We start from the raw sequence: 60,474 nt of genomic DNA, 5'->3' as shown, positions 1-60,474 counted from the left end.
GATCTGTTATAAAATAAATAAATTTAACAAAATATGGTATAGAGAAATGGGTTGTCATACTAACTGGGAAAAGCTAGTGGTAAAAATACTTTGATAAAAGATATTAAAAAAAAAAAGTGATGTTATCATAAAAGTGTACATTTTCGCTTAAAAATGTTTTCTTCAGAATATTTGCTATCGAACTATCCTGAATCCAACCTTGGTGTTAAAGCAGTTCCATTACAATTTATCAGCGGATGCTGGTACTCCAATAAAAGACCAGATGCTCAGCTCAATCAAAAATCTATTTGTACAATTAATAACCATATATTTCAACCAGCCATTGAATTGGTCAGAACCAAACCCTTCATCGCCTACGGATGAGATCACTCCAAGTCAACGGAATTAATAGAAGAGCGGGAAAACAAAATTTCATAAAAAGAAAATTTATTCCACAAGATGCTAATCGAAATTTGATGATCTCTAGAATCTATGAACAACATGGCTTTATATCACTGTTTGTTTGAATAGAGGCACGTCTGTCAAATAAATCATTTTTTACATTATTTATAATTCATAGTATTCCAAAGATAGTACTGTAGTCTGCGGTTATTTTCTTTACTGACGTCGCCCTGCAGACTTTTCTAAAGACAATAAAGTTGTTAAAAATTAACTTCAGTCTACGGTGAACTCTATGGAATACCTCAATACGAAATAAATAAAACAAAGATGATCTGTTAGATGTGCCTATTATTACTTTTCAAAGTAGGCATACAAATAAACCATAGTACACTGTCACGGTATCACATAGATTTTTTATTAATTTATTTATAAATTCTTATAGCGCCACCCGGAAGATTGGGCCCCTGTGGAGTTTGCCCCCTCTGACCCTATGACGGAGGGCCAGCACATGTTTCCAATGATGCTTCCTAAAAATAGCCCAAGGAATATCAAATTGTCTACGTCAATGTTCATCTTATCACTATTTATTTTTAAAACACACCTGTCATCATGACGTGACGTAAAACAATTGTCAGTATTAAAGAAAATGAGGGGAAACCCTACACGAAGCGCGGCAATTGCTTTAGGCATTGAGGATAACTTGTTTCTCCGCCAGTTCTATAAACGGAAAAATAATGTTTTTCATAGAAAATTTATTAAATTAATGAAGAAGGAAAGCACTTTACCACATTTCTCGAGAGCGACATGCAATAAAAACATTTTGTATAAATGGACACGAAGTTCTCTAATGTCCATAAATTTGTTTTGTTTTTGTACCTATTTCTTTGGAATCCTGGATATGAAGCAGTAAGATACCTTAGATAAGTTAAGTTCATTTGGACCGCCGTCTTCTTATCTGAAATCACCTTCTTAATTAAAATAACCCAAAACTACACGAGGTCGGCAAATCTATGATCCCTTGTCAATAGAAAATCTAAACTAAAACCAGATATAACCATCTTCATCTGTAAAAGATTATTAAGGTCATTACTGAAGTACGGTTGTGAGGTCTGGGGATCAGCATCCTTTACGAAAAAAAATACAGTAATTTCAAAAGAAGATCGCAAAAGATGCCCCTTTATAAGAAATAGTCAATTACATGGAGAACTAAAATTGACATTCATAGATGAATTCATCAAAAAGTTTTACAAGATTCCAATTTAAAATTCAGTTAAAGATGCAGTGGCTTGCAACCAAGCCAAGGTCATCTTGAAGTCTGTTGCTCAGACTAATGTAAAACATCCAGACTCCCTTTATTTATTTCTAAATGAAATTCTTTAATTGTTCAAATTTATCTGTTTTTTATTATCCCATCAATTGAAGATAATTAATTATTTCAATTTAAAAAAAATTAAAGGTACATTTTAAGGAAATATTTTAAAAAAATTTAAAGGTTTGAATACCGAATTTTTATATATTTCTGTTGAAAACACAATCCTTCCACTTAGTATTATATATATAAGTGTAAGTACAAAATCCATAATTTGAAACAAACAATAATTAATTCTGTTTTGTTTTTTTACATTTACAACTCGTGGCTTAGAGAATTTGTTTTAACATAAAATATTCATAAGAAATCAGCGCATTATGATTTATTTATTGGCAATAAAATAAACATTTTTTCAAACAATCTAATTTGTGATGATATAGACACTATCCAATTTCTAATGAGATACATCCAAAATAGATTGTTTGCATCAATAGAAAGAGCCAGAGGTAGGCCACTGTACAAGGATAGGAGTGGCTGAGTCTTCAGACTGCGTGGAGATGGTGAGATGACTGCCGATCACATATTTACATGTATGGCAACGGCGAACATACCATAACCATGGCACTAAACATACCATAACGGGTCAAATGACCCATTTTGAACTTTTCCATTGAAAATGCACGTATAATTTTATTGCGTTTGCACATTTGACTTCATGACTTTTTCTAAGTAATTAATGTACAGTTATAAAAATATTTTTGTTTTGTTTTGTTTATTCTGAGTAATCCTTGTTGTATACCGATATCTACCACAACAGGTCATTTGACCCGGAGAGAATTTTTTTGTTTTATGAGATTATCTAGTCATATTTGTAGTCAGTAAGTTGCACATTCTTCCAAAGACTGTTGCGTAAAGTAGTTCAACGAAAATAGCTCAGAATAATTTCAAGAAAATATCAAATTTTAGATTGAAAATAGCTTTTTAGTGTAAGAAAAAGTGGCAAAAATTGAAAGTCTTGGTAAGTACCTAGCTTGTATTTTATTTTGATAGCTATAGTAATACAGATCATTTTTTACCCAGAAAAATGTCGAAGCAAACAAGACAGTACAAGTTCTTAAAAGATATAAATAATATTGGCGAAGAGTTTTCAGAAATTAGTGAAGATGAATTTTCTGAAAATGAAGATATATTGGTTGCAAATAAAAATGAGTTTGATTCTACAGATACTGACGATGAAGAGGAAAATATTGTGAATGTATGTAGTGGCCGAAAAAGAATAAGATTACTCTCAAGTTCGGAAGAAAGTGAAGTAGAAATATGGTAAATTAACATAATGTTGCGAATGATGGATCTGTTTGGCAACAAATGCAAGTAGGTGGCACACCTGGAAGAGCACAAGTTTTTATTTTTTGCTTTTGTAATAGAAATGCTCAACATACTATTTTGTTTAATTATAATAAATTTAATTTATATTTTTATTTCCTTCCTAACATCAATACTTCATACATTCAAGCATGAAACATAAAGTCGGGTCATTTGACCCGCTATGGTAGAAATAGGTATATATTAAGTCTTGGTATGATTAGTGTTAATTTCAGACAGGAGTGACATGAATAAAACTAAAGTACACTGGACTGTACGAAATAAAATAGCAGAAATGCCTCCTTTGGCAACAGAAAGAGCGTAAATGAGATAAATTGTAATATGTGAAAAGTCTGACTATGTATTTGTAAAAAATAATATAAAATTTAAATGCGGATTTATCTAGATGCATAATTACTCTGAAACAGGAACAGATAAAAAAAAAAAGTTTTATAATCAATTTTTTATAAACCGTTAATTCTTATCCACGGGTGGGTGTAGGCAATGCGTTTTTTAACGAATCCTTTTCATAGGAACTATAAGAGACAATGAATTACTATTGGTTCCATTTTATTTCTTATCCAATTATTTCCAGCTCCACTAAAACCGATTCCTCCCATATCCTGTTTCTTACAAACATAAACCATTTCTAAAATCTTCGATGCTCCTTATGTTGTCACAATTAAATTATCTATATAGACCCGAATGTTCCATATATAGTCTATTTAGACAGAACCAAATATCAATTCTTTCAAATATAAATTCAATAATCACCCAAACCTAAAAAGAAGATGGCCTAGAGACCTACTAATGTAGAAATAGAATCATAATAATACCAATGAGTAGTTTCTTCACAAATATTTCATGTTATTAAAGCTTTCCAGGATTACTTGTTCTCCTCTAATATAGTTGTAAATTTCAATAAATAATGAAAAAATAAGATAAGGACAAAATTACAGATTATAAAATTACAAAGTAAAAAAAGAAGGTAAATTAATCATAATATAGAGAAATAAAAATTAATCTGGTGAAATATTAATAAAGACAATGTGCATCGAGTTTTTAAGGGTTGAAAATGTTCTTATAAAATTTGAAATTATAACCGATATAATGTAAAACAACCAGCGTGTATAAACATATAGGTAATTAGAATCTACATAGCATATAAAAAATATGTAAAACAGTATATTCAAGTACTGATAACTACTTTTGATACTTGAAAATATAATTACTTACACGGTGAAGTGTACAGAAGGTTTACAATTTGAGCTCAAGACATCCTATAATGCTTTTAAAAATTCAGCATTTTCGAAGACACTAATTTTTCCTCAACGACACACAACGACTTAAGCCAAAACCTGACTGAAGGCTCTGAGGAAAAGGCCCAGGAAATATCAGAAAGACTAAGAAATTGACACATCATTCAAGAACTTGAGTATAACCATCTTTTGAGAAAACTACTGAAATATTCAAATCCGGGAATTTCGCGCAATATTGAATATTTTTCTCCGCGTGGCCACGATTTGATTTATGTATCTGAGAGTTTAGAGATTGTGTGATCATCTCTTATAGGTATTAATAAACATTAAAACTATTTTAAATTTAAAATTAAGTCGTATTGTTACAGTATCTTTTATTATTCAATATTTTTATAGTAAATAATTTGAGAAGGAAGTAATTGCAGTACTATATTTTCTACCTCAAGTAACGTGTTACTATTTTTTATCAATTATTTTGGTAGACTGTTACAAAAACAAAGATACAAATTTAATGCAATATAACCCTTGCACTAAACCTCTGTGGAAATTAAATGAATTAGATGCACATGTACTAATATCTTATTTAAAATATTATTTTCGATTTATTTCTAGATACATATGAATTATGAGAAAATTGAAAAAAAAATTAACAAATAACGGGAATTTGCCAAGGGCAAACGAGAAGCATATGCACCTGACTAATTTCTTTTCTTTATTCATTTCTAATACCTCCTCAATTTATGGATCTATTAACATTTCTTCAAGTAAAGTTAAGTTTAATTCTATTTTTAATTTTTATTTACTTTAGAATTATATTTTATATGTCAACAGCAACTGTCTGACCTATAAGCCTCAACCATTTCAATTTATAAATCAGTAATTTTTATTTTTTTAAAATTTTAATAATTTTATTTGTTTTAAAAATACTTATGTGAGATTTTAGTATCTCATAATTATTGAGTAAGTTCAAGTACTAAAAATATATTAGTAAAAAAAAAAAATCAAAATAACATAAGAAATAATAATAGCAGTCATTTATGAAATATTTATTCAGTTAATTCTCTTTCCTTTATTTTTTCTTCAAAACTTTTTTTTAATTTAAAAGTTAAAGCCAACCCATTCTAAAATCGTTAATTATGCAATAAATTTAAATAATCATTCAATTATGATAAAGTATATCAATACGGTCCCAACATTTTTTATTAATTATTTTAAATTTCGTATTTTAAAAACGTTATCATTATCAAGATAAAACTATTAAATAACATTATTACAAACTTATTATTAACAATTTTAAAACCATTATTGATTATAAATTAGCATAGCATAACTATCATTTCACAGCCTCTATAATTAGTTTTAAGAATTGTCAGGCAATTATTTCTGCCTAGGTCTGATTTAAATTAACCTTTGAACTTATTATAGGTTACAATATATAATCAAGTTTTATTGGATTTTTAATAATAAAATAAATTTAAAAAATAGTTCAAAATATTGTTTAAAATAAATTGATAATATACAAGCAATATTATTTACAAGCAAAATATTGTTTAAAATAAATTGATAATATACAAGCAATATTATTTAACCTACCTCACATTCAGGTCAGCCATATTATCTTACTGAATTTGTATTTATTTCAAACTATATTTAGAACTTTTTTAAAATTTATTACATTATTAATAATCCTTTGAAACCTAATTATAAGCAGTAACCTGAAATAAGTTCATAGGTTAATTTATACTAGACCTGACCAAAATAATCTAACATAAGTCTATAATAAAAGCTCTTATTTAATAGGTTTATCTTATGATGGCTGAAACGGTGGGCATTTAAAATAATTAATAAAAAATGATGAGACTAAATTGTGAATTAAAAGTGATGAATTTAATTTATTATAGTTGAATAATAAAACCAGTCTCAAAGATGATAGCAGGAAATATATATAAAGATTTTTTTAAATATCTTTATTGAAAATTACAATTGTATATTATATAATACAATCAGTAAATTTGATCTTAGTTAAAATAGAGTGTTAAAAGCGTTTAGAGAAACTACCCATTGGTAGCACTCTAATGACATTTTACATTAACAGGTCTCGTGGCCATCTTCTTTTCAGGCGCCTCGGAGGATTGTCAGGAACGGAGGAGGATGCAAGGTTAGAAACTAGGGGGTTTGAGTGGTTAGGAAGTTTATAATGGAAGGAATGATATCGGGTTCGGGCTAGATCGGTTACGAAGGGAACATTGAGGTCTTTATGTACGATTTTATTTGTGACAAAGTAAGGAGCATTGAGGTTTTACGAAGGATTTTGGATTGTAAGGATTGGACGAGAGGAATTCGAAGGTTTAGTGGAGCCCCAAAGCTCAACTCCATATGTCCAGATTGGCCTTATTACAGTCATGTAGATCAGTCTTTTGTACTGTGTTGGAAGCTTAGACCGTTTGTCTAGTAAGTGCTGTAATAGTCGAAATCGACGTGCAGTTTCCTGTCTTTTCAGTCTTGTGTGAGTATTCCAGTTTAATCGTTTGTCCAGATGTAGTCTAAGGTAGCGGATCTGTTCGACAGGGGTGAGAGTAACATTATTAAATGAAACTGTAGGACAGTCAGTAGGTTATATATAAAGTTAAATAATTATTTTGGCTTTTATTTTGTCTAAATATATTTCTTCACATATAATTTATTCTATTATTAAAAATAGAATCAAATATAATTATAAATAGAAACCTAAAATAAGTTCTGAGCGAAATAATCTGTAAATGTTTATTAACCTATGTAAAGCTGTGAAATTACAGGTAATAGATTGTCTTTGATGATGACCGAAAATTGGACATTTCAAATAATTAATAAAGGATGTTGCTATTTTATGAATATAATTTATTATGATTGATAGATAAAAAACAGACTCGATTTTATTTTTTATTTCTTATAAATATTGTTCATCATATCCAAATGAATACCTGTCTAAAGGTTTTTCAATAAAATTATTTAATAATAAACATAAATACATACAATCTTTATTTATTGCTTGCAATAAAATCATTTAAAATAGATTCTCAATTCTGAAAATACATTTAACACATTTATGTATATATATTTTTATTTTTCAATTCTCTCTGTCACTACTTTAGAGCTGTTATAAGATTATGATCGTAATATAACTCGTAAATTTATTCAAATGTGCTGATTCAGAGTATGGGAATGATCGTCATCGCATATTTGTAAACCACAGAAACATAATAATCATGTTTTTAAAAATATGCATATGTTTATTTTTTTTTCCCTTGACCGTGGAGATATTTTAATCGCATTTACTTCCTAACAATCTATATTTAGTTTGACCTATAAATAAACGGCACCGTCCGGGCGAGGAAATATTTCCTCTGTCACTGTATTAATTGTCCATACGGTTCGTCTAATCTTTTTAGTTCTTAGTGACGTCATTCGAAGAAATCTATCCACTATTCATTTTTGTCTACAGTCATCCTCACCAATTGGAGACGTAAGATGGAATCCCTTTGAATGATAAAAAAAATTTATAGCTCGGAAACATTTGAGGAAATAAATAAAATTACGTCATAAACGGCCTTCAAATGATTTAAATACAGTGACCATTTCATGATACGGTCAAAATGAAATGAACTGGAAGTTATCAATTGAAGAGGAAACATCCTGAGGGCTTTCCAAAAATGCCTATTTGATAAAAGGTACGTAGCCATCTTCAAGCCTAGACGCATATTGGGACGCGTTTGACGCAATAATACAAAAATTCACTATGGCGCTACAAGTGTTGCGTTGGGATGCGCATATAGAAAGGAAGTTTTTCCTTAAATCTCCTGGAAATTTCGTGAATTCAAATTTATTTTCAGGTATATAGGTAAAAACTAGTTACAACGATTGATTATAAAATTGTAAATAATTTTTTTTCTGATTGAATAAACAAGAAAAAAAATTGCAAGCGTGCCCTGAAATTAGTAATATTGTTTCGCAAAGTATTACTAAAGTAAATTAGTAGCTAGTGACCAATAAACAGTGATGGGTAGAATACTAAAGGGATTAGAGAATTAGGATACTTCCGATACTCTATACTCTCCTTTCGGTACTTGCGATATCAATTTTTTATATTAGATATATTGATGGTATCGATAATGCCATCTTATATGTTTTATTATTTGTTCCGTCTCTATGATTTTTTTGTCGGCAATTGGTACTAGTACATCATCGTTTTTCCCGTTGAAGTATTTTATTGAAAGGAGGGTATTACATAATACTCATACGATAATTGTTCTATTTGATAATATTGGATACTGATAATTTAGTGAAAGTATCGTATGAAAATTATTGATACATTGCCGATATGCATGTCCCTAAATGCAATATCGATGAAATATCAATATTTTGTTTTTAATTGTATATTTTACGAAATATTAATAAATAATTGTCGATTATGCATTTTAAAAAGGATTAATTAACTACTGTTTAAGTAAGGCGCCCCCCTCACTTCTGAAAGGAAATTCATGATGCCATCTAGTGGCACAGATATGCAGTAAGAAGCCTGGGCAGCCATCTTGGTCCCGAAAACATAGTGAGTGAGTACCAGAAAAGAAGCCATCGTGGCCTGTACCAGAAAGGAAGCCACCCTGACCTGTACCAGAGAAGAAGAGTTCAGAACTCTTCAATAAGGTCTCTTCTCATAATGATGAGAGAGTAATTCCTTCGACTCAGGCGAGAGAAGCGGCGGCGGCAGGAGGATGAGAAGAGAGAACCCTACTTCCATAATCACATTCACATCACAACCAACCATAAAGCTCCATATAATCAACCAAGTAAACTGTAATCTTATTCAATTAATGTAATAAAACCAGATTTGCGACTAACCAACTAACATATATTGTAATCACTTTGCTCAAATCTTAAAACAAATTGTGTCAGAAAACTTTAATGAGAATAGAGGTTATTTCATTTTAAAACCATTATATCAAGTTATTTAAATACAGTCCACTCCATCATTACCAGAAAATAATCAGTAATAATACCTTAATTTGAACCAGCTAACCAGTACAATAATTAATTTGGGTAATATCCCCCAATTTTTACTCCGGGGAATACCTAAATTAAACAACTACTTCAGTCTAAATTTAATAGAAACAACATGAATATTTTACATAGATGAACAAAGCAGGGAATCTTACCAGTTTACATCTTTATTATATTTATACACCTCAGGACTTAAAAATAGTATTTTTAAAAACTAATTAATAAAGTCCAATGATCATAGTTTAGTTTACGTTAGTTCTATTACCAACTAGTTCTATTACTCTATTTTCATTATAAAAAGAAACAAAATAAGGATAAGCGAAATGAAGGAAAACGTAAATATCGGCAAAGTAGGGAGTAGATGTTCACAATTTATAGAAATAGTACTACACAACCTATAAATTCAACTATAATTATATTATAGTTTACTAAAATTATTGTCAGATCCTTGTTAATTTAATTTTCCAGAGATATGATGTCTTGATAAATGTATATCTGTGTTGGATTAAAAAAAAATTAATAGCTAAAGTTGAGTGAAAAGATTTGAAACAATATATTTACACCTAATTGATAGAATTTTTAAAATTATAATACTAAATTAGAATTCTTTATCGATTTCAAAGGTTGGAGAAATTCTTTAATTAATTAAATTACGAACAGCACAAATATTTAACTGCCAGGGATTCTTAAACAATACTAAAGGAAACGCGTGGATGCAGTCCAAGTGCTTGCCTAAACGCTCTTTGATTTGTGCCCAAAAACCGATACTGGACGGGTTGGACACAGATTAGACCACCTAATTAATTTAATCAATCCAAACAACCCATCCACACACTTGTGCATGCGGTAATTTGCCTCAGTGTGACAAAAGAGCACATTTATTTAAATAAATATTAAAATTTTTATTGTTTGTAGATAATACCTTAAGATTTATGATTAGTAAGAGGATTTATTTTTCTATTTAATATTTGTTTGCCTTCTTATTTATTTATTATTATTTTTCTGTTTTAGATGTTTTGAATTTTTTTTATATTCGCAGTATTGTACGTAAACAATAATTATTCATTTTTGTAAATTATTTTTAGTTCATCTGTGTTTGATTCTTTTCTTTTCTTTTCCTATTTTACATATTCAGTTAAATATTGTTGTTTATTATTTTTTCTTCTCCAATTTATTATTTTAGTTATATTTTGTGATACTCTATAAGTTCATTTTTACTTTTGTATATTTTGTATCATACACTAAGGCACTAATGCCTCTTGCCGTTGCTTGTAACATTCAAAAGAGACCAGTCCCAAAATAAATATAGAATATTATTATTATTATCTAAACAGAGTAAAAAAAAAGAAAAAAAGTATGCTATGTTTCATAATGAAGCTAATAGTAACAATCCATAGTTAGTATTAGTTCTAAAAAAAATATTCAGACCCATACCAGAGAATGGACAAAGTAATAGGCCGTACTCAGATCTGAAAGAGTTATTTTTCGACCCTGATATTGTACAGGTCATTAAGAAAAGAAGATTGGGGTTGGATGACAAGAAAGGATGCCAAGTCGTGATTACCAAGAAAATGAACTCCGGAATATCTAGAGGGAGAGGTGAATCTCGCAAGAGTTGGCTGGATGACGTGGAAGAAGACCTACATTTCAAGACCCGATGATGACGCACCAAAGCACCTACTGAAGTTGAAAGCAGCATAATGCTGAAGTTTGTTCTGGTTCTAAATCCAACGTAACGCCCGTCATTCACTTAGTGAGTGGATAAAAACATTAAAAAAGAATATTATATAAAATATATATAATTTATAAAACATTATTGCTTATTATGTCTATTCTGAGAGGACGAAGTCAAATAGGATCTTCTAGAAAGAAGGAAAACAATTAGAGGAAATAATCTATTGGGGTTAAGGTGCTGAGAAGAGACAGTACCTTTAGCTAGGGAAGACCTAGAAACTGGTCCACTCAAAACCAGGGAAGTAGCCCAGAGGCCAGAGAAACTATAAGTCGAGATCTCGCGGACTGCCACTGCTAAGATCGTCCGTGCGCGGTGAAGAATCGCATCCTGCCCGAAGTTCCCCTGCTTCCGACTGGCATACGCACAACTGGCTTATTTGATATAAAATGGTTTATCTGCTCTATTTTCTTTATTATTATATGATAATTAATTGGTTTGTTCCATTTTCTTCCCTTCAGCGCCTCTGTTTGGTTTACTTACTCTATTTAATCATCCTTTATTCCAGATAAAAGAACTTAAAAATGAGAAGACATTATACAGATAGGGTAGCGGTACTGCCTATTCTCTGGACCAAAAATAATCACCCTAAGCCTATGATAATATCCGTTTTATCCGACAAATATCCTCCATTTAACCCGTCTTGTATAATCAGAAATAAACAACGTCCTTATAACTGCAACGATATCATTATTACAGTCATGATTGTACTGTCGCTCTATCTTAGGCGTGATAGCTGATAGTACAAGTATTATCAGCAAGGCAGTCATGCTAAATGTTCCATATATATATGCCTTGACAGAGAACTATAGTACAGGTTCGGTTATTGTAACAAGCATTGCAGTTTTGGAGGTTTACCGTTTTTTTTAATTAAAAAAAAATAAAAATAAATGTATTATCTATAATTAGTTGCATAATTTGTTATCAGGAACCCGCTCTCTCATTCACAGATTGGGGGAGGAAGTTTGCAAGATTGCAGCTTTCTCCTTATCTCACCATATTATGAAATTAAAAGGACTAATAAATATAGGGAAAATTAAATGCTCTAAATCTCTTTTGTTATTGATATAATACATCGCAATTTCGATGGAGAATACCGAAATAAAATTCATCATTTTAAAAAAGATTGATTTTATGCTTATATAAATCTATCCCGGACTCCAAAAATAAAAATGCAATGGGTCCCAAATAGTCTGGATACTATGGTCTAAAATAATTTTAGTTTCCTACGATTTATCGTTTTCACAGACCATTTTGAGAGACCTTTGTTATTTGGCTAAAAAAAAAAAATGTAGTTTCATCTAAAACTCGAATTAGAAATTTGACAAGACAGGAATATTTCCCCTTTCTATATATTTCATACATAGGTAAGTGAGGGCAAAGTCAACAAATTTGGGGAGGCGTGAAGGCCTCTCTTCTACCCTCCAGATTAGATAATTTATTTACGGAACAATTTTTAGGATTTCAACAGAAATAAACAAAATAATATAAATTATTATAATTCTAATAATTTTTTTATTAACATTTGAAAAGTAATAAAAACTTTTTAAAAATAAGTTAAACATTTACAAGGGGTAGATCAAATGATTAAGGATCTTCTCCACATCGTGATATGAGTAAATACAGGACAATTGGAAGAACAATAACCACTAAGGACAGGACTGAATATCTAAGGGGTCGTCCATAACACAGGTTTTTAAGGTGCTGAACAAAAACTTGACCTCCGCCTTGGTTAGAATAAGTTGGTGAACTCTAGATAATCTCCCCCCCCCCTGTATGTCAGTAATGATCAGGAAGGAGTCATAAAAAAAAGAAAAGGAAAACCTGAATATCGATTTTTTTTTCATTCGAGGATCACCCAAGGTGAATATTATTGAACAATGTTTTTTTTAAAATACTAAATTCTAAAAAAATATTAAAAAAAAGCTTGACAAAGAGCCTTTGAAACGCTTAAACGATATCACTTTACTTCCAAAAGCTTTGGGATCAGAGTTGGGCAAAAATTATTCGATTGACAAGAGACGAATACTTTTTTATTCGAAGTTTTTATTCGATTGACGAGAGACAATACTTTTTTATTCGAAGTTTTTATTCGATTGACGAGAGACGAATACTTTTTTATTCGAAGTTTTTATTCGATTGACAAGAGACGAATATTTTTTTATTCGATTGACGAGAGACGAATACTTTTTAATTCGAAGCTTTTATTCGATTGACGAGAGACAAATACTTTTTTATTCGAAGTTTTTATTCGATTGACGAGAGACGAATACTTTTTTATTCGAATAAAAATACGACTAAACAATCCGAATACTTTTTTATTTGAATATTTAAAATACTATTTCAATCGAATAAAAAATTAATCGAATGAAAAATTATTCGAATACAAAATTAGTCGAATACATATTATTCTAATAAAAATTTGATTTTTTTTTTTAAATTCACTTATTTTTTTACCTCCTTCAATTTCAAATGTATGAGGGTTCTATTTCACATATTTAGACCAGTACAAAATGAAAATGCTATCGATTTATTTTAATTTTTTTTATTTCTAATACATTGGGGCCAATTTTTAGGTTTCCGGATATGCATATTATGAAAATGCTATCTATTTTAACATGGCGTATCGATTTATTTTAACTTTCTTGATTTCTTTACATGTTACGGTCCCTTTATACGTTCTGAGGAATGCAGAATATGAAAAAGATATCGATTTTAAGATCGCGTATCGATTTATTTTAACTAAGATAAGAAATATGCATATCTCAAAACATAAAGAGGCCCTAACATGTTAGAAATCAGAAAAGTTAAAATAAATCGATAGTATTTTCATATTCTACATATCTCAAAACATAAAGGTACCTTAACATGTTGGAAATCAAGAAAGTTCAAATAAATTGATAGGCAATCTTAAAATCGATAGAATTTTCTTATTCTACATATATAAAGAGACACTAATATGTTAGAAATCAAGAAAGTTAAAATTAATCGATACGCGGTCTTAAAATTGATAGCATTTTCATATTCTACATATCTCAAAACATTAAGGTACCCTAACATGTTGGAAATCAAGAAAGTTCAAATAAATTGATAGGCAATCTTAAAATCGATAGCATTTTCTTATTCTACATATATAAAGAGACCCTAATATGTTAGAAATCAAGAAAGTTAACATTAATCGATACGCGATCATAAAATCTATCTATGTCTACCTGTAAGACAAAAAATGTCGTCTTTATACAAATATAAACGTATTCGGATGGTTAATCATTCAATTTTTTCGAATAAGAGATCATTTTTTTATAAAATGGACGAATATAAAAGCATTCAAATGGTTATTCGATTTGTCCAAATAATTGATTATTCGTGTGAAATAATGACGAATTAAAAAGTAATCGTATTGCTAATCATATGTTTTGTGGGAATAATTGATTATTCGAGTAGAAAATTCACGAATAAAAAATCATTCGTCTATCGTAATTCGAATAATATTTGCCCAACTCTGTTTGGGATCCATGACAACTTCATAATACGTTTTGGCCTAAAGTGACCCGGAGTTAAATAATAATCTGTCGAGCATAACACTATTTTAATAAAAGAAAATTAATAAATATAATATTAAAAAAGTAATAGAACGCATGACGAAATTTATTATTATTAGCGGTTGTTACACTGAGGATGACACCACCTGGACATCTTTATCTCCATTCCTATTATTCTATATACGTTCTTTATTGTGAAAGACCAGGGAAAGCATCATTTACGTCCACACTGGACCAGCACATCTCTTCCCTACTGATAAGGGCGGTAGATAAAAGTAAAGCCATTTGACGTAGACTACTTTGATTCACAGAAAAAACACTCCAGGATGTCAATAAAAATAATCTTAGGTGATATGGAGAGTGATCAAGATTTTGCTTGCGCCCGTTGGTATCAAATGGCGAACCCACGGAAGAAAAAATAAGGAATTTCCTCTTAATAGCCACAGGGAAAACAAATATGGTTCAGTTTGAAATATTCTCAAAAGTACCACTCTTCGTGATCAACTATGGTTAATGTTCATTAATCTTTTGTCATGCAAAAATTTTACTAATACTTTTTAACATAAATTGACAAATCAAATTAAATAATTGTCAATTGTAATTACATTTTTTATTGGTTTAAATTTAACAAGTGGTTAAGCTTATTTTGTTACATAAGAAAAAATAAAAAGCTATTTAAACACTATAGTCGTTAAGTCGCTCGCCCAGAGCCTTCTAAATCCTCAGATCAATGAATTAACTGAATTAGGAATGAACTGAGCAGTTCGATAGCTTCAAGTTAGATTAATCAGTTCATCACAAAAAAAGAGATATAATTAAGGAAATAAACATCGCAGAAGTAATGCATATGAAATTTATTTAAGGTGAAGGTAAATTTGTTAAATTTAAAGACAAGAAAATTTCACCAATTTAATTTATAAAAAATATGTTTTACGTTTCTATGTTCGATATTCAGGAACAAATTTTTCATTTTCATACTCCAGTACAGACTCACAGACTCGAACTCTAAAGCAGAGAAGATTAGAAAAGGGTTATCAAGATGGCTGAGATTATAATTTGCACTTGAGAATTTATATTATTGATCATAATTTTTTACTGTAGAATTTTGTATTTCTAATTTAAATTATATAGGTCAAAATTTTAATATTATTATATTTTAAATAACAATTGTTTCGGAATGTGGCCTAAATCGGAGATATCTGATTTTTTTTTTTGTTACTCTTAGTTTTCTCTGCTAAAGGCAGATGAAGAACGGTGAATAGTTTTTTTTAATTAAATATTTTTTCTTGTCTATTTATTTGTTAGTTTTCGTACCGTTTTGCTGTAACTTTCTAATAATAATAAAATTGTAAGTGTTTTACAATTTTTATCCAACAAATCCCTTGAGCGCCATTCAAAACATGAATAAATAAAATGCAGACAACTCCGACCGAGGTCACATTCCAATGTAACTGTTATCTAAGATATAGTTTGTAAATTGTAATCTCCCTCACTGATAACCAAGCCCGGATTTCTTTGCAATTGCTTATTTTGTTTGCATGCATGTTTTGAAGTGCTCATCAAAAATCTCTATGAGTCAATATATCCAGAAGTAATTAGCAAATATTGAATATTTGACGATAAATTCATTTATTTGTATATTTGGACTACAGATATTATATATTATAAAAATGATAAATTTAAATTTAAAAATTAATACTCCGACTATTACACCATTTACTAGACAAACGGTCCAAACTTCCAATCCATTACAAAAGATTGATCTACATAACTATTATAAGGTCTATCTGGACATACGGAGTTAAGCTATGGGGCTCCACTAAACCATCTAAATCCTCTCGAATCCAATCCTTACAGTCCAAAATCCTTAATTCTCCTTACTTTGTCACAAATCAAATCATCCATCAGTACTTCAATGTTCCATATGTTGCCGATTTGGCCAGAACCAGATACCGATCCTTCCATAATAAACTTCCCAACCACCCAAACCAACTCGTTTCTAACCTGGCTTCTCCTTCACTACCTAATAATCCTCCTGGGCGTCTGAAAAGAAGATGGCCTCGAGATCTTCTTTAGAAATGTTTTTGGATTTCTATCAATGGGTAGATTCTCCACATGTTTTTATCATGTCATAATATCACTTACAGCAAATTTACTTGATGTGTATATATGTATACAGTTGTAAATATCAATAAATAAATTATTAAAAAAAAAAATTAATACGAAATTACAGATAATAATCTGGATATGAAAAGGTTCATATTCGTTATAGAACATTTAACTAGCTTTAATTTGAGTGCTGGCAGACATCAGTACGTCTAATGGTTTCTGAGATATAGTTATTCATAAATTAATATTTTTGTCAGAACACCTAGAAATCAACATTTTGTGAATTTATTTTGTAGAGTATCATGAAAACTACGAAAAAAAACCTCATAAAATACTGTATAGTCCATTAAACTAGCTTTAATTTAAGTGCTAATAGACACGTACATCGAATGGTTTTTGATATATAGTTTTCTCAAAATAAAATTACTACTGATTTTTCATTGCATTTTTTATGAAATGTTGAGATTTAAAAAGCTATATCTCTTAAGCTATTGAACGTAAATAGGTCTATTAGAGCTCATGTTTTAGAAAATTTATTCTACTTTAAATGATGCTCTCTTAGATTTTTTAGTGTTGTTGTTGGTTTTAAAGAAATAGAGTTCCGAATGAAAATTTTTTTTTTTTTAATGTTTGAAACGCCATTTTTTATTCCTCTCACCTATACTTGGCAGGCCCATCAATTTTGAATAGTAATTAGGCATAGTTGCCATTAAAGTAATAAAAAATTGGTGTGAAATAACTGTTTTTTTTTTTCAACCTGGCTCTTGTACCGCCATTCCTGACAATCCTCCGAGACACCTGAAAGGAAGATGGCCTCGAAATCTAATATAAAAATGTTATTAGAGTGCTCCCAATGGGTGGTTTCTCTACATGCCTGTATCATACCATTATCACATTACAACAAATTTACTAGATGTATTTTTATGTTAATACAGTTGAAAGTGTCAATAAATAAAAAAAAAACTTTTATATAAGATGATGTTGCACGCTATGTAAATATGTAGAAATAACTTCAAACCTGAATAAAAGAGTTTCATATTCTTACCAGCCCAAATTTATTATTAAGTAGATTCAGAAAGTAAAAAAATTGTAAATCGCCGTAGTCATACTGAATTCCTCAATTAATTTAAGATAGTTCAAATGTAGCTAGTAAAAAAACTGATATCTATGTAAATATAATCAACAAGCCTTTAGCACTCTCGTTCAAATAAAGTAATCGATTTCTTACCTGAATGAGGCAATAGATATGTCCGTGAAGCTTAGGAATAAAAAAAAGTGTATCATTACGAGTAGAGAAGTATTCAAAAGAAAGGCATTCTAGGGTTCAGAACCTTCCACGAAAATAAAAAATAAATTCACTGATTCTTACCTGTAAAAAAAAGTATTCCATTAAACCTATGTTTATATAATTATTTAATATAAGTTCATATTATGTCCTCAATAAAAAATTGTTACATAACGAAAGAAGGTATTGTATACCTTAGGTAATGGTAATAGTACTACTACGACAGAAACCTGTCGCCGTATAAACAAGACACAATAATATAGCTTGAAAGATTTCTCTCTCTTATCTCGAAAAACATACCCATTATAGACATTTAATTTAATCTGGAATCAAAAATAGTATATCGTTGCTTTTCTAAAATATTGGCACATCTGACATAAAGGTTTCATTTTATGGTATTTTGAATTGAACGTATTCTAAAGATCGCCCCCCACCCCTAAACAAGAAGTTAAGTCCACGGCTAGGACAACCTCTCAACAAGGTTAATCCTACAGACTGTCCTAAAGCTAGTAGTATTGTCACTAAGTAACCTCAATCTTCGATAGTATTTTTATAATACGTCCAAGTAAAAATTAAAAGATAAACATTTTTTTAAATCAACGTGCTAATATTAAAACTATATTGCTGTTTGATAGTGACACATCTGGAAAAAAGTTTTGAATACATTTTAAATTGAATACTACAGAAATTACTAAAATTTACTTTATCTATCGCGGTGGCATTGTAGTAACGCACGATGCTGCTAACACAAAGAACTCGGGTTCGAATCCGGCTGGGCAGAAAATTATTTTCTATTACATTGTAGCTCTGAGTCAACCCTGTGGGTTCTGGAGCCCTCATGGGGTCCACCCAGCCTCATTAATCGGGTAAAAATCTTGTGGTCGAGCGTTATTTTGACCAATTTATCTCCTTGTACAACCGTTAGTCTAGTAACAGTACTGCGCCCTTAACCCGTCATGGGTTGTAACGGTACAGATTTTAATTTTAATTTTTTTACTTTATACCCGGTAGTTCTTGTACAAACTTAAAGTTAGTAGGATTGCTACAATGTAACCCCTGCCTACAGTACAGTCTATGTAACATGCCGAAAATTTATTTTTGTCAGATATGTCACTATCAAGCCAAAGAAACGATATGAATAAAATATAATATGATAAACCATAATCAAAACAACAGCGTATATACGTGGGTAATATTTTGTTAAACATATATACATATATACCCAAATGAAAAATCATTCATGTTTCTTTCAGAATCCACTGGCTGATACATCTAAGAATTGTCATTATCATTGTTATTATCGAGTATAACTCAACCGAGAGCCCTGTAAAACCCATACAAAGACACATGATGGGATCTATTACAACTGGAGCATCAGCAAGTAGTTTCGGTTGAGAGTGGGTTAGTCATTCCATGGGAACAACATGGCTCGGGCAAAGAGAAAAAGAAGCAGCTTAGTGATTCAGTAGGTAGTCTTCTGCAACGGAAGTGCTCCACACTCTTCAAGGGCGGAATGTCAGTAGGTTATGTGTGTCGTCCGGTCTTCGACCTCTTCGCAGCCAACGCAAATACGAGGTGGTTCGGGTTCTAAGATAAGTGGAGGTATCACAAGATTTTTATTTTGAAATTGGGATAGAAATATTGTTGTTTTACAATACCCAAGGGGGGGGGGGGTGCTGTAACAACTTACTGGGAGGAGGGAGAAAGATAAATCTAAAATTACTAAACAAACAATTTTGACCAAAGGTCTAGGGAGTATTCTCAAAATATTTACCCTTTTCCTAAACATTTTTGTAAAACTAATTAATTTCAATAGTGTTCATTAGCAAATAGAATAGTAAAATTTTTTGAATAATGTTTTATCATAATTTTTGCAGGTTGAAATATGTTCCTGAATTTTCCAAATTTTAGGGTTTCTAAATTACTGGAGGAGACACTTTGCAAGTCCTTAAGTTTTTAATATGTCGTATTTTAACTCAATTTTAATCGTCTCCAAATCAAACAAAAGAACGCTCTATGTGAAATTTTAAAAGAAATTTAAAAGGGAATTTTGCTTGGACGAGTTTTTTTAAATACTCCTATATACGCAGTGGCCAAGCATATTTTTTCTAAACCTTAAAACTGAGATAAAAAAGGAAGATGGTCAAAGAAAAAACTGAAATAGTGATAAAACTATTTAACGTTAGCCAACGTTGCAGAGCTTCATCAGGAATAAAAAAGATACAAACAACAAGAATAATTAACAAAGTAAGAGAATACATAACAAAAATAAAATTTAACTAATGTATGGTTAATTATAATTAAAAATATATGAAAATTTCTATAAAGATGAACAATATAAATCTAATCGATTCCTTTACGCTTGATTGGATTCTTATTCCATCTTTCAGTTGGAGACGTTCAGTTTACTGTATTTTTATTTTTATTTTTTATCTACTTTTTTATTTGTTAATATTTCAGATTTAATTAATCGTCTAAAACCTTTTTGTAATCCTTATTTATTTTTACGTTTTACTGTACATATTTTTTATATGATTTAGTTCACATTGTTTAATTTTTTTTTAGAATTGTTTAAATATTTTAAATCATAATTAGCCACACCCAAGTTAAATTTTATTTTTATTATTTATTTTCTAACTTTGTTAACTTCATTATTGGTATCTTTTTTAGTTCCAACGTGGGAGCGTTAAATACTAAATGGCTCACATTAAATACTTTCATTGCTATTTCAGTTTTTTCTTTGCCTGCACCCGAACAATTTTATTTTATTTTTATTAGACACGGGCGTCAATCAACGTCTTTGAAAGAAAATTTCAAAATTGAATTCCACTCTTTGAAATATGGATATAAAATAATTTATCAGCTTCCTCATAGCTCTTAGATTATGGACATGAGTTTAGGTTTTTAATTAGAGGAGTTTTTATGGATTTTTGCCTAAATTTAGAGAGTAATTAGCGAGTTTGATTTGATTCAAACAAAATCAGGTAAGCATTCTGTTGTATCTTTATCTGGTTTTCCCGACAATATTGTTATGAGTAGGGGAAAGGAAGGTTCCAAGTAGGGTTATGTGCTCATCTTATAATGTTCTGTTCTAATTTAAAGTGTAATAAAATATGTATAATAACGCGTGTGTTATTTACAAATTCCGGGCATTACAATATAATATATTCCATGTATAATTAATATTAAATTAAAAAATAAAGTAGATTATTGCAGAATTTGGGTGTTTTACACACATTTTGGGTTTTTATTGTATGGTTTTGCAAATTTTGGATTCTAGAGCAAAATTTTCAGTTTTTTGCTGTATAAAAATACAGTCTCTACTAATAAACCTATGGGATAAAGGCGAAAAAATTTATATGAATTGCTATGCGTAATAACATTACTATAGTTTTTTTTATGTGGTTTCTGTACCTATACTGTCATAGATAATGAGTCAAGACTAATACCGTACATCTAATATTCTTAGGCAATAATTTATTTTCAATATAAAAATGCTTAAGTCATTGATTTAATTTTCACTTAGAACCTTGAACCAGCAACCATTAATCACCGTACGTCGTGTAAATTACATAGGGTGGTCATCATGCACAGATGACGCTAAGAATTGGTTTTCAACTTGCCAATGGGCTTTAGTCATCTTGAGGTTAACCAATAACCGTCATTTCGATTCCGTAAAACAAGATAAATGAAAAAGAACGACTATAACAGATCATAACATATAGTGTCAGGTCAAGAAGCTATTCTAATGAGTCAAGGTTTTATTTTTAAATATACACGAATACAGGGTCTGAAATCATTATTTTTTCAATAAATTTCACAATAACTGATACTGCATAATTTTTATTTTAGGTAGTTTTACGACATAATTTTTATTAAAAATTTGTAGTGAGTACCGTCTTGAGAACGGTTTTAATCGCCCTCATCCTGTTCATTTTAGAATTATTTGATTATTTTTTAAACCAGTATTTAAAACTCCTTTATGTAGATTCAAAGCGTAAGGGGAACCGTTATTATGATTTCAGTTTCATAGGCAGTCCTGTAACTAATGTATTGTATTCTACTCGAAATATACATTGCTAAAAAGTCATTCTTTATTTTTTTTTTTTTTTATTAATATTTATTTTGAAGACTTTTTTTATTTTTATATTTATAATTTATTTATTGATATTTATAAGAGTATTCAAATTTATACAACCAGTAAATTTGATGTTAGTTATACAATGACATGAGGAGAATCTACCCATTGATTAGAAGATCTCGAGGCCATCTTCTTTTCAGACGCCTAGGAGGATTATCAGGTAATGAAGAAGAAGCCAGGTTAGAAACAAGTGGGTTTGGGTGGTTGAGAAGTTTATCATGGTGGGATTGATATCTGTTTCTGGCCAAATCGGCAACATATGGAACATTGAGGTCTTGATGAATAATTTGATTTGTGCCAAAGTAAGGAGCATTAAGGATTTTGGACTATAAGTATTGGATACGAGAGAAATTCGAAAGTTTAGTGGAGCCCCAAAGCTCTGTAAGTCCACATAGGCCTTATTATACACATATAAATGAGTCTTTTGTAATTAGTTCTAGGGAATTTAAAAATAAATATTTCAATGATTTTGTTATTTACATTTTAGGTGTTCAGTCGTAAAACATGCTGACTAAAGTTTATTATGAATCGAAGATTTAAGCATCATCGGTTTTTTAAGGTTGATTTCATAAATTTTTAAATGAATCAGTAAGAATTTTTTTCCTTTAGGAAAATTGTTTTCTTGATACAATAATGTTGACAGTGAGTTATGGTAAGTGACTACTGGTTGAAAGTAAAATATTGTAACTAACTGACAATATAACATTGTAAAAGTCTTCATTCTTGCAGTTACCATGTTTTATGACCGAACGCCTCATTTTATGAAAGTAAAAATTAAGTAATTAAAACTCTATAGAGATGATAATTAATGGTTGTTTTCAGTGTCTGCATAAATGATTGGTTATATTATTGAAAGTTTTTAAAAGTACTATCGGAACTAAATTAGGTTTTAATTTAAGATTTCTTAGATGAAGATTATTTTTATTATTTACAATATTTTGGTTTGGTAATAATGATTTCTATGTTGGCTGACCGACCTATTTAGTTCCATTCTTGTTTGCGTGTTTTTTAATTAAAATTAATGCAGAAACGTTCAGAGCAATAGACGACTAGAACTTGAAACGAACGGTTCCTCAAGGCTACGTTTGTAGAAATCAAAGAGTAAATTAAATGTAATTTGTTTTCTGTGAACGACCTGCCAAAGAGGTAATTGAAACACCGTCAAACAAACAACCGCAACATAGCAGTAATTTATCTGAAGCAAGTTTCCCAACTTACGACTCGCGCTGATATGACCTCTAACCCTGATTCTTCAAGTACAGTTAGTCGCATAAATACAAACAAAAATACAAAACTTTTGTAATGTGTGTTACGTTTTTTACAAACTTATATAGGCATTTGTTATTTGTCCGAACAATACGTACTGGATTGCATTAGTTTTTGCCGGAAGCAAAGTACAATGTGAATTTCGGTAGGAGTGAATATAAGTTGATATTAACAAATTTTGGCCATTGGCGAAAATAGTAATTTTTTTTCACATTGAACGTTATATGGAATATAAAAAATTACATAGCTCCATGAAAATTTTCTAACAAACATGAAAATAGCCAAGTAGGTTACAAGGTTATTGCAGCTTCCTTTGACGTCAATGGATCTTATCATGAGACCAGGTAGAACAGATAGGGGAACAGGCATTGCTAATTTGATCAGAAACAACCAAGTATGGGTATATAATATGTCCGCAATGGTTACCTAACGTTTGAATGGCCTCTGGAATCCCAATTAATATATCCACTTTTAAAGGAAATATTCTTTTGCAGCAGTCAGGAGGTGTTCAGGGTGTCGATGTGAAGGTCAATTGAACAAAAAAATATTACAAAGTTTATTTGGATTGATTCGATCAGAACAATCGATAGTCAATTCACCACGTAGTATCCGCAGTTAGCACGATCCTGTTCTCTGAAACTTAAGATTTTTGGGTTCAGGTAGAACGCTAGTCTAACTCATTGCACTACAGCCAATTCAACTATTCACTTCATTGAACTACAGGTTGCAATCCTTTCTAACCAAAGCAAATGCACAAGGATTTTTCAATAGAAATAAATAGTAACATACCGAAGTGGAATTAGAACTAACACTACTCCAAACCGGACACCCTTGGCCATAACGCTCTCGATGCAAAGTAGCCAGTTTCTCTCACCTCAGCATATGCCTTCTATGACTTAATCGTAATAGTTATCATTATGTAATTGTTAAATTGTCTATCCACAATTATATAAATTAAGAGATATCGTCTTTCAATCTATATAAAGTTGAGGATTTTGCTTGAACTCGCTAATTTCAGTCATATTTGAAAAAATATTTTTGTGTTACACAGGCCTTTTTTCGGAAAAGGCATTAGGATACATAGTACGACGCCAAGGCCTTCAGAAACGAAGGATTAATCCTATAACAAAATCATACCTAAGTACGTTGCTTTAATGTTGTCTAAACAATGTTTATGAAGCTCAAAGTTTTAGTGGTGTTTCTTCTTAGGCTACATACGAGCAAAATAAAGCTGAGTTTGAAAAAAAATACTAATACTGAATGGTTAAAATAATTTTTTCCTAAAGGAAAAATTTTTCTAGTAATTCGAAAACTAAATTAATAAATTAAAGATCACCAGAATGTTGGAATAATGAATGTGACACCAGTACTTCCCTTAAATAAAATAACTTATAAGTATTTTTGTTAGTCAATGACCAGCTCCATCAATGATAAGAGATATAATTGATTGATTTTTTATATAAAAAAAAATAATAATTTATATAAAAATACTAATATGAGTTAAAAGTAGCAGATAATAATGACATCGAATTTCAGAAACAAAATAATGGCATAGTAGATTTAATTGATTTAGAAGACATATTTGAAAATATAAAAACTTAGGGAGGGCCTGCAGAGAAACTCTAATAGAGAAAGTAACCAGAAACTATGCTAATATCTTTGGAATAGGTCCAATTCAAGATAAAATCAAAATTTTTTTTATTCAATGGGCAACTATTCAAGGAAAGCAGTAATATTTTGCTTTCGATATCCCATTTCAATTGAAGGTACCTCAGGCGTGTGACGTGTGGCATTGCTCCTTGAAGGAAGGAGAATAATTTTTATGTCTGTTGCCAATAAGCGTTGTAACATGCATTTACCTACGTTGTATGTTACGAAAAGCATATATCATTGTATATTACAAAACGTCACGCGGGCACACACCGCGGGAAACGCACCCCAATGTTTACGTACCAATTAAACTTAGCGGGATCGCCGTCAGCTGATCCTAGACCAGGAGTGAAATAATACATAGGGCACTATTCTATTCAATATTTCATGCGTTTTGTTTTTGGCAATCCTATTAGTAAATGGACTAATGTTTATTATGAAAATAAATTTTACACAGAGCATAATAAAACCACACATTATTTATTTAAATTTATATAGATTTTTTAGAGATCTCTCATTGGGCCCTCAAGCGCCTAAGCCCAAGAAATATTTCTGGGGATATTTCGAAACTTCGTAAGAAAAAAATTATGTGACATTAAATATAATTTTACAACACCGAAAGCTGTTTTACTTGAATATGACAAAATAATGAAGTGCTTAGGATAAAAAAAATGTACTTATTCATATCTTTGCTTTGGTTCAATAGTGACACATCAGACAACAAAACAGGTTTGATTTTATTTTAGAGTTTCTACAAATCAACCTCAGTCTATTGTATAATGTATGGAATACCTTAAACATAAAATAAAAAAAAAATTGTCAGATGTTCCAAAATTCAAGCTAAGCAGAAATTTAAATACAAAATTCACACCTCCATTCATTTTTCGAAACAATAACGTAATGTAAGCTTACCTTTATAAAACAATGCGAACATTGAGCTAAGCAATTAGAGCTTTAAAATACACTATCAATTACACGATTTTGATCACTTTATTTTGGAATGTTAAACTAAACTATCAATCCTGACTACTAAGAACCTTTTCGCGCCTCGAAGCTTTAACTCGGTAGTACATCAGTGTTACCCGATCGCCTTAAGGATTAACAAAACATGTAAATAAGTTGGTCTGGGGGTGCGGTCAGCAGAAAAAAAACAAATAAACAAACGAATTATTTATGTTTATTTATAATTAATATTTGTTTATTTGTGTTTTTCTGCTGACCACACCCCCCGACCATCTTCTCCTCTTATATCATTCAAAACATGTAAATGATAAATAAAATATTTTTATTTATAGGTAAATAATTTAAACAATACATACATATAGAAATAAATTAAATATTATAGGTTTTCCCTTGAAAATAAATAAATAATTAAATTTTATACTCTTAGCCAGAGATTTAACAATGAACTTATTAATTTTTTTTTGGCCTCCCTTCAAACGGGTCGATAGGCCTGTTACCACATTTTTTCCCTCTCAAAATATATAAGGTTGAATCAGAAATTAAATTCAAAATCGAATCAAATCCTTTTTAGAAAATAATTTAATCGTTTAAAATAATTAGTTTTCAAAATTTACCTTGTACGAATATATGTGTATATATACATCTAGGCTGGATCCCGATTAACTATAATTGATAACTCTTATCAACCTCAAATATATTGTAAACAAGGTGTATAGCTAGGCCGAGAGAACTGTCTGGTTCTATTTATAATACGAACACACTCATTCTTATGCTAAAACTCGCGAAATCTGTTTTTGTAATGTTCACATAGGTAGGATATATCCAGTCTCGGCTTATAATCATCAAACCTTATATTTATCAATTTTGTGAAATAAGTTAAAGCTATTCGCTGCTTAAGTTCCCTAAAGTTTTGTTATATTTAGCTGTTTTACTGAGTTTCTATTCTTCCGATGTTCTAGAAATTTTTTTCCATTCTGAGACCGGTGATTTCGCAACACAATTAAAGAGGTGTTATGGAAATTATAGGTCATTGGCCAGGCAGATTATACAATTGATTACGTTAACTTATTCATTTAGCATACCTCAACATTTATATTTTGTTCGTTTTAAAACTTTATGATACAAAGGAATCTAGAAGAAAACGTTTATCTTTAGATATTAGGCTTATCATCGGCCTTATCAAAATAGGAACGAGTAGGAGTAGAGATGCTGGAGGTTACAAGTTTAGCTTCCAACGACCGATATGCCTGCTAGGGTCTTCTTAAGTTTTATCTAAAATCTCTAAATTCATATCAATGATTATTTCAAAATAAGGTAGCCATTTATTCATTAGGCTATTAGTTCAGTTATCGTTCCTATAATGCTGTAACGTTTCGAATTTTTATTATAATGTAAGTTTTACTCACAGATTGTTTTTAGTATTTTACACCATCTCTTGCTATTTTGTTAAATTGATTCCGTTTATTATTATATTTCATCTACAATGTTTCTGCTATGGTTTTCAGGTTTTTATTTAAATTAATTTTACTATTTTATTTACCATTCATACACTGTAAAGTTGATTACTATGAACTCCTGGGTGTAAAAAAAGCAGCAACTACTCAGGAAATCAGAAGGGCTTTCAAACAATTAGCAGTTAGCTTACATCCAGATAAAAATCAGGTAAGATATAAAATGCATTTAATATTTACTGATGTATTCACTTATAATATTATATTTTAATTCTCTTTTTAGGAAGATCCTGAGGCGCATGATAAGTTTATAAAAATCACTCGTGCATATGAAGTCCTTAAAGATGCAGAGAAACGAAAACATTATGACATTCATGGAGAAGATGATAGCCAACAAACCAAACCACAATATCACAGTTACACCTACTATAGAGATCATTTTGGCATTTATGATGATGACCCTCATATAGTTACCTTAAGCAATGTTGACTTTGGTAAGTATTTATAGGCTAAAATATTTTTATATGCTGCTTATAAGCAGTCATTTGTAAGGTATTCTTTTTTATATTTATATTTATACTCTTTCTGGTTAATTCATTAATGTTAGTGATTACAGAAGTCCCATCAGTGATTCTAATAATTTCTTTTTGTCCAATAATGAGTCCATAATGCCTAAGGTTTCCAGTTTCGCCACACCAAGGGTTCCAGAATCTCTGGTCAAAAATGATGAAGATTCCTTCATGGGTCACTTAACACTGTTGCTTGATGGTCCTGAGAAATGAATCTTGATACTCCACTGAAGATACTCTTAAAGGTGACCTATGTAGAGTAAGCATACACAGTTTGACCAAAAGGTCCACTACACCAATACTAGTACCAGTATTGTAGAAAAGCATTCTTAAGTTACATTAGAATTAATTCAAATTTATCTGTAACTCTCATTTTTTTTTTTTTTTTTTTTTTGTGTGTGTTTTATGTTTGAACGTTTGACATTGAAAGCAATCCCTCTGCTATCGATGTTCCGAGGCAATACAGTTTTTTTTTTTTCAGTAAGGCTTGATGAACTTCACAGTTAATACAATATTATTGAAGCAACATAATGGACAATGTAACAGTGAAGACAAAAATATTAACATTTGTAGATAATGTACTTGAATGTTGCTTTCAATCTCAAACATTGTAAAATTAAACCTCCCAAAAAATATACAAATAAAAATAGGACGTACAGATGTATTTGGATTAATTCTAATCTAACTTACGAATGATTTTCTTCACCACTGGTACTAGTAGTGGACCTGTTTGCTAAACTCTGAATGCTACCTGTAGGTCACCTGTGAGGGTGTCTAGAGTGGAGTATCAAGATTCATTAATCAGGACCATCGAGGAATAAGTATTGAGTTACTAATGAAGGAATCCCCATCATATTACAGTGATAGACCATCAGTTAAAAGAAAAATATTGTTTACAATTTTACAAATATTAATAAATAAAAGTATCATTCTGGAGGCATTTTGGAATAATACTTTAAGTCAAAAACAATTATATAGGCATCCTAAAAAACTATAGTAAAAACAAGATGTCTCTATAAGGATTTGTTGATTTTTTATTTTAAATATTTTGAAATTTTGTGTTTTTTTTTTCTTTATGTTTTGGATTTACAAGGTATCACAGGTTCAGTGATTATTTTCTGGAGCGACAAATGATTGCCATCGAACTGGTGTGTCGTTTGAACTCAATATACATTTAGTCACAAACAAATAATGAATACAAATTTTTTATTATTCAAAATATTTATACTTAATTACCTATATGATTAATTTAATTTGTTCATCCTATCACTTTTTATATAATCATATAAATAATTTAGCATTATAGTTGAGTAATTATTGCTTAGTATGTATTTATCAATTTTGTACTAAAATATTAAAAATTAATTCCTCTCAAATCAGATATTATTTGAGGGCTATAATTTATATACAATTACATTTGTATTATATACATCATAACAGTTTTATTAATGTTTATTATTATTTTCAGAAAATAATGTAGAAAGTTCTGGTGCTCAATGGTTCGTTAATTTCTATTCACCTATGTGTGGATCTTGCCATAAACTTGCTCCAGTATGGAGAGCTTTAGCCGAAGAAATGCACGGAGCAGTTTATTTTGGGGCTGTGAATTGTGAAGAAGACTGGTCATTATGTAGGGAACAAGGAATTTCTTCCTATCCCACTCTGGTTTTTTATCCAACTGTGAGTATTTTCTAGTCATAACATTCTTTGTATACATATGATTCATATTAATATTTGTTTACTAAATTTATTATAAATTATATAAGGCATTTGACCATCAATGCATCTAAGGTCCAAGCTTGAGCTCAAACAATTTGTTTTCTGTTCTATCAGTATATAATCATCATTATACATTTGTGAGCCAACGCTACAGGTCGGGAGCCCTCTGGGGTCCACTCTTATTATTTACTACTACATTCGGTAAAAACTAGAATTATTATAAATCTGGTGTGGTGTGTGCATCGCATCACTTACACTTACCACTTTAAATAGACATTTATTTTATTTATATGTTAATAATGAGATGCGAAAACTTATTTTTGTCGTAACAATCTTGGAAAAACAAAAATATTTATTTATTAAATCCAGTTAATTTATTTATTTTTTGTTACTGTCCAGTTCAGTCTGATTTTTATAATTTAGATATTAGTCTTTTTAAAATCTTTAGCTTTCCAACAGTGCTAGTACTTGTAATGATAGGGGGAAACAAGTCCAGCAAGTGGGCCTATTGGTCCTTTTTGCCATCCCCAAGACTAACCAATGGAATGGCTCTTTAATGTATTTTATTCCTCTATATCGAACCTTTTCGACTTTTTAATGAAATTAAAGAGGAACTCCCAATCTATAGAGGAAGCTTCATTTCCTGTGATTCTATCAGATCCTAGAAGCCTGTATCTTACTGATGCATACCTACCACAGTCTGCTATGTAATGTAAGGCAGTCTCTGGGGCCTGTCCGCATAAGCAGCAGGTTTCTTCATGGACTACTCCACATATCTTAAGATGTCTTTTAAGTCTGCAATTACCTGTAAGAACTTCTATTAATAATCGGAGTTCGTTTCTGTTTAGGCCTAACAGCCACTTAGTTTTAGAAGTAGAGGGTTTAGTTATTAAAATCTTGGCCTATCTCAGCCCTAAGCAGTCCCTCCTCTCCTTACCTGCTTTCTTCCATGTACAGTCAAGAAAAATGGTTTGTCATACATCTATCTTATTTAGGGAATTCTGTTTTCAACCTGGAAAAATATTTCTTCCGTTTTCTCCTTTGTTTAATTTTCGAATTCTTTCATTTTGTGAATATTTTTTTATTACTATTGACAATAAGTGATGGTCAATTATTGTAAATGAACAAAATTAAAGGTATATGAGGAGAAGATAAGGAAGCAAATAAGTTAAAAACTTAGTTATTAGTGTTCTTTTCTGACCGTGCTCCCCCCCCCCCCCAACCATCTTCTTCTCATATATATTATCCACAGTCAACTATCTTCTCATCATTAAAAATTAAAGGTAATTTAGAGGCAACAATTTTGAAAATTTGGCAATTTAAGCCCTGTCAGCTACTTAAATGAGAGGATTAAAACCAAGCCGATATTAAAGACCACTCAATTGAAGCATAATTAAATCGATAATATATAGTTATGCTTCCAGCTAGTAGATTCTAATATAATTTCAGTAAACCTTAAATACCTAATTTCAGTTTCATGTAACTTGACCTGATACCTACACATATACAGACCTTTTTTTTTGCTTACCCACCATCTCGCCTCTGTTACCAACCTATTCAAACCAAAGTGGAAAGGTCAAGTTTTCATGATATTGGCCTTTGACTAAATATAATTTTCCCAGAGTGGATTTAAACCAGTGCTGCTGCAGAGTTGAAGTTGCTATGGTGTTGCCCTAACATATTATACATACTCTATCTTTCTTATGTAAGTTAGTGAAAGTTAAAAAAGAAATGTTTGCATACTCTTGCTAAAAAAAAAAAAAATAATTTCTTGCTTTCTTCCCCTGAAACATATTTTTCTATTCAAGTATTAGGCTATTGAAAGATAATGTATTTGTATCTGCAAATAAAACAAATTACTTTCTGTTTATACATCAAACCTAATTTTTTTATATGCGAACCCTTGCATTTATTTATCGACCAGTTTTTCTTTTGTATTCGTGTATGTGCAATTTAACTAAGACTTATAAATGGGAGTGATAAATGTACTCTAATGTCTCAAAAGCTAGGCAATTAAACTATAGTTTCTTTCTAAAGTTTAGCAAACTTCTTGCATCCCTGGTAGGAAAGAAACATCCACTTTTTTAGGTAAATGAACAAGTAAAAAAATATTTATTAAACTATTACCTTTGTACTATTATGTTCCCGTTAGATATTCACCATAGCAATTTTATGGATATGGATACGACTCATTGTAATTAAAATTTTTTTTTTTAAGCCTAATGCGATGTTATTATTTCAGAATGAAGTTTTATATGGGACTAAATCAAGGGAAGACCTGGAGCGTTTTGTATTGGATCGCTTAAAAACCAATATGATCCATGTTAGTGATAGAGTTACTTGGGACTTAGAGAAGGAAACACATTCCAGCTGGTTACTGATATTATCACCTCTTTCATCTGTTACTAAGAAACAGAAAATAATTGCTGCTATGCTGGTAATCTTCCCTCCTTTCATTTCAGTGATTCAATTTGTTATTAGTTTTACTTTACTTATTTATACTTTTATAGCGTGGCTTATTGGGTGTCGCCCATATCTCATGTAAGAAGATGCCTTGTGCTGAATGGAATACTGATGATGGCCTTATGTACCTGACTAAATCTGCTCATGATATTTGGGCCTCTGCCCCTATCAGAGCCGAGGAGCCTAGAGCTGTTCTAGGGGAAGTACTCAACCTTCTACCTGGTTTACAGAAGATCGATGATGAAAAATTCCAGGTATGTTATGGGGAAGAAATGTGTAGAAAGTTGAGGAGATAATGTTGGGAAAGAGCGTGGCCATGAGCCAATGGCTTGAATACAGAGTTGCCAGATAAAACTTGCCTGTCTCATTTGCTTCCAGGCCTAGCAATAAACCAGTTTTCTGTGATCTTAGTTTTTTACTATCATTTTGCATTTTCACTCGCCAAAGATAAGAAAATTTTGTTTTCATAGAGAAAATAAAAACAAAAATTGTCATTAAAATCAAAAATTGTCTCCTGCATTTTAAATTTTAGAAATCAAGGTTCAATTATGTCCATACTTGTCTGTTGGACAAGTTTTTATAATTTTAATTTTGCAAATTTTTAAATTTGCTCTATATATTTTGTTAGATTTTATAATGGCGGAACCTTCCGGGTTTTGTTGTTTTCACAGGTAGTTGTTAAAAATTAAAAAAGGACTACCCTTTTATGAACTAGTATGATGTAAATACAAATGAATAATAATGAATTTTATCTGTTAATATTTCACTGTAAACTTATTTATTTTTTTATTCTTTTTAGTTGTGTAAATTGAAAAATTAGGAGTAAAAAAATATAACATTTGGAAACAATCGAAACAAAAATGAATAATTTTTTGTTTGTTCTATAGGATTTGATTGCTCAACTCCAGCTTGGGTCTGAAACACCATGGCTGATATACTTCCACATGGGTCCTGTGACTGATTTGGACACTGAAGTTAAAAAACTTCCTGCTCTTTTGAGCAATTTTAAAATTGGTTTGTTATTTTTGTATTTGAAATATTTTGTGTGGTTAATTTTGTAGGATATTGACAATTATTTAAATTTTTATTGTTAGTTTTGATTTTTTAACTAATAAGGGATTCCTTTTGATAAAACAATATGTTGATTTCATTTACCTTAAAAAAAGAAACTAAAACCTTGATAATTTCCACTTGTGTAATGTAGCTTTTTTTTTCAAGACATATATAAATATCAGATTAAAACAGAGCATTATTTTAAAATTCTATTTATTACTTTCGTTGTGTATAAAAATGGCTAGTATTCTATCAAAAGTGAAGGATTTTTTCACAAATTAAAATTTTAATCTAAAATTTATTAATAAATTTAAATTTCTCTGTTTCAAATATTTGTTACAAATAAACATTTTCAATACAATTTTAACTTATATGCTTGAGATACTCTTATAATAATTTTCTAAAAGTGGATGGATCAATTTTTACTATAATCCTCCTCAAATGTATCTTCACAAATCCATTTAATATTCCAATAAAATAACTTGTTCAAACATTTTAAAATTTGTAATTCTTCTTTAATATTTTATTATTGTCTTTGATATAATATCTGAAAATTGATTTATTAATTGTGTACAATAACCTTACATAATTATTATCTTACGCATAAAGCATTTTCTAAAAGTCAGTAATGCAGTGTTTGAGGGGAAAAAAAATTACTTAAATTGAGCAATATTTTATAATTTGCCAAAGCTGGGAATCGCCATATAATATTTATTTTGGATGTGGATTTATCATGTTCTTAAAATAATATTTTATACTTCCAAATTTGCTTGATAAGTTTCTATAACTATAGCTGTGAATGAAATTAGGTACAATTTTGTTTCAATTTATGAATGATATTGGGTTCACACGGCACTAATTAAAAAGAGTACCTGACACTGGTTAGTAAAAATGATGAAGTTACTGCTGCCAGTTTTTTTTACTCTCTGCCCTTCTTAGGTTTTGAGGTAGGATTTTTTTTTTTTTTTCTGTAAATTTATCCATTTTCCTAAATGATTTATAAGTAACAATAGGTACATTAATATGATTTCTAAATAACTGTTCTTTGTTTGTAGGAAGAATAAATTGTGGTCGTTATTCAAACCTATGTCAGACTTTATCTATTTCTAGATATCCTCTCTTTGGTGTGTTTAAGGTAAATTGTTAAAATAAAATAAAACTATGCAGAATTAAAAGTAAAGTTAAAATTAGATTGATGATTAGTTTAATCTTATAGTTAGTTATATAAGTTGTCTTGAATAAATTAACTTTATAGTATTTCTGAGTTTTGAAAAGTTGTTTTTCTTTTTTTACTCAAGTATGCTGCATTTCCAAAAAACAACTGAAGTGTCAAATCTCATGTATTTTTGTTAAAACTACTGAAAGTGGACAAAATTTGTCTATTCAGGAGTCTTATATTTTAATGGTTTTAATCCAAAAATTTTATAATGCTTTTCCATTATGTTCCTTAATATCACCTCAAGAATTCAACAATTCTAAGAAAAAAATAATCGCAGTTTTGTTTAACTTACAAATAAACTACTTCTTTGTTGATTTTCTTCTTGATCAAATTACTCTTGAGTGTAACAATAAGAAGGATATTAGTAATCTCCCAATTTGTGGAAGTAAGCTCAACTAGAAAAGTACCATTTTGTGTAATATAACCCTCATCATGAAAATATTGGATTTTAGAAAGTTATTGACGGAAAGCCTCGAATTAATAATCATTTATTTGTTGAATACCAGCCTGGTGGTGGATGGGAGTTTCATCATGGCAGTGAAACAGCCCTTGGTGTCTCAGCGTTTGCAAAGGAAGCAGCTGCAGCAACAAACATTAGAACTATAGGAGAAGCCGAATTTTTGTCCGAAGTTCGGCGTGGTGGTGAGTTTTGTTCTTAAGAATAATAGTGTTTTCTTTTATGATTTATTGACGAGTAATAAATTAGAAAATTTTTGTTATCACCTGAGTGTCCTATTACACTAGGTTACCAGGCAGATGGTTATTCTCTTGAGCACTAAGATCAGTAGACACTACTCCCAAAATTTGTAATTATTTAGAGTTGGCATAATAATAACCATATTTACTAAAGCGACAATAGCTTTATCAATCCTTGTAAAAATATTGATTAAACTTCTTACATTCAATTATGATTTAACCGTCTTTAATGTCAGCTAGTTCTTATCTTCCTTATTTGAAATAATTTTATAGAGCTTGAATGCTGAATTTTCAAATTAGGTTTCTCTAAAATATCTTAAATTTTGTGTATTTGTGTATTGTGTATGATTGATGTAACTTATCGAAATTAGAATATATTATGGAATTTTCAATATCCCGTTGATAAGCTGAAAATCTAGAGAAATTGACTATTATTTAATATTAATAATGGAAGTAAAAAAAAAAATGACTATTATGTTGTAAAATGTTGTAAATTGTAAAAATGGTTGTAATGACTATTATTTTTACATACCTTGACATGAAATATTTACTTAGGAAAAGTTTAGTGATAACATGACTTTTAGTAGCTTTATTTTTGTAGAAATTAATTTCTATTTTAATTAGTTAAGTGGTAAGCAGTTATGAATTCAAATTATCTTGACTCTAATTCCAAAATCTCTTACTACATGTGCTTCACACTGTTACGAGGTTGCGATAAGAAGTATATGTATTGATATGTATGTTTAAGGCATTCTCTAGTGAACAAGGTGTTAAAGAAATACAAATCATTTTACCGTAGTACAGCAATGTTTACTTTAAAACATGGATTCATAATATTTGTAATTTATTGTCATATTTGCTATAGACAATTATTTTGCATAATATATTTAAGAACTTGAGGGAAGGGGGAGGTGAGGCATGTGCCCTATACCTCTCTTAACTCCACCAATGGTCCTAAGTGAAATTAGTGTGATGTGGGCACCGTACTATACTATTTTTTTCAGTCTAATTTAACATTTCAAAAAAGTTTGGAATTTAATAACTGACATATGAGCCCTATCAAAATTAATAAAGAAAAATATCTGAGTGAAAATGCAATATTTAGAATTTTTGTGTTCAAGAGACTAATTGATTGCCCTTCTGGCCACATTATGTATTAGGGCACTAACTGTTTCAATCAAGATATATTGTAATCTAGTTTGTAAATAGGTCTATTTTTTGTGGACTTCTACGCACCTTGGTGTCCTCCTTGTCTCCGCCTGCTGCCTCAGCTCCGGAAGGCTTCCCTTTCCTTCACACCTGGTGAGATCTCCTTTGCCACAGTAGATTGTACGGTGCACCGCGACCTCTGTGCTGGGCAAGGTGTTAGATCTTATCCAACTACTCTCCTCTTTAATGCCACGAGGAGACCACAGAGCTTTAGGGGACACTCTGCTGCTAGTATTATAGAATTCGTAGAAGATATATTACATCCACATGGTGAGTTAATAAATTATGTTTATTCTAAATACCTGTTACAAAAATGTCTATTGATATGAGAGTACTCAGTAGTTAGACGAGTTAATTTTTTTTTTTTAGTAATTGAACTGAGCTTAGATACGTTCTATGAAACTGTTGGTCGTAAAACAAAAGGAACCATCTGGATGATAGGATATTTCATGCCGTGGTGTGGTCCATGCCAACAACTTGCGCCTCACTATAGAAAGCTAGCCAAGGTTTTTATTATTTTATTTTAAATATTTTAGCTTGGTCTGAAAAAAAAAATTGAAAAAATCATTTGTTTTATAGATTGTGGGCGATATACCTTTTGTCAAAATAGCTGAAGTTAACTGTGAAAATGAACCCTACCTTTGTCAGGAAAGAGGTGTGAGAAGTTATCCACACATTGAACTACACCCATACGAAAATGAAGGTGTATCTAGCGTAATGTAAGAATTTTATTTCATTTTATATTTATGGTACTTCAATTTATAATATTATAGATATTGTTGGAAAGTGAGAAACGAAAAGATAATCATCTAAATAAAAAACTTATAATAAAATTAAATTGTACAGTGCGTGCCAGTTACCACTTATTACTCACTTTATCTAAAAAAAAAAAATGACAATTTCTACAAAATTGAAATTTTTAATGTTGGTTCTCATTATTCTTTAGATGTGAAATAAGGCTGGATTAAGATAAAATTTAGACACTTAAGTAGTTTAAAAAAAATCAATTTTAAAACGAAAATGAAAAAAATTATTATCTGTTACTGTAGTCATGAGTAAACCCTGGGGGTTTGAACAACCTCCAGGGTCCACCAAGCCTTATAAAGTGAGTATCCTTAATTGGAGAAAAAGTTGGACATTGGGCGTGATCATGAAGTAATTACCTCCTTGTACAACCATTGTTCAAGGAACAGTACTTGCTTACTAAGTACTGAACCCTTGATCCCTCATGGGTTATAACGGTATAGATTTTCATTTTTTTTCAAAACCTAAAAAAAAATTAGTTTTTGTAATTACTCAAAGTCTATACATTTTCCAGAACATTATAGCCACTCATTTGTAAGATAATTGATTTTTTACAAAACGAAACTAATATAATTTAAATGTGACCAATATTAGTAAAAATGCAGAGAAATGATCCATGTTTATTTTAAGATATTTAGTGAAAGTTCCAATGCCAAACCCATTTTATTTCTATCCCTCTTTGTAATAAAACCTTCCTGCCTATGTCTGCAACCAATCATTTAGATACTTATTAGTCATTTAATTTTAAAACAACAATGCTTGTGAAGGTGAAATTATTTATTTATAATCTTTAAATTTCTTTCTTGAGACTGGTAATTGTTTACTAAATAATTCAAAAACACTATCCAAAATTATAGTCTCAAAACATTTATTTCATTCACACGTCCAACGTTTCGGCCAATTCGGCCATCTTCAGGGACAATCTCAAATTACTATGAGACATATTATCCAACCATTTAAAAAAAACTCCATACAGGCCATTCTGCCCAGGTCAAAACATTAATATCTAATATGTCAAAATTACATTAAAAATCACAATCAAATTATTTCCCTTTTATCACTATCTTTACACTTTTGAGTGTATAAATAGTGATAAAAGGGAAATAATTTGATTGTGATTTTTAATGTAATTTTGACATATTAGATATTAATGTTTTGACCTGGGCAGAATGGCCTGTATGGAGTTTTTTTTTAAATGGTTGGATAATATGTCTCATAGTAATTTGAGATTGTCCCTGAAGATGGCCGAATTGGCTGAAACGTTGGACGTGTGAATGAAATAAATGTTTTGAGACTATAATTTTGGATAGTGTTTTTGAATTATTTAGTAAAGGTGAAATTATTAATGATGGTTATCCATATGCTGAATATGGGCTGAGTCAAGGTTTTTAAAAATTCAGACTCGTCGGTACTAAAAAATTATTGCTGAAACAAAAAAGGAGGAGGTAATTTAAACCATCCTTGCAGTGGGACTCCTCATTAGTAATTTATTGCAATGCTAATATTGTTATAACTAATTACTTGTGGAACTGAGAGTAATAACTATAATTATAAAATTAATGCAGTAGTACAATAGTTTTTCATCTATCTATTCTTTTAAGACATGAAGAAATTTTATTGTTAACAAAATAATTTTCAACTATCTCATAAGCTTTTGATACCACTGGTCATGCATGACCTTCTATAAATGGCATTTGTACTTACCTAGTGATATTGTCTCTTGAATAAAATTTTATAAATAAATCCAGTAAATGGTTTTACATATTTATTTCCTTCTTTTTTAAAAATAGTTATTTAATAAATATACAAAGTGGTTTTATAAATTGATAAAGAACAGTGAATGAATGGAATTTATTAATTTTTTTTTAATTATGAGTTTTTTTTAATATTGATCTCAGAACAAGTAATATAAAAAAAAATAAATTTGTGACATACTTAATATTTTTCTGGGACTATTAATAAATTGGTCTTTTCTTAATTTTAGTGTATTCAATGGTTTTCAAAGGGATGTACAAACACTGAGGAGATGGTTGTACAATTTCATACCATCACCTGTAATTGAACTGACGCCAGAAGAATTTTCCAAAATTCTCTCAGGAACAAACTCCAATGATTGGCTTGTTGACTTCTATGCCCCATGGTGTGGCCATTGTGTCAGTTTTGAACCTGACTACATATCTGTTTCAAGGGTGAGTTGATGAAAAATTTTAATTTAATTTAGTATTTGATGTTCATAGTAATATTTGAATTATGATTTAATTAGGTATAGGTATTAGTGGTTTAACCATTTGAGCTCTGAATACTCCCAGCTGAAACAGTCCGTAGGGACAGAGCTCGGGTAGTACTGACCACTGGGGCCTCAATACTTTTTTGCTACACTGAAGTGACTATTCAAGGCGTAAATAGTAATAAATTATAGTAATTCTTTTGCAGAAGGTTAAATAATTAAAGAGTGTTATTTTGGAGTATTAAAATGATTTATTATAAACATTAAATTGTACACTAAAAAACTTAATTTGATATATATAACAGAAATTAATAATTTAATTGTGTGTGAAAAATTTTAAAGCAATTATCGATACCTAGACTGACATCATATTTTTTGCATTTGTGTCTCATATCACTCATACTTTTTATGCAAACAGCAAACTTTCTTCTTGTCAACTCTTTTATGCCCGCACGATTCTCACATTTTGACAGAAAATACCTTTCAATTAGCATAAATGGTAAATCCTTAGATTTTTGTTTTCCTCCTACTTTGTTGATATTTTCATAAAATGTCTTTCATTAGCGATAAATGAAATTCACTCAATTTTGGTTTGTTACCAGTACAATCTTGATTTAAAATATATGCATTATATACAACTAAATTTAACAAGTGGAAAAACAATTTTTTATACCATTTTATTGTCTTCCTTATCAAATTAAGTGTACTTAAAGGGAGTAACGTAAAATGGGATTTCCATTTTGGAAATTCCTGGAGATTTTTATGACCCTAATGGTGCCCAACCGCTATCTAAGGAAGACAGATTACTAATGAGTACTCTTATATTAATTTTACTCAAAAGTGACTGCATATTGATCAACAAAAACATACATGTGGTCTTAGTCCACATGGATGACTTTCACTAAACACATATTTGTACATAGAGCTCAATAGGTTAATATTTGGCATTGGGAGAGAGAGTGGGTCAGTGAAGAGAACAAAATTATAAGGAAAACTTATTATTTGCACTAATTTTTTAGCCCAAATTGCAGGCCTTAATCAGGGTTTTATATAGACTTTATTAATAGAAAAAAAAGATATTCAATATACTTGTTTCTACACACTTTGCAACTATCATCAAACTGTCGGGCACATGTCTATTATGTTTCAAATCCTGTATGCTGCCAGCTTAATGATAGTTCTGAATTGCATTAGAACAAATCCATTATATTATAGGATAATAAAATAAACAAGAGAAAAGTATTGATAACCAGAATGTATATATGGGATTTTGAAACTTAAAATGATTAATCAAGCTTTTATATTTAAATTATTGTGACAATTTTCATATTCCTGTATTTACATACTAATTATAAGTCATAATAATTGTATAATTTAATTTGACTATATTATAATAATTTCCATGGTCTTAAATTTTCATATTATTTGTTATATTTTTACCATTTATATCCTCTTATTTCCTTTTTATACTTGTGTTTTCTGATTAGTTATTCTTTTTTTGTTTAGTTATTCTGTTACATAATTAGTTTGTTCCAACACAATTCAAAACTATCATTTAACTGGTGGGAACATGTGCAGTATCGTTTTTCCATTCGAAGTCCTGTACTCCATATGTACCTGTTTGATGATAGTTTTGATAGGTATTAAAAAAAAGCCTTGTTTTAAATTTATTCTTGATGAAGGGTTGAAATTTAGGTCTATATAAATATATTTATATAATAGTTCATACATATAAATATGTTTTATTTGTGTTATTCATTGACCATATACCTGATCAACTTCTCTTTATATAAAATTTTAATTTTATGAATACAGGCGGTATTACGATACAACTTTCTCAACTAACATTGATGCACTATGCAAGTTTTCTGTACACTTTCACATTATACATTATTTACTATTATTTTATTTATTTATTATTATTTTTTGCAGAAACTTGAAGGAAAGATAAAAAGTGGCAAATTGAACTGTGAAATGTATCCACAACTCTGTCAAAAGGCTCAAATTTCTGGTTATCCCACTGTAAAATTTTTTGGTGGTGAACACAAAAGAGGAGTCGAAATCCATAGCCAAAATCCAACGACTATACTGGAGTCAGTTGAAACTTTGTTAAAAAAGACTTCCAGATTCACTGATGAACTATAAAGAATTTTTCATTAAATTTAAGTACATGTATAAGACATTAGTTCCTAAAAATTTTACACTTTTATGTATGGCTAATAACTTAGTTTTACATTGAGGTGATAACATCCAGCAAGAAAATATTTCCTAGTTATTTCAATTTTTTTTCCCATTAATCAATAATTTAGAAACAATTATAATAATTTCATGAGATGAGTTTAATAGTCTTCCAGAACAAGGTGATTTTAATATATAGATGAATTGCACTTATCCTTAAATATTTTTAAAATAAGGACTAATTCCTGATTTGTTGAAGTTATTAACTTCTTAGTTTTTCTGAACATTTGATGGAAAATGAACTTTCTGTAGTCTGAGGAATTCCATTAAACATTTTATAAAACTATATAAGCCATACTTGCCACTCCATTTCCCCCACTCCCCATCCTAGTCATGAAAACTGACTAATCAGCACATAATACACTAATGTTGTCTGCAGCTGTTAATTTCATAATGCTATGTGCCTTTTATCAGATGGATACTATCGATTCTAGCGTCCACAAGAGCAATATAGACCTCGTTATGACTTAATGCGTTTATTGCTTAGAGATTCTGTTTATTAGAAATAAAATAAATTAAATTTTTATCAGTTCGACTTCTGCTAGCATTAACCTTTAAATTTTTATTGTTTTCAAATGTGATTTGTGTACAACAATCATAAAGCACCAATTGTAAGGCATCTGCACAAAATGTTGATAGTTTGAAGAAGTTGGTAGTGGCCAAAAACTGGAACTTTCTGTTACAATTTGTAAAAACAAACTGAGATTTAGTATCACACAATTCTATGCACTTCATTAAAGATTCTTAAGATTACTGATTTAAGATACCAAAATTTTACAACTTAAGATTGATCACACGGTTGACTTGTTGGTTCAAAAAAGACAAGTTTTTAGAAATGATGTCTATATTTAGGGAAATAGGCAAGTTTGTCTATATTGAAGATCTCAAATAGCAGATTAGAGTTGGATTTTTGACGTTCTGTGGGTCACTCGTATGCCTAAAATAGTTTTTAAAGCCTTACATTGCAAGAAATAAATTATTAGATTGATTTGGTTCAAAAATTTTGTATTTGTGAAAACGTAAATTTGTAAATTAAAGGAACTTAATAGAAGAAATTGTTTCACTTCTTTAAATAATTTCTAATCCATTTACTAACAAAAAAAAAAATAGAAGATAATTGGTTGTTAAAAAAATGTTGCTAATTTTCTTTCTCATTGAAAACACCTTGCAAATTGTTCCAACAAAAGTTAGCATTAACTGTAAAAGTTATCATAAAATTATCATTTGTTTTTATTTTTTAAACTTCAGAATTTGATAGTAAATAAATATTGTAATTTTTTATTCAGCTAGTATATCTTATTAGGCTCCATTATATGGCTCCTTGTTTTGAAAATGATTTTTTTAACTTTTATTAATTGTTTCGTTTATTTTAGAAAGCTCACGAGTCTAAAATTACTGATAAATACTTTTTTCACAAAATAAATTCTCTGAGGGTAAAATAAATTTGTATTTTATATTTAGAATTCTCAAGTGTTGAACAGTTTTTTTCTGGAATACACATTATCTTCTTTTAGTTTTTACGTCTTTTCTAAATCAATTCAGTTGTTTTTAACTAATTTTGTAGGATGTTTACATTTATATAAACAGTACTTAAATGTTTGAATGTAAAATAAATTCATGTGTTCTTGTGTTAGGAAGATGAAGTTAAGTTTACTTCATTGTGATTATAAATTATTCATTTAATATATGAAATCTAATTTGGAAAAATTTACAAATAATGTAATAAAAAAAAAAGCTTGAATTCCGAAAATGTGAGGTCTGTATAGAGATTAAAAAAATTATATCAAATAGGTATATATCGCTTATTGAAACTAATTTTTTGATAAGCCTCCATAGGAAGGGCTATTTTAAATATTTGCTGCTGTATACAGTACTTACCTCCAAATCTCTTCAGCAATACATCAATTAAAAATTGCAATCTTATTGCTATTAGACTGTATTATTATTAGCTTTATTAATGTGTTTGCATATTTTGTATATATATTAAGTTGAATCATTCTTCCTTTGATGTTGATTAGTTCAAACTGTCATTTTTGTCAAATTAAAATGATTTCTGAAAGATGATCTTAAAAATCTTAGGGCAAAGTTCATATTAAAAAATAGATTCTTCAATTAATTATTTGGTTTTTAAATTCATTTTGTGTGTTATAGGGGTTTATGAATTAGTTTCTTAACCCAAAGATGAGTTGTTTAAAATTTTAGAAATCAAATATTTGAATTTGAGACATTGCATTTCAGAATCAGTCTATTCCATTTTTAATTCATTTAAAACACAAGTCAGAGGGATATATATAAAGTGATGTTAATTTGTATTACTTTTTGGTTTTCTGAACTAATTTATTTTAGTAGAAGATTGCTGATTGACCGTGTGTATCAATAAATGGAATTTGGTCCGGGTGGGGTCAAATAAAACTCAAGGTGTACTATACGATAGTAAATAGGTGTACTATTATTATTATTATTTGTATTTACTATTTGAGTTTAATTTGACCGCAGCCAGACCAAATTCCATTTATTAATTTACTTTAGGTTGTACGATGCATTTCTATATTAATAAATAAATAAAAAGAGTAGCAAATGTATTATATAGAGTGTATTGTGTAATATAAATAGTAGACTAACTATAATTTGATGATCTGACTGGCCCACTGTTCATGTTGTAGTTTAACAGTTTTAATACAATAAAGAATTTTTTTAAAGCAGTTAAATAACATGTGATTTCACTGCTTTTTAATAACCCTATTATTTTATGATAATTTAGTTAAGACAAATAAGTTGAGGGAGAACCTTGTGAACAGAATTTGAGGCGGTTATTACTCTCAAGAGGAAATCAAAGCCGTTCTACATAACTATGGGCTGCTATATTGTCTAATTAAAATCTCAATTTAATTTAAATTTCGGTAAATGATATTTGTGACAATATGAAAGGTAATTAAATTATCTAGAAAAGAAAAAAATAATTCTAATTTGAACCAGTATTAGTAATGATAAAGCAAACTTTGGATGTGTGTTTATTTTCTAAGTATTCTCAGCAGATTTTTATAGTAACTCAATCACAGAAATCCATTATTATTGAGTTGAAAATATTTTTCTTTGATAGGACAAAAGTTGTGGACGAAGCATACTTTTCCATTCAAACTGGTACACAGACTCTAGAAGGGTTCTTAAGTTGCTTGTAAAATCAAAGCTGTTAAATAAATTAAAAATTTAAAATGGACTCGGCTGGTTTTAGAATGTAACATTTCATTTAACATAAGTATTGCGTTATATACTTAATCAATAATTAAGGAAGTGTTCTGAAGTATCCATAAAAGTAATTTAAAAATTTTAATATGTGATTGTTCTTTTGTTCTAGAATTAGAAATTTTTTATCCCGCTTGTAATGCCCTTGGCTGTGTTAAGTTATTATTATTGTGAGTTGTTTAGGTTATATTGATGTGAATTCATTATAAAAAAAATTGTCTTAACTTAAATTAACTATTTTGTAAATGAAATTTTAAATAGCATTAGTTTAGTTCAATGGCACTTTAAGTTCTATCTTGTTGGTTGTACCTAGGATATGACTAAGCTTCCAATTTTAACTCAAACTAATTTTTATTTTGTTTAACTTAGTATACGCTCATTGTTGATTTTACTGTAACATTTACCAAAAACTACACTTTAATTTAAGATAGGTTGTAAGTAAAATATCGTGATATTAAATTAAGTCCCACTTTTAAAGTATTTTTATTAATATGACTTAAAATACATTTAACATCACGACACTGCAACAATGTAAAATACTGTAATATTAAATAAAATTTACCACTATTTCTAATTTATTTAGCAACTATCATATCTTTCTTTACCTTCATCTTTGTTACCTTTATGGATTTATGTATAAATTAGATAAGTATTTTGAAATCGTATGCAACATTTTAATATTCATCTCAAAAATAAAAATAGTAGAATAATTTTATCATTAATCTACTAGTAATATTTAGGAGGACTGGTGAAGTCCAAAAAGAGATACAAGTTTATGTTAAAAATTAAAACAAATAATCCCACTGATTTTTGTTGAAGGAGTTCAGTACTCACCTACAATTTGCTATGCATATCATATGAACAATAACATTGAAAAAAATGAGTTACCAATCTTAGTTCTTGAGGATTTTCACTTCATAAAACACTTTTTTGTGAACAAAAAGAGTGAATTAATTATACTGCAAAAACAATTTATGTTTAAATTTTAATTAGTTTTATCAATTTTGATCCCTGACAATAAAATCTTGATAAGGATAAGGTTCTACTGTATGGCCATTATATCCAAGCATATAGGGGTTGCGCCAAGGCAGTGCCACAGATTTGATTCTGGCCAAATGGAGTAGAATTTTACCCTGAAAACAAATTTTTATCTCACTCAGGCTAATACTGAGGTTCCCAACATTTTTGTGGCTGTGGAACATTTGTGATAGAATAAGAAAATAGTGGAAGACCAACCACTATTAACTTGTTAATACTTACATCTATTTTTTTCTCATAGATATAACTTAATATTTGCAAATAAATAGACGGAAAGGTATAGATAGAAAAATAAATTAAAAGATTTTTTAATTTATTACAAAAATAAATACATATATACACTTTATTTTTAAATAAAACATGACCCAGAGAGAATTAAAGGAACTTGTGCCACTTTCATTCTCACTGGCTCTTATAATACCATGAATAGTACACAAAGTACCATCAATAACAGTATTTTGATAAATGTACAAAAAAATGTTGAAATAAAATATTTCACACAGATGTCTGAGTCTCAGCTGAAACAAGACCTGATTCTACATTAAGATTTGCCCAACCTGTTTGAGTTTCTATGTCTGAAAATTCAACAAAGTCACTCAGAAATATATCATCACACGTTTGAGTATAATTGTGACTATACTCATCGATAGCATTCTGTATTGTTTGTGTTTCAGTGTTAGAAAGAATAGGTTCGATAAAAGTTTCACCTAGTTCCAGTTCAGTTTGAGTTTCAATACTACAATATTTAGATTCCAGCATTGAGCTTTCAATAAGGCGTACAATTTGATCACTGTAACTTTTAAGACTCTGCTGGTCATTGAAAATATCTAAATCGAGATCTTTCTTCATGTCGAATAAGGTTTCCTCAGCAGTTTGAGTGCTGGAAGTGTAGAACTGAGGGAGTATAACATCATCTAATGGGTTTTGTGGGGACTGGCTCAGTTCTGGAAAAAGGTCATGGAATGTTTGAGTCTGGATGCCGAGTTTGTTCCCTTGTGAACGGTTTTTGTATGACCCAGTTGTTTGAGTTTCTTTAGATATTTTAGCTTTCTTTTCACCGGTTTGAGTTTCTTGTGAGTCGCGCTTCTTCAATGATCGTATTGGTGTCCTCCTCCTGCTGCTGACAGTTTGGACTTCTTTGTCTATCCCTCGCACCACTATCTTCCAGGAAAGCTCACTTAAAGCTGCAGCTGCAATGTTTTCGATCGGATTATTGACTGGCTTAGGAAGAATTGGACACTCTCTCTTTAATGAAGATATTAACTTTATTTGTTGCCTGTTTTTAGGATTTTTAGGGCTGGAAATAAAAAAATAAACATATAAGAAAAAGATGCACCCTGTAGAATGTAGTACTCAGCAAGGGAATATTTTGATTACCAGTCATAACAAATATAATAAGAAGAAAAATAAAATAAGTTCAAAATAAAAACTATAGTTAGTAAAACTACTAAGAAAAATAATATTTTAAAGAAAATCCTAATGTTTAAGACCATTTGCCAACAGTTGGTTTTTGAATGATTCAATGCAATGCTAGCTCCTAGTTTTAGCTAATATTACAATGTAGCTAAGTAATTTATTTCAAATAATGCTATTAGTAAATTTTTTCAAGGTAAGATAAGGAAGGCAGTTGGTTCCTTTTAATTATTTTTGGTGTTTGATCTCCTTGAGAGATTGTAGCTCATAATATCAAAATATTTCACAATATGTATTAAAAAAATCAACAATGAAGGTAAGAAACGGCCTTCCTAGTATAATAAAATCCTAATAATTATTTTTTCCAAAGGTATCTTCTGGTCATTTCTTTCTGGTTGAAAGAAAAATCAAAATTTCATATTAAGGTTTCGAAAATCAAATTCTTTCAGAATACAGTTAAATGACAATGTTATGTGCGAATTAGTTCCCTATTTATGAAAATTTTTGTTTTCTTAATGTAAAATGCAGGTAAAAAATTAGACTCTTGTATATTTTTCTGAATGATACATATCCCAGGATATTATCATGATATTACCTGATATAAGCAGAGAGAACTAGCCCAGTGATTTTAAAGCACGGTCTATAATTGTAAAATATATTTAATACTAACTGAATCAACTGTGTATCTAAATTATACCAATCTAAACAAGGCATAAAAAGATTCTCGCCTTGATGGCAGTTCTTGAGAAACATTGCATGATATTTTATATCAAATAGACTTTCTAGCATTTCATTCAATAGCACGACCACTTCGATCAGAATGTATGGACAGCCTTATTTCTTAAAAGCACCCTGGAGACATTAGACAATATTTTATAGATATCCCACTCATAAATGCTGAGTGAGAAACAGTAAACACATCAACATTCTACAATGATAATTCTTTTCAGACAAGCAAATTTAATTTGTAATAACTAAACTTATTTGATAAACATAAAAGTACACAGTTTTTTTTATGATCATATATAGCGAAAAAACTTGTTTCTGCTGATATGGCTTTTAGGGGTACAAATAAGAAAAAGGCACTATTTTCTTTAATAGTCATGTAGTAAAAAAAACTAGTGCAAATAAAATTGGAATAAAAAATAAAATAAAAGAAGTTTAGAAATATTATTCAACTTAAACTTACTTTTGTTTGGTATTTTTCAGTGGAGCCAATTTAAGATGATTCTTTCTCTTGCAATGAGCTGCAAGTGCTATTTGGTTATTGTACATAGCACTACATGATAAGCAGGTGAACTTAATGCCACATTCATTATTAGAGTGATAATTCAAGTCTTTTTCAGTAAGATAACTCTTGGCACAATTCGGACACTTGAATTTTCGTTCTTTGTGTACTTGCAGATAATGCTGCAAAAAAGCCCTACAATGTCATATAATATCACAAATTTTATTTAATATATTTTTGTTTATCAGTTATATAAATAAAACAAGATTGTTGAAATCATTTTTGAAGTACTAAAGGCACTAACTTATTTATATTAATAGGTTCATTAAACAAGATATTAAATTCAAAGCCCTGATGCTGGAGGGACATCGAAAAATAAATAAAAGGAGTGAGGAAGATAATGACCTATCCATGCACTTTGATTCCTAAAACAGAAGTATAAAGATACTAAGTATAATATTAAAAAAACAGGACAAGGGAGCTTAAACCAAACAATGGTATTAACTGCTATATGGATCGCTATAAGGTTCAAGAGCTGGCAACTCGCATAAAGACATACCATTAGACAGAAAATCTATTTTCTTTGGGCAAATATATCCCACTATTTAATTCAAACCAGTTTTTATTATAAGGGCTGACTTGTAGAGATATAACAATCTAAACAGACAGCCAAGGACACTCAACAACTCTATCACAATCAAGAGATGATGAAGGCTGCAATGCAGTATTTAAAAAAGACTTAAGAGTTGACCGCATCACAACTAAGACATAAATGGCAACAAATAAGGTGAAAGGTTGGCCAGAAATGGTTCTAAGTAAACTCTTAGAGCTTTGGAGCCCGAATGTGGTATAAGCTTAAGGAATGCAAGAAGTTGAATAAAGGTGGTTTGTGGCATCAAAGCTAAACAATATTGGCAAAATGAAATACAGTTACTTTGAAAGGACTGCAACAATCAAAGAAAGATTTTAGATCAGGGTGTATAGGGTTACCCTAAGAAAAATTACAGGAACATATCTAGAGGAAGAGGAAGTCGATAGCTGTGATCAAATCAAAGTAATAATAGCATAGGTTATAAACCACCATACTAGAAAATTGTGTATTGGTGAGTTACTTTCATCCATAATATTGGAGAAGTGCTTATGAACTTTTACCCATCCTTAACAATAACAATGCTGAATGAATACAAGATAAAAACTTTTTCATATTAATCGTAGATATACTAATCATATTGGTGCATTGGATAGAACATTTCCCTCCACTACCTTATGAAAACATAATATAACATTAAAAGCCAACACCATTAGACCATTTGGGCAAAAAAATGAAATAAAACAAACCTAGGCACAGCTATCTAATTCATCTATTTGATAAACAGTATGTACTGTGATTATTAATGACCTGATACTGCTTGATTAAATACAAATTATAATGGGCCATTTGGTAACTAAGGGAAGTTTTCATTTCAATGCACTTGCCTGCTTTAAATATTTCCTCTGAGTAAACCACCTCAATTGATCATCTGATCTATCCTCATCCATTTCATATTTACACTGTTTCACTGGACAGAAGTAACGGATAGTACAATTACTATTCTTTTTACTCAAAAAATCGCTATGTTTAGAATGAGTTTTAATTAAGTGCATTTCTAAAGTAGAAGTATTAGGAAAGACAGACGTGCAGCCTTTCTCTGAACATTTAATATTAGTAACAATTTCGCTCAATTCTGATTCGGAAGGACATATCTTTATGACTTTCAAGGATGAACACATACTTCAAATATTGAAATTAACCAAAGTAAAATACATGTCAAAATGTTATGATTGAAGCTACTAAAATTTTAAAATGATTCAGTGCCTGGTGAATCAAAATAAGAGTAAGGTATTATAATTAAAATCACAAAGAATATATTTTAAAATGTTATTAATTACTATTAGATTGCAATTAAAAACTTTGATTAATATCTTACTTAGTGTTAACGATTGCTCAGAATATCCTGTGTAAAACAGTTAAGCAATAACGAACTCAGGTTAATTAACCAGTCATGGCTGACATTCGGCTTACACCCCGTGCTTATTGTAAATTAGTGTTACATGCTGCTAAATATCCCCATTGTTCTGTTAATGGATTATTACTAGCAGAAACCTCGAAGTTAAAAGACTCTAAAAAAAACAAAGGTTTGACAATAACAGACGTCGTGCCTTTATTCCACATATGCCTTCACTTATCACCTATGGCAGAGGTTGCATTGACACAGGTAATTTTGTAATCATTTAGTATCAATTTGTGGTAAATATAGTTTAAGTTTTGTTATCAGTTCATTAAAAATGTTCTGCATTTAGGTTGACACTGTTGGTGCATCCAAGGGTTTTACAATTGCAGGTTACTATACTGCTAATGAAACTTTAGATGACATGAGGTTTGTAAATGACGTATTACTGTATTTTATTTTACTATTTGAATTTTAACCTTTTATTCCAAACCTCTGTAGACCTTAAGTTACTGTCAAAATTGTTTTATTCTGTGATTTGTTGGAGTAAAAGTTGTAACTTGTAAATATTCATATTGATGCAGTGGTAAGTTTGAAATTTAAAATTTTGTGTTACATTATAAAGTGGATACGTTACATGATACAGGGGCCTGGGTCATTCAAGATGTCAGTGGGAAGCTCCTCTTCAGCACTGGTCTACATCCCATAAATTGGTCAATGTAAGTGATGGATGCCCTGTTTCTGGCGAAATTTGATTTATTATTCATTGATGCAAATATTATAGATGTATAATTCCCTGTAAAGAAAGTTATGCAGTCTCTAAGAGAGCAATCATTTGACGATTGGAGCCTATGCGAATGCAGAGAATAGGTATTCACCATTTTAAATCTAACAAGTGGCCCAAAGGATTCATGTATTAGGAAAATGTCTTAATAACGTGCTCTTAGTCCACTCATCAATACAATAATTTAAAGAAAACTTAGATAAACTGCTTAAGAAGAAAAATTATACATGTTTCCAAGAAGTGCATTGGATAGATACAGAAGGCTCTGCATGGTTTGTAGACTGAAAAGAAAGCATTTATATTTGATCCCATGATAAGATTCAAAATGAATGATCTGGATCAGAGTGTCAAGTTACAGACAGAGGAAAAAAGACATTTATATAAAGTGTATCTCTTAACAGGGAAGGTATACAGAGTAATTTGGAGAAAGGGCTTTAGTTTGTTTTTTATTTTTGTAAATATGCAGCTTGTTATTTAGTACCCAAAATCTTTGGCTGATATTTTTCCTCATTTACTTTTAAGTTTTTATTTTTTAATTGTTAAATAACTATTAACATATCACATTCGTTATCTCAGCTTATTCTTTCTTGATTTTTTGAGGTTAAACCTATTACTTACCAAATGCATAATTTAAAAAATATAAAAACATTTATTCTTGTTTTAATATTAATTTTATGGAATCTATTAGTTGGATTTTTAGTAACATTAGTAAATTAATGCAATTTTTTTTAAAATTTCATTTGCAGCATTGAAAAACCAGCTACAAGAATAGCAGATAAAATTGCAGAATCCTTTAATCAAGCATGTTTAGTTGTGGTAATTATAATATGATTTATTTTTATGTATGATGTATGTGTAGTTCAGAATATTATTTCCTTGATATGATGATAGTAATTGAGGTTAGTATATATTTTATACTAATCAGTCACATAATATTTGTTGTAGGTTGATAACAGAAGATTAACTCTCATCATGGATGAACCAGCAATTAAGGTCATGCAAATGGTTGAAGGGAAGTGGAAACCAGTAGATACTTCCAAGTAATTATTTTTGTTATTAAATGTTATGATGGTGAACAATTTATTTAGCCCATGTTTTTATTGTTAAAAGAAAAGATAAATAATTGCTCTATTATAATTGTTATTAGTATTTATTTTTGAATTAAATAAAGGATGTCTTCGTCATCAGTCATATTTGTTGCCATTACAGAATGTTCTTAAACTTTTATAATAAAGGTTGTTATTAGGAGAAATAAAATCCTCTTGTCAGTTGTCCTCATAGGATTTTGCAAAGACAGGTCCAAATCTTTCTGACCTAGTCTACCTGCTACAAATACTTTTAATGACATTAAAATATGAAACTTCATTAAGATGATATGCAGTTTTTTTTTTAATTTTACGATATGGATGTTTGATGTTCCTAATTTTATCCAATACATTTTTAGTCAATTTAATGCTAACTGTGATAAGTTACTTTTTGTAAATTGATCGTGTATATCATTTTGTAAAGTTTTATTTTTTAATGAAATTGATTAGATAATATTCTGTTATTGTGAAGCTTTTCCTTTTTTTTTTTAATTGCACTTTAATATGCAGTCTTTTATTAATAATATAAACTGTTCTGGGCATAAATTAGAATTATTTTTCCCTTTTAATAATGTTAAAAGCATTGATTGGTGGGTTTCAGAGTCTTAGAGTACGAGAAGAGTGAGAACAAAAGATTTAACAAATAGTCATTGTCTTCACCACATGTTATCATCTACTGCCTAGTTACTTATCTGATTTAAGTCCTTTTGAAGTTTTTTTTTTTTATGGTTAGTCAATGGATGTGATATTGGAGAGGCGGGGAAGGTCATTTATAGATAATGGCTCATTTTCCTATATATATATATATATTTATGTTCAAGCTCCATTTCACTATCATTGTATTTTCCATTTGAGGTAAAGAATGTTGGATAAACATTATGTATATCCATTCCTTCTGCGGGAAGGATACAAACTCTATTTTTTTTTAAATTCATGTTAGCCCACTGTTTAGTGAATGTTTTGAAGAAAGATTATGCAATAGTTGCAAAAACCTATTATAGGCATTTATTGAAGCTCTATTTATAAATAATTACTAAATTCTATTGTTCAGATTAGTACATCTACTATCATATACTGTAAAATTAATATATATTTTCTCTTTTTTTAGTGTTATTTTGGAAGAAAACTGTTTGGATGCTGTGTCAACACTTCTTCAGAAAAGAGCATTTAATGACTTGATAGATTTTGATAATCACTTAGATGATTTATCAAAAGACTGGCGGAATCCAGAATTAAATGAAAGGATAGAGAAAGCTACACTGAGTGAATAGTGTTATAAGGACTATATTCTTAATTACATTACCAATTAAAACAATTTTAGATTTCAAGTGCCCATTTTGAGAATATGTGGGATGAAATTCTGCATTTTGCCTCTCCTATCCTCAATCAACGAAACCATTCCGCATAGCCCTTCGCCAAGGGCTTAGCATCGGCATCAACCGATCGTCGAGTCTGTGATCTATAGAATTTAGCCTGAAAGGTAGTTCAAACAAGTTTGACAGTGTTATATGAGAATTAGGTTTTATGAAGCCTCCCATAAATTACTCTATTTTATTGTAATACAATGATGAAAACGTTCATGTGGGTAATTTGCTATAATTTTTCAGCTGCAAATATTAGTTGTATTTATACTTCCAGCAATTCATTCAATTAATGCATTTGTCCAGCTAAACTATCTATTGTGTTACTAGATAATAAATTATTCAAATAACTGTAATAAATTATTCATAAAGAGGTGTAAGCCTTGCTGATTCAAATAATTTATTTCTTCTACATATTGGTTTTAATCATTTCATTACATTTTTAAAAATTCTTTATCACTAATAATAAAGCTTACAACTTTTTATGAAGTCAATATTTAGATTACAAAATAATTTCTGTATTGCATTTATCAATTTATGATCTGCTGATTTTCAGTGATAATTCAACATAAATTTACAAGGATGTGCTATTTATTAGTATAATTAGTATTTTATCCTGTTAAGGATATATATTTCATTGTTATAATTTTTTTTTTAAACCATGTCAGCAATTGTTAGTATTTGCAGAATCAAATGTTAATTTCCTTTTTATTATGTTTATTTATTCATAAGTTTATTGTAAATATTTTTTTGTTAAATAATAAGTTAAAATTATTTTAGGAATAGTGTTGCATTTGCAGTTGACATTTTTATGAATTAGATCACATTTTGTAGAAATAAGTTTTATTCAACTAAGCTATCCTAGATAGAATCTGATACAAATTATTTATTTTTTGTCATGTATAAATGGCAAAACATTTATTAAATTATATATTATAGGATATTTACATGTGTTACTGATTTGTTTACTTTAATGAGAAAAAAAATATCACCTATATATTTATGACTTTTATTATGTTTGGAGCACAAATGAATTACCTGTTTAATGTTACTGCTTCAGTAATCTGAAACATTAATAAATAAAACATTTTTTTAAATATTTTTAATTATACATACGAATGCCGGATGTATTATCTTAAGGGTATTTAATTTAAAATCTGGAATGAAATATAACAAGGTTTAGTAAGTTATCCCGGTTAATTATATTTAAACCATTGAAATATCTCAGAATGTTTAAAAAGAAGGAATTTTCAGTTTGTGTTGAAAAACAAAAATTTCTTTCAAACTATATAGGTATATATATATACATTATTTTTCCTGATAATTTAACTTTTTCCATGCGGTTAATGATTGCTAGAATATTAAATGTATCAAATGACGACTAAACAAAAAAATTTTTACAAATAGTATTAAATATTTATTTCTTTAATGATAACTGTGGAGAAATTTTGCTTTTTTTTTTTTTTTTATAGAATATTTTCAAAATTATAAAATTTGGAGGGTAAAAAAAGTTGAAATTTACATTTAAAATACAACCTTATTGGATTGTTTTCTTTTCTTTTAATGTAACATTTAATTGTTCTGTACTAATGTACTGTAATGTTCATTTGATTCTTTTATTCTATCAAAGTTAAAATAGAACACAATAGTAGGTCGTTAACAAAAGTTGCTACAGTGGACTTTTTTATAACCTGGTGAAGGAACTAAGTAATTACCCATGAAAAAAAAATAAATATGAGAAAAATTGTCATGAAATCAACTTGTTATAAAAGATGATACTAACTCCAAAAACAGCATAGTTCATGAAGGATTCAAAGCCTGATTAAAGTAGAGATCATGAAATAGGGGGTCTGAAATGTTGCAGTGTTGCTCACAACTATCCCAACATTTACTGATAAGAAGTTAGAAAATTCTTTATTTGTAATTTCTCTGTTAGTCCTGGTAAAATAAAGTTTGCTTAAGCCAATTAATTGTAATAATAGTTTGTTTGTAATAAAAATAAAACTTTAAAAAAAGTTGAATCGAAATATAACATGTCCTAAACCTGATTAAGAAATTTTTTATTTTATTGCAATCTGCATCTAGCCAAGCGGGTCATTAGTAGCAATTAAATTAAAAATTTCCAAGATATTCAACAATAATATTTACAATATTTCTTCTATTAAATCTTTCTATTTAATGCATTTTTGTTAATTAATAATGTACTCCATAAATAACAATATATTTATGTAATTGTACGCTAATGAAATATATAATTTGTAAGAAATGAAAAATAGAGAAGAAAATAAAACTAACCTAATAATACCTATAAATATACTTAATGTGTAATTGGTTAACGTTGTAGAATTTTAGCTCTAAATTTTTGAATCAGGACAAAAATATTATAAATTTAATAACAATGAAAATTTATAAACATTAGAAAAACCACAAATTTATAATTTTAGTTTGATAAAAAATGGTCAATTTGATGTTTTATCCCTAACAACTGAGTAGAATATAAACGAAGCACAATTAACTATTCTAGGCGTTACTATGGTATAAATGGCCACCCATCTTATTTTGTGATGTCTATTATAGACTTCCACCACTTTGGTAATCGTGTGTATTTAATATTATTCCTTCAACATTGTAAATAAAACGAAAAAAAAAAAAAGACATGCTGACTGATCTTGAGATTGAGAACAGATATTACCTGTTTCATATCCATATTTTAAGCTTAAGTGGGTCCACTGTTATTGTAAATTGTTGAAATCTGATTTTATTTATTTTGAATTTAATTGTAAACAATTAATATATAAGTTATCTTAATTGTCAGTAATGTACTATTGATATCCTTATTAAGACAACAGAACACCTTATTTCATAGTCTAAAGTTTTTTGTTTTTTTTACATATATTTCAGCATTTATAATTGGACTGAACTAGTACAAAAGTTGTTTTACAAAGGATTGTGTGATTGTAAAAATAAAAATAAATTTTTGAACAAGAATAAGTTCAACAAATTAAACAATATATTTTTTTAATTACCTCATAATCATCATCAAGCTCTTGATGAACTTCATGGATGAACTTTTTTTTAGAATAACAAAACGTCTTCAAAAATTTATTAGATTTTACTTCTCAAAAAGGAATTTTAACCTTTAATTTATGTAGTTAGTTTTAATGTTTTAATACAAAATTAAAAATTTATAATTCAAACGTGAAAGTATTGTATTTATGATTGAACCAAATGTGAAACCTTAGGCTTCACTCAGACCAAGAGTCTGCTGGACTGGAAGGGCCGACGTTTCAATGTACGTGTAACTACTGGAATCTCTAGTTAAACAGAAAACTTCTATGTCTAAATTAATTATACCTACTATAAATGTATATACTTTTTTAGAAAAGCGAAAAAGTTTTGGAAATATATTTAGCCCAAAATGAAGAAAAGTTATAGAACGCTGTATAAAAAAAAATTGCTTGATAGGTTGAAAAAAAAATACATTTTTAATGAATTTAATTGTGGGACAAGATCTTATCTGTGATCATTAGGAAAGGCATATACATAGCTATAAACTTGAAAATAATACAAAAAATTCTAATTAACTGACTTACATCTACATTTTCAGAACTTACAGCTCTCGCTTCCCTTACATTATTTACTCTTACAAAAATAGACATATCTTAAAAATAAACATATCCATCCTACAAAAAAAAAGTGCTACCAAAAATAACATCTGAATACTAATAGATTTATTATTCTAACATCTAACCTTAGTATGTATCTAAGAATTAAGATTTATATTTTCATATTATTAATGGGAAGAAATGTAGAATACTTAAGGTAATAGATAGAATTGTTTGTTCATAATTTAATCTTAGCATTACACAATAACTGTTAGTATTAATATAGTTTGTTCATATAGTTTCCTACTACCAAACAGACAAAAGATCTAGGTTTTGTAATTGATCTGAGTCAGAAACAGAAATTAATGTGTTTTAATAAAACTAAATCTGCTGTATAAAACTTACATTTAGTTTTATCTACTGAAATATTCATTAATTGAGACTTGGAAATAGCGACTATATTCCAGCTTAATTATTGAAGGAAAATTTGAATTTTTATTTAAAGCAGTCAACATTTAAAAATCAAACAATAATTCTTTTGTAATGTGACTCCATTTAATTATGAACTGATCCAATATTGTGACTCTTGCCTCATTAATTGAAAAAACAATATATTATAAAAAATCATGAACTATTTTGAGAAAATAATTCATCTGTATAATGGAAATATTGCTGTTTTGCTTGAATGTTGACACACATCTGACAAAATAAAAAAGAAAGATTTTATTTTGTATTTTATGTATTCTCTAGATTGTACTGCAGACTGTGGTTACTTTTTTCCTACAAGTATTGGAACAGTTTATAGTAGGACCACAGTAAAGAAAGAAATCCGTGTTGATATCTTTGGAACACATCTATGTTAAAATAAAATAAAACAAAATTTTTTTTGCCATTTTTTGCACCACTATTCAAGGAAAAAACATGTTTTTGTTCTGATTTTCATAAACAATATTATTTGTATAACTTGTCTGCTTGGAGAAAATCTTGTTAAAGAAGTATTACTGTTAGAAATAAAATCAAATTATTAACCATTTAATATGTGTTTTCAAGCATTTTAACTCTGGTCATTAAAAGGGAAATTTCCTTTTATTTTATAATTTTAGAAATATAAAAAAATTGATGATAAAAAGTTTGGTAACATCTTTAGGAAAATTAAGTTTTTCTAAAAACATGTAATTCTCAAACAAGATATTTTTTTTTCTATTTAAACAAAAAAAGTTGTTTAAAAAAGAAATAAATGTCATCCTGTTGTTAATAATAATGCAACTGATCAATAAAATTAAACATGTTTTATAGTTATTTAAAGAGTCTAGATGGCTGTTCATGCTTCATTATGTTTAGCATGATAATACATCCAGCACATGTTGGATGAATACATCTAAGATTTGAAAATAGTTTTTAATAGGGATAATCATTAGTATTTTAAAGTTTATTTTATACTTATCAATGATTAGGTTTTAATTTGTATTGTCCTTACTTCCCCATTGGTTGGGAGTTTAATTTTGTTTTTTTATATATTATTTTTACATCAATATAGATGAATTTATATACATTACTGACTAAATTTTTAAATTTTTAAAGTTTTAATCTATACATATTACTTAATTTTAAACAATTACTTACTAAGAACAAAAAGTCTTTTTTTTATTAAATAATGGGATTAATTTAAAAATACAAAATGTAATTGAATAATTATTATTTATCATAGTTGTACAAATTAAAAAATCAACCCTTACCAATACATAGTTAAACATTTAGAATACTATTAAAATAAAAACATATCTTGCTAACTTACTCATCCATTATTTTTTATATAATCAGTATAGTATCCATTATTCTTTGTTAGAATAGGTTGGTTACCTCTAAGAAGGTAGTAAAAAAATATATACATAGAAACATACTAATTTATCTTCAGTGGGGAAATTTTATTTAATTTTCATTTTAACTGTTTATTTTTTTTCCTCTCCGATTGTTTCTTTGAATTGTTATATAACTTTCTGTAGATTATCTACTATAAATTAATACCTCTAAAATAAAATTAATAATTAATGAATATGCCACTATGACAATTTATTGGCACATGTTTTGATCATTAGTCAATTTTTAAGGCTTAAAAAAAGAAAAAGGATTGCTAATGTAATAATGAATTAATTTGGCAGGCTTTCCCTCCCATTTTCAATTACGAATGAATTAAAAGTTCGGAAGAGTTTTACCTCTAACTGAATCAATATTATAAAGGACCTACCAAGCTATCAGGTGTAGAAGATATAGAAATAAATTAATTATGACATTGTTCACTCAGATCATCTAAAAATAAGCTAGGCAATATTGGGCTGGTCCGTTTATCAACTAACAGACTTGACAGATATATAATGTATGAATCAAACATTAATCCAGAGCTAGTAATATGATTAATTGTTAATTAAAGAAGAAAGTATGCACATTTTTGATATTTTTAAAATTGAAATATTTATTGAAGAATTGAAATAAAAATGAAGATATTTCAGGCAAAAATGCTTCGAATAGCGCTTAAATTGTTTGGGATTTCATTTTCCTCCTTTAAACATATTAAATTTGTGCTGATTTTTCTTCATATGGTTAATTCAAGTTGTAGATTTTACCAAATAGTATTTTACTTTTAAAATGATTTTATTGAAATTATTCCATAACAACCTAGATAACTTATTATAGTATTGAACAAAATTAAATTACTAAAAGGTTTTAATATATTATACTTATAAATAGGCATTAATAACAATCATCTCTCTATTAGTTTTGTTATTATAAGAAGCTTTACCCTCCAAAACCAGCTAAATCTATTTTCCAGTTTCCAATATTCATAAAAAGTTTTCATACAGGATTATCTTGTGGTGAATGGATTTCTTCCAAAACTATTTAAATCAGATCAGATCCTTTTTGTAAAAAGAAATCCACATCATCATGATCGAAGAACACAAAATTATAAGAGAAAAATAAAATGAAAAGTTGAAAAATGGTCTATCTGGTTTTGGAAAGCAACAACTCATAATAACTTGTCAGTATATA

The 60,474-nt window shown here is 29.2% G+C and overlaps 3 protein-coding genes across 3 annotated transcripts; 2 read left to right on the top strand and 1 right to left on the bottom strand.

Annotated features, from left to right (window-relative positions):
- The first annotated feature begins 27,287 nt into the window (after nt 1-27,287).
- LOC106681393 (dnaJ homolog subfamily C member 10) lies at nt 27,288-41,734 on the top strand. Its single transcript, XM_014421678.3, has 14 exons — nt 27,288-27,427; nt 27,542-27,698; nt 27,771-27,981; nt 29,525-29,736; nt 32,018-32,212; nt 32,286-32,492; nt 33,126-33,252; nt 34,347-34,426; nt 35,017-35,152; nt 36,416-36,685; nt 36,785-36,921; nt 36,995-37,134; nt 39,204-39,408; nt 41,379-41,734. Coding segments are annotated over exons 1-14 (2,292 nt in total). The 5' UTR covers nt 27,288-27,425; the 3' UTR covers nt 41,592-41,734.
- Nucleotides 41,735-46,261: 4,527 nt separating this feature from the next.
- Nucleotides 46,262-50,450, bottom strand: Asciz (ASCIZ zinc finger protein). Its single transcript, XM_014421673.3, has 3 exons — nt 50,083-50,450; nt 48,568-48,788; nt 46,262-47,262 (listed from the first exon to the last, which is right to left on the bottom strand). Exons 1-3 carry the CDS (start codon nt 50,374-50,376, stop codon nt 46,461-46,463), a joined length of 1,317 nt encoding a protein of 438 aa, XP_014277159.1. The 5' UTR covers nt 50,377-50,450; the 3' UTR covers nt 46,262-46,460.
- A 176-nt stretch (nt 50,451-50,626) lies between these two features.
- Nucleotides 50,627-56,261, top strand: EMC8-9 (ER membrane protein complex subunit 8/9). The gene is made up of 5 exons (XM_014421674.3): nt 50,627-50,861; nt 50,947-51,023; nt 52,125-52,194; nt 52,324-52,418; nt 53,572-56,261. The coding sequence occupies exons 1-5, from the start codon at nt 50,649-50,651 to the stop codon at nt 53,732-53,734; spliced, it is 618 nt and encodes a 205-aa protein (XP_014277160.1). The 5' UTR covers nt 50,627-50,648; the 3' UTR covers nt 53,735-56,261.
- The last annotated feature ends 4,213 nt before the right edge of the window (nt 56,262-60,474 follow it).

Source organism: Halyomorpha halys, unplaced genomic scaffold (assembly GCF_000696795.3).
Source record: "Halyomorpha halys isolate HHAL.00 unplaced genomic scaffold, Hhal_1.1 Scaffold332.1, whole genome shotgun sequence".
Classification (NCBI taxonomy): Eukaryota; Metazoa; Arthropoda; class Insecta; order Hemiptera; family Pentatomidae; genus Halyomorpha; species Halyomorpha halys.
Note: the sequence above shows the minus strand (reverse complement) of the source record. Positions and strands in the feature narration are given on the sequence as shown.

What these genes read in the sequence shown, in the direction of transcription:
- LOC106681393 (XM_014421678.3), top strand. An exon ending in CTTAAGCAATGTTGACTTTG is followed by an intron (nt 27,982 to 29,524) that starts GTAAGTATTTAT and finishes TATTATTTTCAG; the next exon opens with AAAATAATGTAGAAAGTTCT. An exon ending in GTCCGAAGTTCGGCGTGGTG is followed by an intron (nt 35,153 to 36,415) that starts GTGAGTTTTGTT and finishes GTTTGTAAATAG; the next exon opens with GTCTATTTTTTGTGGACTTC.
- Asciz (XM_014421673.3), bottom strand. Translation starts at nt 50,376, where the DNA reads ATGTGTTCATCCTTGAAAGTCATAAAGATATGTCCTTCCGAATCAGAA. An exon ending in AGAGGAAATATTTAAAGCAG is followed by an intron (nt 48,789 to 50,082) that starts GCAAGTGCATTG and finishes GCTTTTTTGCAG; the next exon opens with CATTATCTGCAAGTACACAA. An exon ending in CTGAAAAATACCAAACAAAA is followed by an intron (nt 47,263 to 48,567) that starts GTAAGTTTAAGT and finishes TTTTATTTCCAG; the next exon opens with CCCTAAAAATCCTAAAAACA.
- EMC8-9 (XM_014421674.3), top strand. Translation starts at nt 50,649, where the DNA reads ATGGCTGACATTCGGCTTACACCCCGTGCTTATTGTAAATTAGTGTTA. An exon ending in CAGAGGTTGCATTGACACAG is followed by an intron (nt 50,862 to 50,946) that starts GTAATTTTGTAA and finishes TTCTGCATTTAG; the next exon opens with GTTGACACTGTTGGTGCATC. An exon ending in GAAACTTTAGATGACATGAG is followed by an intron (nt 51,024 to 52,124) that starts GTTTGTAAATGA and finishes TTTCATTTGCAG; the next exon opens with CATTGAAAAACCAGCTACAA.